The sequence below is a fragment of the Siniperca chuatsi genome, linkage group LG2, assembly GCF_020085105.1.
Source record: "Siniperca chuatsi isolate FFG_IHB_CAS linkage group LG2, ASM2008510v1, whole genome shotgun sequence".
Lineage (NCBI taxonomy): Eukaryota > Metazoa > Chordata > Actinopteri > Centrarchiformes > Sinipercidae > Siniperca > Siniperca chuatsi.
The window spans coordinates 11,036,736-11,108,531 of NC_058043.1; the positions used below are offsets into that span (position 1 = coordinate 11,036,736).

General features: G+C 39.9%; 3 protein-coding genes across 10 annotated transcripts; 2 read left to right on the forward strand and 1 right to left on the reverse strand.

The window, feature by feature from the left end:
• The first annotated feature begins 15,665 nt into the window (after positions 1-15,665).
• On the forward strand, positions 15,666-38,854 carry rtf2 (replication termination factor 2). 2 transcript variants are annotated; one of them, XM_044221824.1, is made up of 9 exons: positions 15,668-15,836; positions 16,230-16,324; positions 16,558-16,651; positions 16,736-16,875; positions 18,908-18,986; positions 33,935-34,045; positions 34,191-34,245; positions 36,811-36,885; positions 37,469-38,854. In XM_044221824.1, the coding sequence occupies exons 1-9, from the start codon at positions 15,768-15,770 to the stop codon at positions 37,666-37,668; spliced, it is 918 nt and encodes a 305-aa protein (XP_044077759.1). In that variant the 5' UTR covers positions 15,668-15,767; the 3' UTR covers positions 37,669-38,854. The 2 variants fall into 2 exon arrangements, with proteins under 2 accessions (XP_044077768.1, XP_044077759.1); XM_044221833.1 differs by lacking the exons at positions 33,935-34,045; positions 34,191-34,245 and having other exon boundaries at positions 15,666-15,836.
• On the reverse strand, positions 22,512-33,928 carry gcnt7 (glucosaminyl (N-acetyl) transferase family member 7). 3 transcript variants are annotated; one of them, XM_044221810.1, is made up of 5 exons: positions 30,577-33,928; positions 26,607-26,868; positions 25,343-26,084; positions 23,771-23,866; positions 22,512-23,145 (listed from the first exon to the last, which is right to left on the reverse strand). In XM_044221810.1, the coding sequence occupies exons 2-5, from the start codon at positions 26,811-26,813 to the stop codon at positions 22,928-22,930; spliced, it is 1,263 nt and encodes a 420-aa protein (XP_044077745.1). In that variant the 5' UTR covers positions 26,814-26,868; positions 30,577-33,928; the 3' UTR covers positions 22,512-22,927. The 3 variants fall into 3 exon arrangements, with proteins under 3 accessions (XP_044077745.1, XP_044077738.1, XP_044077730.1); XM_044221803.1 differs by having other exon boundaries at positions 23,004-23,569; positions 23,663-23,866; XM_044221795.1 differs by having other exon boundaries at positions 23,004-23,569; positions 23,663-23,866; positions 26,607-33,928.
• Positions 38,855-41,464: 2,610 nt separating the features above from the next.
• Positions 41,465-53,043, forward strand: tfap2c (transcription factor AP-2 gamma (activating enhancer binding protein 2 gamma)). Of its 5 annotated transcripts, XM_044221751.1 has the most exons (9): positions 41,467-41,621; positions 44,265-44,533; positions 45,251-45,712; positions 46,148-46,199; positions 47,475-47,546; positions 48,124-48,346; positions 49,631-49,749; positions 51,195-51,336; positions 51,540-53,043. In XM_044221751.1, the coding sequence occupies exons 2-9, from the start codon at positions 44,486-44,488 to the stop codon at positions 51,832-51,834; spliced, it is 1,413 nt and encodes a 470-aa protein (XP_044077686.1). In that variant the 5' UTR covers positions 41,467-41,621; positions 44,265-44,485; the 3' UTR covers positions 51,835-53,043. The 5 variants fall into 5 exon arrangements, with proteins under 5 accessions (XP_044077696.1, XP_044077717.1, XP_044077686.1 ...); XM_044221761.1 differs by lacking the exon at positions 44,265-44,533 and having other exon boundaries at positions 41,465-41,621; XM_044221741.1 differs by lacking the exon at positions 41,467-41,621 and having other exon boundaries at positions 44,161-44,533.
• The last annotated feature ends 18,753 nt before the right edge of the window (positions 53,044-71,796 follow it).

Below are 71,796 nucleotides of genomic sequence, written 5' to 3' on the forward strand. Positions count from 1 at the left end.
CTAGCAGCCTGATGTCTCCACGTTCACTTCATGACCCTCTCCTAAATGACAGTGGGGGTGTGATGAATGATAGATAAAAATATACCACATAAATCTTCCCAGTAGGATTTCAGCCTTTAGACTCTCTGAGGAACTGTCTATTTTAAATACTTTCTTTTTCATGACCAGTAATTCCTTTAATCATCTCTCTGATGTGACAGTTTATTTCTTTTTCATGATTTATTTTTAATCATCATTACATAACTGATGTCTGCAAATGCTACAAAGAATTCACACTAAAGGCTTCCACTAAGATACCATTGAGAAAGGTATGCTTTCTTACTGTCACTTTGAATGCTCAAGCACAATGATGTGCCTTGCTTGAGACAAACCAGGCAAACTTGAATTTATTATTTCATACTTTAATGATTATCTGGCTCACTGTATTTAAAATAACTTTATCCTGTCACTCCAGCCTGGAGACATGGCTGTTAAACTTGGCCTAATCCTGCCTAAGGAAGAGGAAAAAAAGGGAACGCCAGTCCAGTGAAAAGATAGGCATAGAGCGGGGGGACGCTGAAGAAAAATATAAGAACGGCATTTTCCAAAAGCACCTCTTAAGTTAAGAAAACATAGGAGTTGAGGAGAAACAGCTGTGTGCACTGAAGCCTGGCATCCTGAGGATGAAAACACAGGCCGTTAATAATAAAAATAATAAGCCTGCTGAGTTCCTAATAAAAGGACCCTGATGAGATAATTCAGTCAAGTGAGGGGCCCTCACTGCATCGCAGGCTGCCCTTGTCAACATACCAGCTCCACCACCGAAGAAGAGTAAAAGGGAAGGAGTTGGCATGGACAGTGGGATGCTGCTGGCTTCATTCTCTGGTGCCACACACCATCTTTACCACAGAAGAAGAAAGCTGGCAGGACAACCTGGTGTTACTCCACACGTGGGTATGGACTGTACCATGTTAATGTTGGGTCAGAGCCAGCAGTTGGATTCAGAGTCTGGACTGAATACTTCAGCATTTATGTGTGGGTTTATTTGTGTGTGTGTGTGTGTGTGTGTGTGTGGTTTGTGTGCATGTTTGTGTTCCTAGCTTAATGCAGAATGCCAGGGGAACCCCAAACCACCCAGTCTGTCATCCTGTCGTTTTCCTACCTTAGTCTTTTTTTTGCCATTTCTGTCATCTGTCTCTCTCCCTCCTTCTCTCTTTCTGTCATCTGGCTTCAGTGAACAGACCTCTGACAGAAGCGCTCAGACAGCTCAGTCACACTGGTCTGTGTGGTGTTAAAGGGACTCATTTTATTCCCCCACATCTCACTGCAAAAACTTCACTGACAGCTTTGCCAATAAATAGTTGGAGGCAGGCAATAAATAGTTGCAGATTTCTTATGCTTTTTTTATGAGTGAAGAGTAGAGTATAAAAAGTCTTAGATCATCAGTAATTGTCATTGAATTTAATGTAAAAGGAAATTACTTGACGTTGATGATATTCAGGTACCGTTTGATTTGTCTTTTATGCCCCTGTGTTTTTTAGCCTTTGCATGTCCCTTGAGGAGTGTTTGCTGTGGCATGAGCAGCATGTAGCCAACCTTGGCTCCATATCTGCAATGATTTATGGGAACCCAGGGAGCAGGAATAAATGAGAGAGAAGCGTATTAGAACATAAATCATCATCATCACAATAACTACGCCGTCATAAAACAGCAGCCAAACTTTTGGTGGAGGCAAAAGGGAAATCCGTAAAGACGACAGAAAAATGAGAACTGTGAGAAAAAGGAGAGAGACCGAAGACCATATATGGTCAGTAAATTAATACTGCGATGATTAGTCATGCCGTTGATGGCCTTTTGAAATTACCCTGCATGCCCTGCACACCACCTAACTACTAGAATTGTGAAGGTTTTTTTCCTTTAAATCAAAATTAAGCTACCAATGAGTGCTATGTTACTCTATATTTGGTGAATGTGTAAATAAGCAACTGTTTGCTAACCCAGTTGCCACATCAACTTAAAATATGTCAGTGTTGTGTTTGCCGCCTGTTTCTGCTGCCCCCAAGTGGCCAAAAAAATTGTTGCTTCAGGTTTAAAAGAATAGAAAGCTCGGACCCCAAAATTATATTTCAGCTTGACATTAGAATTATTTTTTCCATCAAATCACCTTCCTCATCAAAGCCGAAATACATTTCCAAGATTTTTTACTATTAATACTATAGTCATTGTGTTGGCTTGTAAAAACATTGCTGCAGATATAGAGTTAGATTGCACTGACAAATGAGTATTGTTTCCCAAAAAGTCTCTCTTTCTCTCCTCACTAGCAAAAGTATAGTATGCAGACGTAATATCAGCTCATTCCCCTCCAAACTACAAACTACAACTACCTACTCAAGTGTACCAAAACACTTACAACAGAGGGTTAACCAGAACATTGTGAGCTCAGAGGTGGTAACATTAGGATTTATTTTCAGCTTGAATATACAAGGCTGAGAGATAACAGATAAACAGCAGCCACAGTGAGTACAAAGGTTAGGCGTTCATTGATGGAATGAGTGGATTTTAAAAAATCCACTCATTCCATTATATGAGTTTAAAAGTATAAAAAAAAAAAAGTATAAAAAAAAAAAAATTAAAATAAACATGCTGTTAACTTGCTGTGAATATTTACTCCCTCTCTGATCTAGAACTGATATGGCAACAGTGGAGCTGAATGGCCAGTTCAGGCTCTGTCCTTGGGCAGTGTGTGGTGGTATTGTTGTTGTGAAGACAGTACAGGGAGTTGGCCAAGGAGGAAGTGAAAACAACATCCATCCACACACAAACCGTACATACTGTATAAACCCACACATACACATTGTTCGTGGGTATCTGTTTCATGATGTAGTGGCCACTACCCAGCTGGTTTGTATCTACTCACAAAGGGGCTGGGAGAAGGTGTTAGTTAGTTAACGCTGTTTACGGTTCCGCAGGGCAAATTCTGTGACTGAGAAAGAAACATGGTTGCTCATGCATGAGGAAACTCTCAGTGGCACTTTACAGGTAATTTAGGTACAATTTTTGGAAGTAAGTGCTTTTCTGTACCGTATTGTAAAGTGCTACCAATGTAATTTCATAATGTCAAGCAGGTTTATCATTTCTAGCGAGCAGGCTGAAATGAAAACTATATTAAAATGAAAACCCTGTAAATGAGGTCTTAAATATGCACTTTATGGCTACATACATGATATCGTGCTAAAAGACCAGTTGATGGTCCATATAGAAGATATGAAGGAGCAGCATTGTTCTTGTATTTCAATGTAGAGCTATTTATCCTTGGATTATTAAGAGATGCTTAGCTGACATACTTGTTTGTATTATCAAACAGTGTTTTCACTTAAGTTATAAGTTTCTCTTAATGTTATGAGAATGGTAAGAGAAAGGGTTTTTAGGACGTTGTGTTTGGCAAACGTAACACTATCTCAGGTCAATTTGGCTTGGGTTGCTGAAATAGTAACTTCCCCAAATAAAGAAAAACGACAGAGCTGCTAATGATAGCATCCAGGACCAGCTTCCACACAGTATGGGAAATACTACACAATGGATGTGCTAGTCATGGCGTAACCTGTTACCCAACAACCCACAACGACTGGACAGTCACTGTTAGGTCAATTTTGCATGATCCATCAAAATCACAGCTGCGTGAAATATAACAATCCCTTCCAAAGTTTGTTTGTCAAACTTGTTAACCTGTAGCCTAAATGTTATTTTCACATGAAGGAGCAGCTATCAGTACACGTTAGTGCAACACATATTCCTCCACAGGCCCAATACATTATGATCATGTGGTGTTGTTTCAGGGTATAAAAACATATCCGCAAACTCTGTGTGTAGTTCGTCTGATAGCCTGACCACAATGTGTGATGTCAGCGTTTGGGGAGCTTTGAATGGAAACCTGCCTTTCCGTCCTCCCCCTCTTTGCTCCTTCATCCCCTTTTCCCCTTCCTCATATACGGTTCATGTGTTGCTGATTACCCCCAAGTCCAGGTCTGGACCCAGAGCTTCCACCTTCTCCGTTCATGTGGTTTGAAGCAGCCGGCTCCCTCACTGGAAATCCCCCAACCGACTCCTACCTTAAAGCACCCTGCACCCGCAAGTGCGTGCACATACGTGATGTTTGTGCTCGTTAACACATGCACACAGGTACTGTATGAAAACATACACACATGTACTCCACACCCCACACACACACACACACACACACACACACACACACACACACATGTGCAAACACACACGTCTTCCCCTGCCTTCCTTCCCTTGGATCCTTTTGATTGACAGCGCCTGCTCCTGCAAGGGATTATGGTGGAAAACGGGGGGTAGAGGGGGTGGGGATCCCGGGGAGGGGTGAAGGGGTTTGAGGCCAGGGCGAGGGAGAGTGAGAAAGAGGTCTGAGGATTAGGCCCACTGAGCTTCATTAACCTGAATGTTTACACAAGCTGATCTTTCGCAATGAGACCCTTTTCCTTCCCACAAGTGTCCCCTTCAAGAATCTGCTGCCCCTTCCTCCATCCCCACAATCTCAGTGAAGCACCGTCCACAGCCAGCAAATCAGGCATACAGCCAAGGCTGATAAGAGCCAGGATTAGGGACAGTGTAGTTGTGAAGTAATGATCAGTTGACTCAAATTTTGAGTTTGTATATGCAAATGTGTTAATTCAGTTGAGGGCTTTATTGTGTTTTTGCACAACTTTAAGGAAATAAAATACTCAATCACTCAAAATTAAAATTTAGACATGAATTTTAGGTGTAGCTATTGTTTCTGATTCTGGCAATGTTTCCATACAGTTTTGCACAGAATGGTGGGGGTTCTGACAATGTTATGGTTGTTGTGCTATGCAGAGAAAAAACAAAGTCTGGAAATGATGGTAATATACTGTATTCAACATTCATTTTTAATGGTAAGTAAAAATAACTGAAGGGCACATGTGACCTGTGGAGATCTGCTACTTAATAATGTTATATTAGTGTAAAATGAAGCTATTATTATTATTATTATAAAGCTGTTATTCACGATTATGCTTGTTGCACAAAACTAAACTGAAGTAATGGAATGTGCTAAGCTTTACAAAAGCAGAGTTTCAACAATCTGCATTAAATTCTTGCATATGTTTCTAAAATGAAGGCTCTAACTAACTAGTACTTTAGGTCATTGTTGTGATTTGCTACTGTAAAAAAAGATGGGAGAAAATGAGGAAATTTCAGATTTTGTTGGATCCCTTCTGTGGTTTCCAAAATGAATGGCTCTTAGGAGTTCAACTAAGAGCAGAACATTTGACACTTTTGACAAAGCAGTTCCTGTTTTTCCATAGCAGAATAACTCACAGCTAATTCTATAATTCATTACAACATAATGTAATACAAAAGTACAAAGGGGGTAAAGAGCCAGTAAATTACTGCCAATCACAAGGCATACTTCAAACAAACCGACTTGTGCTTTTGTTGCTGCTCTCCAAGGACCCATTTAGCCGTCCAGAGTTGTGCCTGAGCTCTAAGGACAACACTGGGGGCTATGTGCTTCTCAGATTAAAGAGGTTGAGCAAGATAGCCAGCTGAAAGCAGCAACAGTAGGAAGATGAACTCCAGAGGTTTCCCCCCTAAAGAGCAGTTAGCAGAAAAGGACTGCCCGTATTGTTTAGCATCTCCGGGAAAGGGTGTTTTCTCTCGGCACTGAGGTGGAAAAGTAAATTAGCGTTCACTCTGTGCCTGGCTTCGGCTCTGACAAACTGAGAATGGTGTGAAGACAGCCACAAGACTGCTCTCTTCAAAGAGTTGTAACTAAAGGGACACGGCTCATGCTAAAGTAAACAGAAAGAAGTCTAGAGCTCTTAGTTAGACAGGCAGGCTGTGGCATGTGTTTCAAAATCACCATCACATTAAATGGGCAGGCAGATCAACTGGAAGTTATTCTGAAAGAGGCACTTCTTTGGCGGCATCTGCCATGTGGGTCTAATTTTTCACCTTGAATGATTGTGAATGCTGTGGAGGGTCAATGTAGGTCCATGCCTGCTTGACAAGACACTGATTCTAGAGACAGAAAAGGACAGGGAGAGAAGGAGAGAAAAAGACAGAAAGACAGACAGCGAGCCGACAAGAGTGCCAAATCACGACTGCCGAGGACCAGCCGTCTACACAATCTCCGACAGGAAAGGGAATGCGGGGGGAAGAGAAGGGGAGAAAGAGCGATTGGAGAAAGGGGTGCAGTGAGGAAAAGAGAGAAATAGTTATTGAGGAGACATCTGGCTTTGATTAAGAGGGGCAATGTGGACAAGCCAGCCTTTGCCGCTTGTTTTGACTGGGCTTTTCAGGGGAAGTTGATGTTGTTTGTTTTTGGATAGCAAGTGGCTTGTTAATTGATGAACACGAGCCATGGACACAATGACAGAGCAGAGATTAGGCATTTTAGTAGTGGTGGTGTTTACCTATTTGTGTATTTATGTGCAGTTTGTGCATGTGCACGTACAAGTACACTATGTATTTGTGGGAATGGGCGATGACTGCGTGGGAGGCTGGAATATATACAAAGCATACATTTTTCCTCGAAATGCCAAACCTTTCTTCAGTGTTGGCTCTGTAATGCTCTTTGATGTAAGGACATGAGCTATATTTGTTAACAATTCTTTTTCCAGTCTCTTAGAAGCTCAAAAAAACCACTGGAATTCAGGGAGTTGATGCTAATGAAAAATAGAAACTAAACTAGGCTGAAACAGATGGCATTACAGAAGCATCAAGTACGAACCAGAAGAGAATAAAACAAACAAGGGAAAAACAAAAAAAAATGCAGAATAGACTCGAACAGACAAGACATGACTAGATGTGGAGTAAAGCACAATAGAATTAAACTTAAAATCCTTGTTTGACGGCTGTAAAACATCTGTATTTCTGGAGAGAAATACCAAAAACTTTGGTTGACTTTGAAAATGATCGTTGTTCCAATCTCAAGACGAGAGCAAAACATTTCAAACGCTCATAGAGCAAAACTGGGATTCAGACCTCCTTTCTGTTACTTCTTCACAGACATATTGAGTGCGAGAGGAACCTCATGGCACAGCGTCCTGCACCGCTGAATATGAATAAACCATCAAGTGCAGAGACACAAGCCAAGCCAAACTCAGCACGCAGGCATCACAGCAGAACAGGGCAGGAGGCCCTGGAGCTCTTACTGGCAAGCGCAGACAAACTCCACCACCCCCCTCCCTCGCCATAAACCCCCCTTCCCAAAGTCAATTGCCCATCAAAAAAAGATAATGGCTTGAAAAAAATCCTGCAGTGATTTTTTTCTGCTCTCTGATTTTCAATTATTGTAAGGGTGAGAAGACATGCATTCAAGATACTGTAGGTCAGGGTGAACGTGAATCCGAGGAAATACTGCTGAGGCCGGTGGGGTTTTGAAGAGTTTGAGAGGTGAAACTGGAGACCTGGAGTCAGGCTGCTTGTTCTCTGAGGGCTCTGAGGTTGTGATGATGATTGGAAGTGATGTCTGTTTGGAAGCTGCTGCTTCTGCTTCAAGGGCAGCTGCATAAATGACAGAGGGGTTTGAACCTTGGTCTCTGGCACAGTTAGGCAAACTTAAACCCAAAAGTGTATGAAGGATTGAATAATGATTAAGAGTGGCGTTTATTAGCAAATACTGTCTTAAGGGCAACCAGGTAAGACCGCTACTTTAACACTGCATCAGACCAAGCTGGACAGGCTGGGATGGAGCAAAACTCACTTAACACTTCTCTTAGATTCTGGCAAAGTATTGAAATGAACACATTTTTCAAAACAATAACATTAATTTAATTTAAAATTAAGGGTTTTTTTAATAGATGACTCAAAACATTAATAGTGGCACATTTTATAGTTTATGGTCATGCCAAAAATATGGTAACAGTAAGAAAGCTGTCACATTTTATTGTGTTGATGTGTAAATTTGTATTGTAATTAATTATTTAAGAGCTGATTACCAACACTGTGTTAATTCAGAGGCTATTACACAGCCTACCTTGTCTTTATATATTTTTACTGAATCTAACAACAAATTTAACTGTAACACAATACTTGTGTGTACAAAAATTGAGTCTAAGTAATGTAATAGAGGGTGTATTAAAAGATGACATATTTCAGTTTTTTAATTTTTTTATTTATAGTCTTTCTATAATACTTTCTAGTATTAAATGAATCACATGTTGTTTTAAAGCAGTACCTTAGATACTGGCATTGTCTATTTCTAATGTACACTCTCTCATGGTAACCTTACTCTAACACCAGGGTTGAAATGTTAACACCTCATGCAGTGGACAACCTTGTTATCTGTGCTGTGTTTAATTGGCTTCGAGGTCTTGAACCTCTGGCCACCACACCTTGGCAGCAGCAGTGCAGTGTGTCAGTGAAACATTATCCACAGGACAGGAAACCAGCTGGGGAGTAGAAAACAGGAGCGACTCGAGGATGTTCTCTCTCCTTACCAAACAGAAACTCAAGAGGATCTGTTTCAAGGGTGAAGAGGAAGGTGTTAAAGAAAGTATCAGTATCCTGGAACTTCTCCCATATCTTCAGGGCCTTCTGTTGTGTTTGTGGCTGCGTGTGAACCTGTGTGCGTGTGTGATTGTGTGTGTTTAAGAGAGAGATTTCCTGTTCTAAAATATTTGACACCGCCCGTCATAGACTGCACAAAACAGAGCTAGTTTTTATTTTTACAGTATGACCACTAAAGATGATCTTTTGCCAAGTGAACGCACTGGTGGGGGGTGGAATAAAGGGGAATTAAATCCTCTTTTTTTATTGTTATGTCTGATGACGGGGAGGTCAAAAAATTTAAATTTCCTATAGTTGTTATTAACAAGAGAAAGAGGTGGCAATAGGTTCAACACTCAGTACAGTTATTGCTTAATTTTCCACTCAGATGTATTACTTCACCCCATCTACAGGTTACACAAAGCCTTTTAACATAGATTTTGGTCTTGAATTTTAATCCTACTGTTTGCAAATCCAACAATTACCCACTGTGAATTTAAGGACAACTTGACATTCAATATGCTAATAGAGGTGAATTAGACCTGTCAAGAATAATAACACTGATAATTATAACAATGTGAGTCAAAAGGTAACGATGTCATCATAACATACTGAAAGAAGTCTTTTTACTGCAACTTGAGTCGACAAAGCCATGTAAAATTTTCATTACAACTGTGTCCTTCTTCACTGTAATCTCAGGCCGACCTTTTCTTTTACAGGTTTCTGGAGGAGCACTAACACAGGCGACCGCAGGTGAGACCTGTGGCTGTCTGTTATTATCTCATCAACCCATCAATCACACGGAAGCACCGCCCTGAGGGGAGCATTTGCCAATAGGCACACAGGTGAACCCTTAAATCAGCTTTAATTGGGCTGCTGAGTAACAAGCCTGGTTGAAAGGTGTGGGAAAGTGAGACTGGTGTCGGGGAACTTTATGGGGCTCTGACAGACTCCCCGTCAAATGCGGAGGTAGACTTAGTGATAATAGTCTCTTTATCATCATCCGTTAACTTGCCTAAAAAAGAAACAATAGCTTTATCATGAGAGGACATTGTCAGTGTCTAACTCCCATCCCAAACGCTTATGCTATTTTCTCTTTTCCTAAAGAATTGCCACAGACTTTATGAATAGAATTATACAGTATCAGTATATTTTTGATTCTTGCCTTGTAAGGGCGTAAAGGCAGTAGATTTTTCTCCAGAGCAAATACAGAAAGACAAAAGCATATGATCTTTATTTTATTGATATATCATAAAAACAATTTTGAGATCTTGCTCTCACTGCATGTCTGTCAGCATGTTGACAGCATGAAGATTGATTTTCATTTGATTGTATTGTAGCTTACTTGTCAAACAAGGTAATTTTGATTTGGGTATACATTTTGCACATTTCTTTCTCATACACCAGCAGTTTCTTTCAAACAATATTTTGGCACTCTGGGCCTATAGGCTATTAACCAATAGTTCTCACAGACAAGCACCCACCCAGCAGAAGGAGCCCAATATCCTTAGCTCTGGCCGTGGATACTTCTCTCAACTCAACACTACAAATTTATTGACAGCTTTTAAAAAATATTTACTGCCCCACTTCCTCTCCCAGCAGGCACCTAGCCTGTAATCTCCCGACCCGTTTATTAGATCATTTGTCAAAGCCTCAAGCTTTTCTTCTCTCTCTTTTCTTTTTGTCATCATACCCTCCTTTCACTTTCTGGAAGGAGGGGTGTGTATGTGCTGTATGTGAATGTGTGTATGAGAGAGAGAGAGAATAAAGGGTGAGACAGAGAGTGCAATGGGCCTTGGAGATTAACTCCTTCCATGCCTTCCTTTTCCTTTTTAAAACAGAATTTACAGCTGATTAGCCACCACTGTAAAGATAGGCCCCAGTTCTCAGAAGGAACGCTGCTAAACATGTATGCAAGGCCAGACGTAAAGACCCTTATTAAAAACATGTGTTCTTCCAAATACCCCTCAGGGAGAAATCTAGGAGCGGACTGAATAAAAACGCTGCAGACTGAAGGCTCCTTTTCAGCACATCATTGAAGAAATGAGCATTGTCCTAAACTAGACACACGGATGTGCCAAAAATGACACCTCCTATATTTTTTAGAGAATAAGAACATTAGTGCTCAGAAAAAATGCAAATGTGACAGAGCAAAAAAGTAGCACTGGACACCAAGTTCAACATTTTGGGAGCTACGCTTATTTGCTTTCTTGTCGAGAGTTCTCATATCTGTCCTTTCACTACGAAGCTGGAGCCAGCGGCTGGTTAGCTTAGCTTTGCAAAAAGACTGGAAACAGGGGGAATCAGCTAGCCTGCCTCAGTCCGAAAGTATCAAACAAGCACCTCAAATGCTCACTAATGAACGCATTTTATCTTGTTTGTTTAATCTGTACAAAAACCAAAGAGTAGAAATGACATTTGCGGTTTTACAGAGGGTAATGTGCTGGACTATTTCGTGGCCAGGAGCAATAACTTTCTCAAGTCTGGTCTTCACCATGAAGTTGCCAGGCAACCAGCAAGATTTCAAGAAGTTATTGCTCCCGGCACATAAAACCCAGTAAAACCATGTGTCATTTTTACACTATGGTTTTTGTACGAATTAACGGGTAATTTTGTGAGCTTTAGAGGTGCTGTTAGATGGATTTTGTTACCTTCAGACAGAGCCAGGCTAGCTGTTTCCAGTCTTTACTCTAAACTAACCAGCTGCTGGTCGTAGGTGGCTATTTAAACGAACAGACCTGGGAGAGGGATCAATCTTGTCAGGTAACTCTCTGCAAGAAAGCGACTAAGGCTATTTCCAAAACTGCCAAACTTTTCTTTTAAAGACTATGAACTCTCTGAATTTAAACGATGAAGTCTGGTTAATAAACTCAAAATAATAATTCCACTCCAAATGAATTTTTGGTTAACATTCAAAGTTAGCACTGAGCTCATCGTGGCACAGCGGTACACAGAATCACCCACTGTTTCCCCTCATGTCTGTGTAATGTGAGTGTGTGTGGGCAGGAGACAGTGAAAGAGGGCATGAGACGGTGAAAGTGAGTATTAAAAAATAGCAAAAAAGTGAGAGTGAGTTTTATTATTGCTGAAGACGTGTATGGTGACGCGGCGGCTGGCGTGGACACCCAGAACCTTAGCTACCGTCACTGCCAGGCCTCAGCTGCTACGTGTGCGTATTCTTCACCACGTGCCCACAGAGTATACAAGGCAGCCACAGGTATGTCCCCTTCACCCCCGGCCACACCAATCACAGCCAGGAGGCTGTCAGAACCTTTCGGGTATCCCGTCAAGCTAATGAAATGTGACTGAATCTGTGCTGCCTGCGCACAAGCAATTGTTCCATTCATATAGCCTCTGCTGATGTGTGGAGACTTTCCTTCCCCAGTCACAGCCATCAAGGAGGGACCCAGGATCATGTGTGTGTGTCATATGGTTGTCTGCTTATACAGACTGTGAATGTATACATATGTTTGAGAGATATGTGTGCGTGTATGTATCCATTTATCTGTTAGTGGGTTTGCATGTGCGGGTGTTAAGAACTGGTTTGCCACAGTGGAAAAGATAATCATGAACTGGCTGATGGTAAAAATGCGTCCAGGTGGACTGTGTGTGTGGGTCTGTGTCTTGGCTTGGATCATAAAAGGTCCCAGTGCTTCACGAAGTTTGTGGTAAATAAAATGTTGAGCTGTACACTTCAGCACAGCCGATGGATTAAAACTGTCACACTGCAGGCTGGTGCAACAAGGAAAAATAGTCCGCAATCATCTGCTGGAGGAATCATGGCAACGTTGGGCATGTTTTTCTTCAACAGTCATATCCTGGAAGCTGAGAGATACAGACAAAACCTGATTTTTTTTGCTGCTGACTCATCTATAGTGTTTCCAAATCCAATTGGATTAACCTAAAATAACCAATCCTAATCCTTTAAATTTGGAATTGTATCCTGATCATGTTATAAATAATGACAATAAAAATAAAACTCCACTTCTAATTCCCTGTTTCTGACTTCATGCCAGACTACATGGGGTATTTTACAGCTATCAAAAATCTGTATCAGTATGTGGCAAAAGCTCTAGTGGGTTAAGCACACTCATACTGCTCAGACCAAGTGGATAGAAAAATTACTTATGGGCAATGTTTCCAACTGACATAATTTTAGCTATGTGCGTTTCAACACAAACAGAAAAAGGAATGAGAAAATAATTGTGGTTGACTGGCGTGTGTGGTAACCCGTTGCAGTTTTCATGTTGGATGTGGTGTGCTTTTTCCAGGGTTTTGGATTTCTCATTATATGTTAGGTACATGAACTTGCATATGGCTTGATACATGGTGGAGCTGACTGAGTACAGCGGAGATTAGAGTTGAAAAGATTAGTCTATTAATCGATCCATAGATAATTATAATTATATGATTAATTGACAGCAATTTTGACAAATCACGCAAAAATGCTTGTTCCAGCTTCTCAAATGTGAGGATTTGCTGCTTTTTCCTGTTTTATATAATTAGAAATTCAACATCTCTGGGTTTTGGACTGCCAGTCGGAAAAAAAAAACGTCACCTGGGGCTCTGGGAAAGTGTGATGGACATTTTTCACTCTTTTCTGACATTTTAAACGATTTGATAAAAGAAATAATCAACAGTATAATTGACAATGAAAATATTTATTAGCTGCAACCCTGGTCGAGATTATAGTTTTTATATACACAAAATTTTCTCCCCAGTGCTTTTAAATTAGTCAGTTTAGAAGGAAAGATCGCCCTCTGGGGAAAAAAAATTAATTAAATTCCCTCACAGTATGGCATTACCCTAGAGTTAACAACGCTGATCAAATTAGTACCCTATAGATTTAAAGTAAAATCTGACAGAAAGCAAAAATATTCACCTCCTCACCACCCCCTTGATAAATCTGAGTAAATATCCCTCTACTATGTTCCATAGTTCCAGTTTGGAGGGCTTTAGCTCGGTTGGCTGGAGGGCTAAGGGTCCAGCTCTATCAACTAGCGCCAATGTAAACACAGCAATTCCTCCCCAATTAGAAACGCTAAATGCATTGGACTCGGTGCACTACCACGGCTGGTCCATGCAATTAATGCAGCCTTGGTCTCCACTGCTTCGGATGGCTGGGATGGTTAAGATGTATACAGTTTCAGTTCAAGGGCAGTCAGTGGAAGTCTGATTGGGCAGGTTGGACTCATCAAGGAAGTATAAACATGAGGTTGGATGGGTGCTTGGTGGTTGGGGTTTTCGTTGGGTCAGCCGTGCTGGGTAGCACCACAGCCGGCCAGGAAGATATGTGTGGTAGGGAGGTCAATTGGAGGTTTGGGGAAGAGGAAGCTGCATTTTAGCTTTGCAATCTCCTCAGATTCAACTGTAAACGTGGAGAAGATGGTGATAAAAACAGTAGAGATCTATAGGTACTCGCACCGACACATTCTGGCATTGGATGGCAGTCACTTCAGATGGGAAATGACACCAGTTACTTTGCTATTTGCCTACTGAAATTTCAAGGTGTTTTAAACCACATATGATGAAAATTCAACAATCTACAAACTTGTTTTATACATTTTCTGTGTTTGTACAGATCAGGAGCATACTCATTTAAAAATTAACATGTGGTCTGCAACAGGAAATCACTTCTAAATTTTTTTGTGACTTTCACACAGCTGTCATTGTCCTTTTGTTTTCATTTCAGGGTACCTCTGCGATAATTTAGCTGTGACAACACACGTCTCTCTGTTACATGGAAGCTGTGATATCTGGACTATATGATTAGAGTAACAAGTAGTAAACAATTAACTTTGGATCATCTTTGGCATGCCATAATGCGGTGGGATGATTTTATTCTCTTGCATTTTTACCTGATATACTTTAAACTTGGTCTTTATAGCTGATTTATAACTTGAAAATGTGTAGCCCGGAAGCAAAATAAAACAATATGTCACTTTCCACTAAAGAGATCTCTGTTTAGGTGCATCAGGTACAAGCCAGCATGAATACACAAAACTATAATAAATAATGGAAAACAACTTTATATGGCTCTGCGGTTTTCAATACAGCAAACCATGCAAGACAGGGAGAGAAGACCATTGTTCAAGTTTCCTTTTATCCGGTGGCCATTGTGCATTGTGTGTTCCTGAGGTGTTGGTTTGCACTATCAGCCTGGGGCGCTCCACTCTCTCAAAGATAGTTTGCTAACAGAGCTTTCACTCCATTGCCGCTAATGAAAATCCATACTAAACATTTAGCTCTGTGTGAGAAAGGGGGGAAATTCAATAAGACACATAACACAATTTATAAATTACAGGAAGAACCAATCGAACCAACAGGCAAAATGGAGAAATGTTTTTATGTTTATATTTGTTAATTTTGGTGTTTTTTAGGAACCACAGTAGCAGCTGCCTGTGTGTGGTGGGCGTAAAGAGGCTGAAATCTATTTTCTCAGTCAAACTTAAGTCCAATGCTGTGTTTTTATTCAGTCTTCTTTTCCACACAGAGTATCAGTCATGCCGCCAGAAATGTCTCCACTGAGGTATTCCCCAAACTAATGGTCGCTCTTGGACAGCACTATCGATAGTAAACTAATCTGCAGCCTGCAAGGCACAGGAAACAGATCTCATTAGCACTCATTGAACTATCTTCCAAGGAAACTTTCATCTTTAGACCACTCTGACAACAAGCCTGAAAGCCAGACTAATGTCACTTACTAGTTCTGTGTTTAATGGCTGACTGAAAAATGTCTTATAAATGGATGGGCAGTAAAAGAGTGAAGTCATCTGTGCAAAATTGTTTTTTTATGTTTACAATGCATGGCTACAATAATGGTAAAAAAAACAAACAAAAACAATATTGATAAATTAGGGTAATTATTATTAAAAGTTCTTCTTGGTAATTAGTTGCTTTGTAAGAAGGCTATTATGACCATCTTTCCACATCCTTCTTTTAAAATGAAAATGTTTTGTATTTTTATGATACATTTCCACTTGCTACCCATTCCTCTGGCAGCTCCCATCTAGGGTGCTTGCTGAAACTAGTAAACTGATATTTGGAGTGATGCTTCCACACTGTGGCTGAAGCTACAAAATACACCCATGATTCAGCCACTAGAGGGCGATATTAAATTAAACGCACATCCCGCGAGCTTTACAGATCTCTCGTTGTTTGTTTACAACCTGGGGACTTCCTGTCTGCTAGTAGCTTTGTCCACAATAAGCTAAGTGGGTTATCTAGTTAAACTTTACAAGACAGCTTTCAAGATGGGATGTGATGGAGGAACGATTCCCAAAAGACACGAGTTGGTGAAAGCCCCCAAAAAAGTCGAGAAGGTGTGTTGCATTTCTTTTGTCTTTTCAAATTCATAACTGTTAGCGATGTTTTCCAAAGCTGTCAGTAGGCTACTAACTGTTAGCCAGCTAACGTTTTGTTATTAGCTTATGGCTAATTGATTAAAAAAAAATATTAAGGGACAGATTTAGTTATTTTTAGGTATGCTGTTTACTTATAAAGATATTAGCCACTCGCCGGATTTGTCTTGTGAGGCGTTGTGCACACGTAAATTAGCTAACTACTCAACAACTAGCTAGCTAGATAGCTAACGTTAGCTTTAAAATAGAACAGTTTCGCGAATGTTAGTTTAGTCGTCACGGACTTAAGACGAAGCTAATTAACTACCATCATACGTGCATGGCGTGCTCTTACATACTTGCTCATGTGTCCAGGTTGATAAAAATGCAGAGTTGGCTGCCAAATGGAAATACTGTGCCTTGAGCCAGGAGAAACTCAGACGCCCCATTGTTTCCTGTGAACTGGGAAGGTAAGAGTTGGCTTTATGGGGACAGGGCGGCTTGATGATGTGACACTGAGTGAACATATTGTGTTAGTGTCACAGACTTGTGATAAAAAACTTAAGTAAGTTCTAAAGTAACTCGCAAACTAATGAGCTTGTCATGATCAGTAAAGCCCGTCCATTCATCTATCAATTTAAAAATAAAATCTGCTTATTACAGCACAGTGTGTTCTAAAAGTCTGACCCATGTTATGTTTCAGGCTCTATAACAAAGATACTATCATTGAATACCTTCTGGATAAGTCTGCTGAGAGACCCAATGCTGAGGCTGTAGCTCACATCCGTGGGATCAAGGTATGTTAACGCTGAAGCTGTCTCCATTTGTCTTTAGTTTCATATAGACTTGTTTGCATGTTTATCCATCTACTTCCTCTGCAGGATATAAAGGAACTGAACTTGACTGATAACCCTGAGTGGGAGGGAGAGAGAAGAAATTCTAAAGGAGACAGATATGAGGACATCCACTGCGGCATGTTCATTTGCCCTGTTGTTGGGTTGGAGATGAATGGCAAGCACAGGTAACAAAGAACAAGTAAAGGGTCCACAACCTAAGAATAATAAAGAGGCTGGTGCTTCACTGCATCAAGTATATCATGCATAATCAAAAAAGGTTCTCCATTTGATTTAAAGATCAACTTTGTCCAGTTTACTGTAGTCTAGTACTTATCTACTCATCAGGTGAGGCTTTAAACACTCATTATCATTTATTAAATTCAATATACAGCTCTGGAAAAAATTAAGAGACCACTGCAAAATTATCAGTTTCTCTGGTTTTACTATTTATAGGTATGTGTTTGGGTAAAATTAACATTTTTGTTTTATTCTATAAACTACTGACAACATTTTTCCCAAATTCCAAATAAAAATATTGTAATTTAGAGCATTTATTTGCCAAAAGCAACAACTGGTCAAAATAACAAAAAAGATGCAGTGTTGTCAGACCTCGAATAATGGAAAGAAAATAAGTTCATATTCATTTTTAAACAACACAATACTAATGTTTTAACTTAGGAAGAGTTTAGAAATCAATATTTGGTGGAATAACCCTGATTTTGAATCACAGCTTTCATGCGTCTTGGCATGCTCTCCACCAGTCTTTCACATTGATGTTGGGTGACTTTATGCTACTCCTGGTGCAAAAATTCACACAGCTTGGATTTGTTTGATGGCTTGTGACCATCCATCTTCCTCTTGATCACATTCCAGAGGTTTTCAATGGGGTTCAGGTCTGGAGATTGGGCTGGCCATGACAGGGTCTTGATCTGGTGGTCCTCCATCCACACCTTGATTGACCTGGCTGTGTGGCATGGAGCATTGTCCTGCTGGAAAAACCAGTCCTCGGAGTTGGGGAACATTGTCAGAGCAGAAGGAAGCAAGTTTTCTTCCAGGACAACCTTGTACGTGGTTTGATTCATGTGTCCTTCACAAAGACAAATCTGCCTGATTCCAGCCTTGCTGAAGCACCCCCAGATCATCACCGATCCTCCACCAAATTTCACAGTGGGTGCGAAACACTGTGGCTTGTAGGCCTCTCCAGGCCTCCGTCTAACCATTAAACAACCAGGTGTTGGACAAAGCTGAAAATTGGACTCACCAGAGAAGATGACCTTACTCCAGTCCTCTACAGTCCAATCCTTATGGTCTCTTGCAAACCTCAGCCTGGCTCTTCTTTGCTTCTCATTGATGAAGGACTTTTTTCTAGCATTGCACGACTTCAGCCCTGCCCCTAGGAGCCTGGTTCAAACCGTCCTCACTGTGCACTTCACCCCAGCTGCCTTTTGCCATTCTTTTTGTCGGTCACTTGATGTCATCCTATGGTTGTTGAGTGACATTCGAATGAGTTGGCGGTCATTCCGGTCAGTGGAGAGTCGTTTTCGCCCTCTGCCGGTCTGTAGCTTTGTTGTCCCCAATGTCTGCTGCTTGACCTTGTTCTTATGAACCACCATCTTTGAAATTTTAAGGATGGAAGCAACCCGACGCTCACTGTATCCCTCTGCCAGTAAAGCCAGAATTGAACCCTTCTTTTCCTCACTCAAAACTTTCCTTTTCAACTTTTTGGCATGGTCAATAGTTATTTTTTGATTCCAATTACTTTTGAGGTATTACTAGCACTGTTTTTGCCATCCAGCTGGACCCACTGCAAGAGGATAGTGATGACCACAGAAGTGTTTTTTTTATACTTTTCCTTATTAAATAAGATTTGGTTCAGGTGATCACCTAATCAGCACCTCATTCAGTAGAATGAGGTGTGCCTGTGTTGGAATTCAACAGACATTGGAATGGAATGGCTTCCATACTTGTAGAGATGCTGATTTAAGAAAAAATTGCAGTGGTCTCTTAATTTTTTCCAGAGCTGTATGTTGCGAAAACATTTGACAGAACTCTGCTGTTCTCATCACCATTGTTAAATTTCATCCAAATGTTTAGAACAAACAAGGTTAGAAAAATGCACCTCACATACCTTACTGGTTTTGAAAGTTCACTTTGTGAAGGAAATGGCCCAAAAGGTTCAACAAAAAATATGATATACTCCAATGTTTCCATTTTCAGGTTCTGTTACCTGAAGAGCTGTGGCTGCGTCTTTTCTGACAGGGCCATGAAGGAGGTCAAGACAGAAATCTGCCACAAGGTTAGCAATATTTCAGTTTTTTCCCCCTGACACTCTATTCCAACTTTCTTTGATGGACCAATGGTTTGCAAACTATACATTTCTTTTCCTTTTCCTAATAGATTTTTAATCTTTTGTTTCAATAAACTGCTCTCCATTGCTGACCTCTGGTTGTTTGCCCGGAATTCTGCTTGTTTAATTCACATACAGAGATCTCTCATTGCTAATGCTTGGTAAATAAGCAGCCTTGATATCAATGTAGATAACTCACTAGCAGTCTGGCATTGGCGGGATTCCAGATGCACAATCTGTTGCTCAGATGGATAAGAATGTATGTTAAAAATCTGAAGTGTAATGTTTTAAAGCTCCACGAGAAGTTTTGAAATCTCAAAACAGTGCACACTAGTTGAATAAATTATGTCAGATATCCAGACAATGTGTGTAACTTGAAATAAAAACATAACATTTATGCTGTTTAAGGCATTTAAATCACGAAAAATACTCAAAAATTAGGGAACAGTGCAAATCAATAGACCTATACCTGAGGAGACAATCTTACCACTATGGCAGACTAGTAGCTTCCTGTTAGCTCGGGGGTGATTGATGGATTGTTGGGTCATTTTAGAGTCTGAAAAAAGTACAGTTTTGCAAATGTCTTACAGGCTTATAATACAAATAGGTAGATGAATAGCTTATCCGTTTTGTGTTACTAGTTTTTAATAGGTAAGGTAATCCAAAATGACATCAGCAAAGCAAATTGGTTAATACAATGTCACAGTAAAATAAAGTAATAAAAAAAATCCATATACAATTTTTAAAAAGACTTATTGCCTCAGTTTTCCAAATATTTACTTCATAACTTGTTGAACTCAACAAAACAACAACAATAGTACAAGTAATAGTTCTAAAAATAATTTGTTTATTTTGGTCTAGAAGGACACTTGGGCTAAAAAGGGCAAAGCAGAAGTGGCTTGAGCAAATGCAGCTGCAAGGGGGAACAAGCCAGTGTTTTCTTGTGCAGTCCCAAGTCTGGATAAATGCAGAGGGTTGTGTCAGGAAGGGCATCCGACGTAAAACACATGCCAAATTAAAAATGCGAATCGTGAAAATGACTTCCATACCGGATCGGTCGGGGCCCGGGTTAACAACTGACCGCCACCGGTGCTGTTGACCTGCAGGGTACTGGTGGAAATTGGACTACTGTTGGTCAAAGACGAAGAAGGAGAGGAGGAAGATGTGTTCGTAGGCAGAGAGAGAAGAGGAAAGCTAAGAATGTAGGACTGACAGTAGGGACTTTGAATGTTGGGACTATGACAGGGAAGGCTAGAGAGTTGATTGACATGATGCAGAGATATATTGGTAGAAGGATGCTGAGGTTGGAGCTGCCAGGCAGGAGGTCTAGAGGAAGACCAAAGAGGAGATTTATGGATGTAGTGAGAGAGGACATGAAGTTAATTGGTGTGAGTGAAGAGGATGCAGAGGACAGGGTTAGATGGAGGCACATGATTCGCTGTGGCGACCCCTGAAAGGGAACAGCCGAAAGGAAAAGAAGAAGAAGAAGTGGCTTGAGCCAATACTGCCATTATAGTATGCACATCCTGTATCTGCTACAAGTCCCTTTTTAGTTCAATGTGTAAATAGGAAGCAGACAGCTTACTCTAATTTGACCTATTCTGATGTGTGATCATCTTACACTTTTGGCAAATGTTTGAAATGCCGGTTTTATATACATTTCTCCAGTGCCCCTTTTATGTTAGTAGATATACTTTTTGAATTTGTTGGCATTATTTCTGTCATCATTGTTCAAAGCAGAAATTGTGGTCAGAGACCCAGCTAACGTCACATATTTTTGACTCTTTCTTCTTATCCAGTACTGTCTATAGGCATCTGTTGGCTTTACTGTTCCTCTTTTTGGCCATTTCTGACAATGATCTAAATGGAGTCACATGGGAATCTCACAGAAGCAGGCCTATGAACCATTTTGGGTCCTGACCTGTTAGTTTTAAGTAACTTTAAAGCTATAGTCGTAATTTCTCAAGCACAGGCTATTATAAGGTTGCAGAGAGCAGATGATATCCAGTCACTGCTGTTTTGTGGAAGTGAAAGCATCTTGGCACAGATCAGTTGTTTGACTTTGCCAAAAATAGGGTCTGAAACCGTAAGAAAACTTAAGAGTGCTTCTTGTGGGAAAGAGTGAGTTCTTTCTTAGATAGGCTTATTAGGCAATACACAATTTCTTGAATTTATAGCCACTGACATTAAGTCTGATTTTGCCTGCTGCTTATTTAACCTCACATTTGGATGGTGTAGTGTTGCAAATTTAATGAACATGTGAGATTATAGTTAAAGGACTTCACATTTCTGAGCAAAAACCACTGATAAATCAGAAATAAACCATGGTTGTGTTTAGCTCACACAATAAATACTCTATCACATTTTTTTGGACCAATGTTGTAGACAGTGATTTTGCATCTGTCCTAGTAATCTGTAACATGAAATGACACACACAATTGTAAATCGCTGAGCAGGAATAGGCCTGAAGAGTGTGCCCTAGATCCTAGGTCATAGGATGGACATTGAGACCGGGCCTCTGTCTCTCTTTTTCCCTGTTCTCTTTTTGAAGGTGAAGTCTGCTTTATTTCAATGCATTTAATAACCCTGCACAGTAGACTTCCTGGTCCGTATTTCAACTTCTACCTGTACTTTGAAGCAGCATGCCCACACTTATCCAGCCCCTTGTGTGTTTAGTGCTATGAACACCCCCTAAGGTGTTGTGTTTACATAGATTATGTGAGTTAGAGGTTTAAAGTTTACCTAAACTGATCAGAACCTGCAGCTCTTTGCCTAAGCAAGCCACTTTTGTAAAACTGAAGTGCCAATAGAAGAGCAGGGAAAAATGTCCGAATGTTGACTAGTTTCTAATCTGAGTTAAAACTAACCTTGGCTAAGAAAACTCCAGAGACTAAAACTCAACACTTTCCTTATGTGCTTTACCGTAAAAGCCACAATGAATTCTCTGAATTGTCTTTTATTGATTTTTTTCAACTGTGAATAGCTTTTTAGGCAGTAAAAAAACTTAGGCAGCCTGCCTAAGTGCTGCAGAGAAAAGACAAGAAAAACCTTGAGCAGGTTTGGTTGACCTTGATTTACTAGATAATCCCATGACCCAAATGACCCAGACTTTGTTTTGTGCTAATTAGCAAATATTAGTGGGCTAACATGCTAAACTAAGATGGTGAACATGGTGAACTTTATACTTGCTCAACACTAGCATGTTAACATTGTCAGTGTGAACATGTTTGCATGCTGATGATAGCATTTTGCTCAAAGCACAGCTTCACAGAGCCGCTATCATGGATATAGACTCTTAGTTTTGTTTTAAAAAGGGAAGAATGGCAGGGAGATTTTTTTCATCGTTGTCTTTATTTGTTTGTTTACACCTGCTACTCTCCAATTCTTTAAAAAAGAAAAACAAATAATGGTTTTTATCAACAAGTGTTTTTTTAACTGGACCACACATTGAACAATAATAAATTAAACAATATTAAATGCATATTCAGTAGTTTATTTAATACTTTGTGTAGTGTAGTTGTGTCAAATAGTTATTGTTATTGACTTGTATGTTTTCTTTTTTGACTTGTATGTTTTCTTTAAATGGGATTCATTTTACTTTTGCTTTAACTGCATTGCTTTACTGTAAAGATATTTTAGTCCTCTGGCATATACACAGTCTTCTGATTATCATAAAGAACAGCCATCTTATGGTTTCATAAATAGACAAATGCGTCTGTGAACAGTAGCTGCACGGCACTCTGGAAGTGCATCATCCTGCTGTTCTCAGTTCAGTTTTTCTTGCTCACATTTTTGACATTCACAGCCACTGAACAAGTGCAAATAATCTGAACTGCATGTAGCCTGACATTTTTGAGGATACCATTTCTTGCTTCAGCACTGGTGTTCAATTAGCTGCTGCTTGAGTTGCTCTGTGTGGCCAGCAGCCATGATGGCTCTATGGGAACAGTTGCCTGGTTCAACACCTTGTTCCTGTGCCACTGCTCCAGGCAGTCCAGTCCCTCTGGAAAGGTACTACTCTCGAACTTATTGGCAAACATGCTGTTCCTGTTGATGATCCATGGTAGGTCTTCCACTCCATAGATACAGATGTCTCGTACATAATGCCCTGGAAAATGACAACAACAATTTTGGATCTTGTACTTCTATATTAGATATTAGGCCTGACTGTTTTGCCACATAATTGTGAATTTCAAACCTTTCATGATTCGTTGGTACGTTTGTTTGCTACTGCAGTTATTTTCTTTTATCTTTAACCTGTAAAAGGTCATAAAACACAGACTAAACCTATTGGATATCAGATATATCAGATAAATCCTCATATCTGTTCTTATCATCTTTTGTTGAGTAAATCTTGAGTTGCCTTAGCCAGCGATTGGCCCTGTAATCCTGTCTTGAGCGAAACATAAGAAAAAGAGTAAGGAGCAGACACTTTTTTATTTCATAGGACAGAGACAGAGTATGAGGTTGGCTAATGTTAAAAAAAAGATGGTAATTAGTTTGTGTATGTAGTAATGAGTTTGGCCACAAACTATAAACTTATGGCTACTATCAATAGCTATAATAATAGTTTTGTAAATAGCACAACAGGTTCTAAATCTGGGAGAATCGAGAATTGACTATACCCAGTTTAACAAGACTAGTAAAATTTAAACTAGACCATAGATGAGCCCTGTGGTACAGTAAATAATCAATAAAATAGTACGTCATTATTATACACTTCTGTACTGTACCTTTGCAGCCATTGTGTGTGCTTCCCTCTTGATCCCTCCACTTGATTGCCCGGATGTCTCCTGCCCAACCTCCATCTATGTGGCTGCCAGGGGCCTCTTCAAACACATAACCAGATAAAATGAATCATCATTATGTGACCAAATTGAATGTGGGATACAGTCCCGGTTGCTTCCCATAGAAAAGCTTAGGGAAGCGGCTGTGTGCTGTTCTTTATCAAGGTGGGAAAGTTAACCAGACATGTGTTTGCCAAACCTTTTAAAGGTCCATTGTGTAGGTTTTAGTGGCATCTAGCGGTTAAACTGCAGTTTGCAGCCATTTGAATAACGCTCACCTCACCCTCCCCTTCCAAACGTGTAGGAGAAACTACGGTGGGCGCAAAATCCGAACGGCCCTATCTAGAGCCAGTGTTTGGTTCTGGGCTACTGTAGAAACATGGCGGTGCAACATGGCAACCTCCTTGGAAGGGAACCCGTTCCCTCTGTAGATAAAAAGGGCTTATTCTAAGGTAATGAAAACACAACAATTCATATTTTCAGGAGATTATACACCAATGAAAACATACTTAGAAATATTATATTCATTTCTGCCAATAGCTCCTCCTGAATGTTACACACTGGACCTTTTTAAGCCTTTTCTCTTGTAAAACTGAAATGAACTGTTTGAAAACACTTCCAATAAATCATAAATGTCATCTCTGTGCAACTTGTCCAAGTAAGTTTTCGAGTGCGGCGTCTTCTTCGCCTCATTCACGTTTACTTAACCTTCCCACCTCCAATTAAAAGCAGCGCACAGCCAACAAAATGATCAATATCAATATTGATATCAGTTAAGGTCTGTGAGGTTTCAGTGTAAAAGCCATAAGGTGGACATTAAGAATCAACTTCTCTCTCTCTTCCACCCTGTGGCCCACTTTCTCAAGGTTAATTCGGTCTTATTGCCACCTCAGGACTGATACGCTGCCAAAAGAATACAGTTTGTTACACTTTACTGATTTCCCTTAGGGGAAATAAGCCCATTGCATTTAAACAACCCTCTTTAGGAGCACCCAGGGACAAGTCATTTCCTTGGTCAAAACCAATAGCAATATTTCTTAATAATTAACATGCTTGTCTTTTGGTTTAGGAGGTCAGTTCTTTCAGTTTACCACAAATTTGACCACTTGAGACTTAACTCAAGCATTACTCAAGTGCACAATTTTTACATTGGTGACTCTGCTGCTTTCCCCCCTCCGACTTCAGCAGAAAATTTTGCCACATACAAAAATTGCCATTCAGCCCCTCGAAAGGGAACCTAACGCAGGTCTTCTTCCTTACCATTACATTGCTTTAGATCACACAGCTCATGTAAATCCTCACCTGTGCCATAAAAGTGCAGTCAGTGAGCCAGTGTAAAAAAAATCTTGTTGATTGTGTTTCTGTACCTCACGTCTCCTTTTGTTTAAACATCATAATCACACCAGTTAATAATTAATGGTTCTATATTAGGTTTTGTGCTGCCAAACTTAAAACAATGTCAACAGTAGTAGGGAGTTGTCTGCATGTCTGTGTACCCATTTAAAACAGGCATTTTACCTTTGATGTGGTTGAGTGTCACCCAGTAGTGCTCGTCTGGACTGAACGTGTCTTTGGACCACTCCAAGAGGTCGTGTGCTATTGGGCTTTTCAAAACAAAGTCTACAAAAGCCCTTGTAAGAGCATAGTAGGCTGTTCCAAAATAAATTTGCAGATTGTGTGGAGGAGGACTTTTCTTCAGTCCAAACCCTTTCAGAGCTACATGTGACCCCATGATCTCCCTGTGCTGGAGCTGTGTCCTGTGCCTCATAGACACCGGCTGCTTGACCCCAGGCGTCATGTTTCTGTCCCTCCACTCTTTGCTCTGCATGTACCGCACCAGTTCCAGGTTGCTCTTGACGGGGTAATCCTGTCCGCACAGATTCACCACCTTCCTCCAGCCTATCTTAGACTTTGCTAGTTCCTTCATGCAGTTCAAGTCTGCTTGCAGGCGGGAAAACCCAGCGTAGGTCACTGTCTCGCTGCGGCTGGAGAGGAAGGTATTTTTAAAGCAGCTGACTAGCTTCCGTACAGCTGCCTGGTACTCCCATGGAGCCTTGGCATCCACATGAATGCAGTAGACATTTTGTGGCATGTAAATGGCCCGAAACAGGCGCACAAAAAGCTGCAGCTCCTTGTGAACAGTCACAATGAAAGCTAAAGGGTAGTCCTCCTCCTCACGGCTCAGAGGTCTTGTGATAAAGTGTAGGTCTCTGGTCAAACTGGAACACTGCAGGCGACTTTTCAGAATATAGCTTTCCACCTGTAGACAGAAAAAAAATATATATTAACACTACACCTGTTGGTATTAAAACATAGTTGCCTTTGTAACATTTCTACTCACATTTGTAGGTATACTACTTCAGGCTGGTCACAAACACAGTGTCACCTTATGGATCTGGTAAATGGCTTGATTAGGTCTTGTAATTTCTTATTTTACTCATTTGTTTTTAGCGTATCGCTACCACAGAATCTCATTATGTAATCCCCAGCCCTCAAACATAATGAACAAACATATGACTGAAAATTTGATCCAGAATTTTCTGTGCAATCAGAATCAGAAACACTTTATTGATCCCTGAGGGGAAACTCTTTAAAATTATACTCTTCTGACTGATGAGTCTAGCGCTACTGCACTGTTTAACTTAGATTTTAGAAATTCAGTAAGAAAATGTGTGTGTGTGTGTGTTATATATATATATATATATATATATATATATATATATATATATATATATATATATATATATATATATATATATATATATATATCTCTCAAACATACCTGGCAGTCACGGCGATACCAATCTACTCCATCCTCTATGCCGGGCAGAAAAGCTTTACATTCAGTGGAGAAGGGCCTGCAACTTGGAGGTTCTAGGGGCCTGGGTTCTGTTGGCATCCTGGTCCTCAAGTAAATGACTGAACAGATAAGAATACTCATCCCGAGGCACAACAGGAAGCTGCATTTTGTCCCATCAAGCTGGCGCATAATAGCCCTGCTTCACCGTATCAAGACAGCACCACCACCACCACAGATAAAACTCCTGCAATAAAGACATCCAGATTTGTTATTTGCAGTAGGGTCCTGGATCCCTGAGGGATATTAAATAGGGTTAAATATGTAGGTTAGCACTAATTGATGAAGCCAGTTTTTAGCTCAAGAAATGTAGTTTAATGAACTGAATTTAGTCTAATGACTGTTATCTGTGACTCATAACTAGCAACACATTGTCTCTGGTTCATCTTTCTGAAACACAGCATTTAAAAGTGGCATTCCTGAATATAGGATATAATGTTATAGGATTTTAACTTATCTTCATTTAGTCAGATTTTTATAATCATGCAGAGTAATAAATATATAACAATTGACAAATAATTGTTAGCAACAATGAAAGCAGCTTTAGAGACTCACTGAACAAATCTTGATGGATCATCTGAAAACTCTTTGGAAACTACATGTGCAAGGTACAACAGATAGCATTAAGTAAACAACATTTTTGGGAGATGTGAGGATACCCAAAAGGTTTCAGACGAACTGGAGAATAGTTGAGAGAAGGGCAGTACTCTGGTAATAAGTGTGATACACTACAGTGTATCTATTTGTCATTTAAAACACATTTTGTTATTTTGTACACATTTTACCAAATATTAATAAGGACCCGCTGAACACCCCGAGCTGCTTACTAGTATTGGTCTAGTAGACTTGTACTGTAGAGGCATTTTTTTTATTGAAGAGCCTACCACTTTGCAAGGAAAATTATATTGGGTACTTTTGACATTGAAGTCCATATACAAATATCCCACATCCATAAGGCCTATTTTTCACCATTTTGTTAATATAAGGCATTCTCAGGGCACCTCAACAAATTTTTTCTGATTTTTTCCAACCATGAGGCCAGAAGAGACCAGTTACTAAAATGAACTAGCGTGGGTAATGGCAGCTGTCACAGTTTTACTGGATGAATTGCCTGTGTTATTGTATTATATAAGTTAATGTTTGATGTGTATTAAGGGTAGCATTTGGTCTATTCACACAATGTCTTTTGCATGTCTCTCCGTCCCTCTGTTGCTCTTTCATTTGTTCCCCCGTTTTTTTTTGTTTTTGTTTTTTTTGGAGGGGAGTTTTTCCTTATCCAAATCAAGAGTCGTAAGCTGTACAGATTGTAAAGCCCCTAGAGGTAAATTTGTGTTTTGTGATATTGGACTATATAAATAAAATTGACTTGACATTTGTATGCCAAACTTCCAAAGCCTACTTAATAACAGGGCTCAACACTAACTTTGCAGGATGGCAACCTGGTATCAGCTTTTGGTTGCCGAAAGTGAAAATATGGTTTCCACTCTTTAGTCACTTTATATTTTGAGTAATTAAGATACTATGCAGTTATACGTCAGCTTAATAATGAAAATGTGACATAAAAGAATGTTTAAAAGCTTTATTACAGTAACGAACTGAAGTTTGTGTTTTATCTGATACTTTACAGAATTTGAATCTTTAGTGTTATCAGTTAATGTCAACCTCAATTCCTGGTGTATAAAATACCAGCATTCATTTGTGATGTTGACAGGTTAGTCAAACTTTTCACCCCCCTCAGGCAAGCAACTTAATTTGCTTTGCCATTGTCTCTAAAACAGATGCATGTGCAAGCGACTAAACACACCAACGCACATGCAGCATTGTCTGGGTCCGTTTCTGACTGTATCAGCAATATTTAAATATCACTAATGCAACATATATTGAAATTGTATTTATTTTGGGGTGCGCATTTTGCTTTCTCTAGTTTTGAAATTTTAAAATGTAGGGGTGTCACAATTCTCCAAATCCATGTTCAGTTTGACATGCGACTTCAAGGTCATGATTCAATTTGATTTAACCTTTTTTTTCGGCACTGACGGCTATGCCATTGTTAGACTATCATCTGTGTCAGTACAAAAGTTCTCTGCTCAGTCTAGACTTTGTTGGTTTCCACAATTACTCTGCAGAATTGGAGTCCTGAGAATTTAGACAGAGTGAAACCTCTCTTTAGAGTTGCAGCTCTGTAATTTGCCCCAGAAAGTCCGGCGTTATCTCCTGTACTCCGGTCCAGGCGAGGCAGCAGGCTCCCAGGAATGGACGTCCCAGACGATGAACAGATGGTTAGTGGGTAAATGGCATGGTCGGTGAAGAGAAGACAAATCCGGACTGAAAGGCCAAGCGGCAGTGTCGGCACTAGAACAAATACCCAAAGGGGGCAATAGGCTTGTAGCAGGGTGGCACCAAATTAATGGCAAGTGGCAATGCAGTCGTGCATAGTGAAAGTGAAACCATTTGGTGGTATGCTCCCCGGGAGAACATTTTAAGAAAGCATCACAAAAATAGTGCATTCTCGTTGCTTTCCTAATAATCTGACTAAAACACAAGAACTCCTGAAACAGTTTCACTGTATGAACTTGGACTGTGTGTGTGTGACCTTTTGGGTGTATAGAAGAACACGGAACATTAATTAACATTAGATCCTGACCGATCCTGTCGACGTGTCTGGAAATTTAAATAATCCCTGACCTATTTCACCCACCCGGCATTAATCAGAATGCTCGTTTTTATGACTCGTTCCGCCTGATCTGTGGATTACTACTTATATAAGAGTCATATGCGATCAGCTCCTCCTCTACTTCTGGTTGTTGTAGAATAGATTATTTTCAGTAAAATTCAGTATCCACAATTAGAACACCTGAAAATCAGTAAGAAGGAAGAAAGAGATAGTAAGGAAATAGTAGGCTAGAAAAGAACAGGACAGAGAAAGAGTGAGACTGAGGGTAGGGCAACCGACTCTGCCGGGCAACCCTAACAAACGGCGTACTTTTTTGATGCACTGCTAGGCGTCTGCAGGCTAGTGACGGACACTCTGGCACGGACTGACTTCCCTGTGTGTGGCGTCTCGAACAGTGCAGCTGCAGGCTACCAGTAAGCTACGCTGTGTCTCTTTGAAGTGTTCTTGTGTTTTTCTTCGGATGCTTGCCGGACCTGCGCAAGTAGGCGTGGACGGAGCAAAAAATAAATACTGGGAGAATTGGCGATCCTGCTTTTGATTTCGAAGCTCGAAATTGAAAAAAAGGCCATGAATTTGTTGCCAATTTCTCAACATGGTTGCCAATGGCAACCGTTACTGTTGAGCCCTGAATACTTAACACCAAGCTTGCTTTCTTTAGAAAAGCTAGCCACAAGTTAGCCTTTCGAGTGTCTTCCTTCCTTTCCCTCATTTTACTCAATATTACGCAGTTTTGAATAGTTAAATGAAACAAAATGAAGGGTACAACAACTCAAAAGTTGCTTTCAGTTAAACCAGTGAGCTGTTGGGCTCATGTTAATGCAGAATATTCTTTACTGAGCAGAGTAGAGACTAGAGTATCCTCCTCACTTGAGTCCCCCTGATTTACAAGCCATGTTGTTCTTGAGAACAGCACCAAAAGGCTTCCATGGAAATGTGTACGTTACACACACCCACACACACACACACACCCCATCCTCCAGACTGACAGAACAGTTTTTGCTCAGCCCAAAAACTTTTAGGTCTGTTGCTTTTGGGTAATAATCATTTCACATTTCTAACATTAATTTTGGGATTATATCTATCTTTTATGTTTGTTTGCTGTCTAGATCAAACATCTAAAGCTTATATCAGTGCAACACATATGAACACACACACACACACACATGCAGATAGAGTATGTAAAGACAGAATGCCAAAGACCGGGCAAGATGATCCAGTTACCTTCGAGGCAGTTCAGTCTGTAGTCCTTGGTGAAGAAGTAAAACATTTAGACATCAGCGCCTGTTCTGATCGTTAATACCAAAACAGCTCCTCCAAGTTTGTTACTACAATCCATCCAGAGTCTTGGTGCCGTCATCAGCAACAACAGGAACAACAGCAGCTGGGGTAGTTTCTCTTATGTGTTCTAAATTCGGTTGTCAGGATTGTTTCGTTGTTTTTTCTGGCAGCTAGTAACCTCGGAGGCTGTGCTCTCTGTGCTTAAGACCATGCTGGAGTGAGAGAGAGTGCTTTGTGTGTGTGCGTTTTGTTTCCTCTCTAGTTGTAGTCATTGCTGATTAAGTCGCTCCTTTCACATCCCCACGAGACAGGGTCTGTCCCTGCCTGGTTACCAGCAGTAACACCCATGCACACACCTGACACACAGGGAGAGTGTGTGTGTGAGGTGGGAGTGTGTTCCTAAGGTTTTTTCCACTCTCCTCCCCCATACAGTTTCCTACTCACTGGTACGTTGCATCTTTCTTCTTTTGTCCTCTTGCTTGCCATTATTTTCCTTCAAACCCCTTTTACCTCAGGTTCCTTTCTTCTTTTTTCTCTCAAATGGGTATTTGATTCCAGTTCATTTGCCCTGTTAGAGGTGCACATATTGAATTATCCACAGTGTCTCTCCACTCAGAGCTGTCTCTCTGTCTTGTTCACCCTCTTGTTGCCTGTCAAGTAGTTGGTTTAGTGCTGATGCAAGATTCTGGTTGACTCGTTCACTGACTTGATGATAAGGGGCTCAGCTCACTGGTGGCATGTGTCAATTGTGGCAATAGCAACAGCAGAGTGACTGACTTCAGAGCAGCACCCAGTTTTTGTTTGCTGCGTGGTCAGCTTCTGAGATTATCCCTCTTGTGTTGAACAGAGCACATGGCCACAGTTCACACCCACTGAGCTTGCATTACGGCAACACAATAGATCCCCTGCTGGTTACTCAGGGGTTTAAAGGGACAGTTCACCCCAAAATCAAAAATACATATTTTTCTAGTGTCTGTCTGATTGTCTATCTGACTGACTGACTGAATTTGCCTGTTTCACTGCGTTTTGAATTTGGTTACCAAATCAAATGTGGTAATAAAGTGAAAGGGAATGTGATGTGGCAGGGAGATGATTTGGATGTTGATATGATGTTCATACAAAAAAAACATTTATGCATTTGCGTATGGACCCTGCCACAGATGCCTCACAATTTTAAAGATTTTCATTAAGCTGTAAAAACATTACTTTGCAAGTCAGAGTAGGACTACATCTCCTTACTGTACCTGTTATGTACCTGGACTTTGTTAAAGTGGGGCTTTTGGACTTTTCATCTGATCATACATCATTCATGTTATGAGCTGATGTGTTTTTGAAGAGGCTTACACATACGAATGATGTGTAGATGAATCCAGATGATGTCACTTACGAATTGGGTTAACCTTTTCAGAGAAATATGCCCAAATAGATAGTTGTGAAATTTATGTTTCAAGGTAGGGGACAGGGAAAATCATCTCAACACATTAAATGTCCTTCTCTTCTCAGTCACTTACTCTAAATAAGTAGCTTAGGAGAATTTATCGCAGGACTACTCAAAAACACAGAGGTGTTACCCTGAGAGAGCTGCCCCTCTTGTGAGAAAAGACTTTACACTGTCTTAGCTGAGACTCTTATGTTAAATCTAATTTCCTTGAGACTGAGAAAAGGAATGCAGGCGTGGAGCTGGCGGCTGGTCGTCACTGTGTGCTCAGTCGGTCAGACTGATGGTAAGCCGCTTTGCCAACACACACACACGCCTTGTAGAGGGAGGAAGTTTGGGGTCCGGCTGCTGATTGCCTCCTTATATTTGGTAGATCATACTGATGGTAAGCTGCTTTGCCAGATACACACCCTTCTTTTTTCTCTCTAACCTCAGTTACTCAAACCTAGTGGCAGCAACTCTCAGGGCGTCTTTCCACGCTGGGATAGACACCCTTTTGTACGTTCTAGATATGCCCGAGATTGACCTTGCTGTCAGGGACAGCCCGATAGTTAGTCACCCAAATCTGAAATCTTCAGCCTTGTTCCTAATGGACCCTAAAGAAATGCCTAAAGGTCCCTAGCATCTAGTGTGATGTAACTAGACGTAATTGGGATTAACCTCTAGCCACCATGCGGGGGGGGCTTACCTAAAGGCGGTGAGGAGGACCTGGTCTGCTGGTGATGAAAAACCAAAAAAAGAGTCAAACTAAATTTTTCTATAACTGATACAAACTTCAATAAAAAGCAATGAAGTAAAAGTTAAAAGTTAACAAACAAAGTAGTAAAGATTTAAAAGTAGAATGTACAGCCAACGTCCTAAATGGACACCCCCCCCCAAAAGAACATTGCATCAGATCTCCTTATATACACTTTGACATCCTGCATACATGATCTCTTCTCCACACAAAGCTCCAAAAAGCCTTACTAAATATATAATAAAACTACTGGGTACAATGATAATCCCAACTGTAAAAAGGAATGCTTACTGAGAGCATAATAAAAATATTGAGTATAATGCAAAAAGGATTCACAAAACTGTAACTGCAAAATTGTAATACATGGCTTAAAAAGACAGTAAGTATAATCTGCACATCCGTTTGTATAGGATGTTGTGGTTTTTGTAATTTAACTGAGCCAGGCGCTGCTACCATCGAGGGGTGCAAACTGGTAGAAACCAGTTTCTTAACCGTGAGTACATAAGGATAGAATAACACAACAGTAATGATAATACAAATGATACTAATCAAATGGAAAATATGAGAATAAAACAAAGTAACATGCTGACTTTATTAATCCAAGCAAACTCCAAACTCAGTAGACAACTACAGGGATTCATTTAAAATGGTGAGGAGAGCTGAGAGCTGAAAGTTAAAAAAATTCACATTCTCAACTGTTTGTCCCTTCAACAATACATATATATCTCTCAAACAGATACATAAACATATGTAAGGGCCAAATTGATGTTCATTATAATCAAGTTTGTTCCACTTTACTTCAGACAAAACTATACACATACTGTATACAACACAAACAATATTCATTATTTACAATTTGCTCACATCCATTAATATTGACAACAGAATAAAAAACCAACAATACAAGAAGATCATTACAATTTGACTCCACTGACAGTTGATTAATGGTAATACTGAATTATCAGCCAGCACTAATTCTGAGTAACAGAGTTTTTAAATTGCTGCAGGAAGTGTTGCTTTGCTTATCTTACGCATCAAGTTATCAAGATATATGAACTGCCTTTGCTCTGTTGGAATAGTTTTTCTACTGTGTCAGTCAGTATTTCTTACCTGTGTTTGTGCTGTAGTGTGGGGACCCGTTTAAAGATGAGGATATCGTTGTGCTCAATGGCAGCAAGGAGGAGGTGGAGAAGCTGAGGGAGAAGATGGAAGAGAGGCGGAGCAAAGCCAAAGCTAGGGTGGGTTTTAATTTAAACAAAATTACAGCTAATCTACAAATGATGAAATGCAATGAGTGCGTGGATGGGGTTGAATAAACGGATGCATCCAATCAAATACTAATCAGAAAGTTTTGTATTCAATACATGTTCCTTCTTGTTTTAGAAGTCAAAGAAGAGCAAAGCAGCTGAGACTGTGTCCACACCTTCAGAATCAAAAGGTTTGTGTAAAGCCTGGTTGAGGCAGCATACATCTTGTTTTACATAAACAAAACCAAGCAAACAAAACGCCTTTACTCCTTCATTTGGTTAATGTTTTGAATGTGCTGTAGTGGAGTTAGCTGGATTATTCAGACACTTAACTCACATGAAACATTTAGACACAATCCTGTCATCTGATATAAAACATTTTTTAATTACTTGAGGCTGTAGCTAATGCAGCTATCTTTACACTTTGCTGTGAGAAGTTGATGTATATAACTTGTGGTAAGACACCTGGATTCGGACACATCTCTCACATGATCATTTTAGTTAGTAGATGAGTCAAATAGTCACACGTAAGATGTGTGGGGTTTCATTTGTGAAAAATCAGAATCAGAAATACTTTATTGATCCCCGAGGGGAAACTCTTTTGCTACAGCAGCTCAATATCACGTCAGTGCACACAGGAATAGAAGTACTAAGCAAAAAATATAATACAGGTCAGAAAATAAATTAAGTACCAAGTGGGTACAACATAAAATAAGTGTGAAGTACAAAGTGGGTTATATCTCATCTGCTCCTTTCTCCTGAAGGTTGTTTTCTTTTATAAAAGTGTAATAATTTTTTTATGGTGTTAGCAGAGGTGGTCTTTGTTTGACTAAAGCACTGGGGTCACCAGCAGAGAGCAGATTTTCTGTTCTCCCATGATCAGTCATCATCAATCAATCAATCAAACTTTATTTGTATAGGACCTTTCATACAGGTTAGTGCAATTCAAAGTGCTTCACAGATGACTGACAACACGATAATAAGACAGAATTGTAGACCGTAATAGAGTGAAATAAAATAGATTAAAAGACAGAACAAAGATAAAAATAATGACAATGAGAAAATAATTAAAAGCTATAATAATAAAATAGTTAGATAAAAGCTAGACTGGAAACTGGACAAAATATTTTAAAAAGACACAACAAAATAAAAACAAATAAAATCGCTAAGAAGGATGAAAGCAATTAATAATAATAAAATAATAGATAAAATAAAACAGTTTAATTTAAGTTTACGTTTAAAAATTTCAACACTTTCAGCTGCACTCAGGTCCTCTGGCAGACTGTTCCAGCGGCTCAGGCCATAAAAGCTAAAATCTGCCTCACCAAAAGTTTTAGTCCTGCACTTTGGAACAACTAACAGACTCGTGCCAGAGGACCCGAGCGTCTGTACCGGTTCATATACTCTAAGCATGTGAGACAGCTATGCTTTAAAGTGCTTTTAAACAAGTAAAATAATTTTAAAATCAGTACAGAAACAAACAGGCCACCAATGTAAGGACTTTACTGGTTCTGGTCTTGGTCAGCACTCGGCCCGCACAGTTCTGAATCAGCTGTAGCTGATTTATAAGTTTTTTGGGTAGACCACATAGGAGAGCATTACAGTAGTCCAGCCTGCTCGATATAGAAACATGCATTAATTTCTCTGTGTCACTCAGAGAGAGTAATGCTTGCACTTTTGCTGCTATTTTTAAGGTGATTAAAAAGCACATTTGGTGACAACCACGTGGTGACCACGTGAGCTTTAAAGTTCAGGTCTGAGTCAAAGACCACACCAATATCTGTATTAGTTCCCTCATACTAATTGTGGGAACCAGACATTTTCAGGCTTATTGGTCATCTTTTGTCCTTTTAAGAAAACAACGTAGTGATGGAATATTGAGGGGAATTGTTTTGTATTAGTTATAGAGTTTGCTCTTTTGTAACTGTCCTATTTTATACATTTCCCATAAATGTGAATATGTGTATTACTCCTATCCCAATTTTCTTTTCTTTCCTGAGTCTCATTAATAAAGGAGGGAGGTATCTTTAAAAAGAAGTGCTCTCGATTTAATAATAAGTGCTCTTGAATTAGTAATTCATGCTCTTGATTTAATGTTGTTTTTGGCGTGAGAGAGCCGCTTTCAAGTGCTTTCTCTTGCTGCTCAAGCTCTTTGTCTCGCTCTCTCGCCACCCAAACAGAGCCACGAATCTATTCTCCAAGATACCTCCTGGACTACGTACATGAATAAGCAAAGAAATGTAAATCCTATAAATAGTGATGTTGGAACAGGTACAGTGGTTTTACAGTCTGGCCCTGTGTTTATGAATCTTACTAACAGACGTCCAGTGTTGTGTGTCCTCAGAGAGCATTGGTGTAGTTTCCTGTTTAGTTCTCCAGGTCAACACAGGGCTCTCACCTCACAAGTAAACAGGGTGTTGGCTGAGAAACACTTGATGTTTATTTGTGTTACTCAAATCAAAACTCAAGTTTTAATAAAACAATAAAAAAGCCTTATTGCAGCTTTTTCCTGTCCTGCTTGTGTAAATCTTATTTTAGAAGTTATTGTAAAAGTAATAGCTTTTGTTTGATTTTGTTTTATTATCAGATAAAACATTATAAAAAGTAGATCTCCATGTAGATACATGGTTTCTAGTTGATTCATATAATATAATAATAAAAATAAAATATTCTTTAGGATTTTGACAAGCAAACAAAAAGCATTCAATGAAGTCGTCTGTCTTTAATAAAACTGTCTGACTTGTTTCTTCCCGCAGATGACACACAATCTCCACAAGTGGATGCAGCAGGGAGGAGCTCACTACAAAATGGTGATGAAAGCAGCCAGTCAGGTAGCTAACCACACTTGTCTTTGATAAATACAGACAAACGAAGCATGAATTTAGACTTAACCTCTCTAAATTTGAAAATGGCATTAGTGCTGAGCATAGTATGTCTGCTAGGTAGGAATCCTCCCTACCTTTTAAAAAGCATGGCTCATTCTGAAAGATAACTATTTAAAATGCAGTTTTTGTATCTGAAATGTTGCTAGATAATTAAAAATAGGATAATCTAGTAGTTCATATAATCAGTTAGACATCAGGTTATGTCTTCAATGAGGACCTTAAACACCAAGGAGCATTTTAAAAGATGGGTGTCACACGAAACACAAAATCTAGGCAAACTGTGAAACAGAAAACCACTCCAGTGAGATCATTTGTTTATTATAGAACAAAATATACATAGAATTATCAAACTGTATCAGAACAGAAGCGTTAAAAAGGGGAAAGCTGGTTTAAATATTAGTGAAGATCATATACCCCTCCTTTTTGTCTTACTCCCCTCCTTTTTAAAAATATCTCATTCTTTGCCTTGTTTTTCTTTGTTCCTATCTTCATGCCGCTGTTTTGTTTCCCCTCTCATTTTACCACCTAGCTGTGGCCGGACCCTCCGGATCCTCCAGCTCCTCTAAAGGCACCAAGTCTTCGACAACCTCTGCCACCACCAAGAGGTCCATCCAGGACATGGAGGAGAGGTCGGAGACCTTCAAATCCCTGTTCACCACCCACAGCTCTGCCAAGCGCACCAAAGAGCAGACATCCAACTGGGTCACCCACACCCCGTATCACTTCTAGTAACTTATCACTCGGAGCAAAGATCACCATTTTTAGATTGCTCTAGAAATTGCGACCCATTAAAGACCCATTACTGATGAACCTAGTTCTACATACCCAGTTCCAACACACATAAAGACCCACACAGACACACACACACACACACACACACATTACCCACGTGGCCTGTAATAATGTCACCAATGTGTGGACTCAATCCCAACTTGTCTCTTCAGTCCCCAGTACCTTAGTGTTTACATGTTGTGAACATTTTGTTAATAGCTCCCCAAGCTGTTCAGACTCTTGTTTTGTAACCTAATTCCTCCCCCATGTATTCCACAGCATCTCTGTGTTCTCTGTCACAGGCGCTTTGAGAATTGATGCTAGGGTGACTTTGTTATCTCTGTCACTCTGCTGCCTCCTAGTGGACAGAGTGCAGCTTTTTAAAGTGATCTCTACATGGTTTTAAACTATGGAAGTGGTGTCAGATCATATATAGGCTTGATTTCACTCTTCAGTTAAAGTGAGAAACTGCAAAAGCTCCACATCTCTAAAACAGGTCCTACTATGTTATTCCTGTCTTGAGTAATTATTGTCTATGAATGAACACATGTAGATCATTGATTTGTGTCACCCCTTATAAGCTCTATCAGTATGAGCTTGGCCAACATTTCTTCTTTGTAGAATATATTTAACATGTTTAGCAGAGGACTTTCAAGTATTTTGTGTGCGTTATATTGGTTATTTAATTTCTTGAAAAGTGGGGTAAAAAAATGAGGTTAACAACATAAAGACAGTTTAAAGCATCGTATTTATTGAAGCTTCTGATGCTTATAAATCAACAAAAGCGCACACAGTGCAAAAGACAAACATAAGTAGTTGTAATGTAACAGGACAACAGGAAATGTACTGTTAGCTCAGTGCTCTTTACTCAGTCGAGCACCACAAGCTTCAATATTTTGTTTTTTTCCCAAACAAAGTGCTTCCAACTGTCTATGTTTTTCTCCTTTTTGGAAGATATTTGACATGAAAAATAGCTGAATTATCATATTTTCTACACTCTTCTTCGGACAGTTGGGTTTTTTTTTTAAAGGCGATTAAAAATGTGTTCTTCCTGTTTGCAATTGGACAGTTATTTCATTTTCTTTTTTTTCTTTGTTTTTGCATGTAACGAGCAAATGTCAAAATAAATTTCTATTCAATATTATTAAGTTGAATTTTTAAAAATTTTAATCTGTGTATTGTGCAGCCTATATTACAGGTAAAATGCCCAACAAGTTGCCTTTATTGTGTGTTTCACCTGTAATATATAGCTTGGTTACACAATGATATATGTGCAAGGAAGGCCAATAACTCCCTGGTGTGCCCTACAAACTATAAAAAGCCCTTATTACATACAGCAGCTTACATGGGTTTACATGTAAGAATTGTGAAAATAACATGTTATGAGGTTTAGTGTTGATCGGGAAATCCAGCTGACAACATCTAACTCCATAAATATTCCTAAAACAGACATCATCCTGTTGATTGGTTGCTGCCACACACATGGTCTTGCGCCGATGTCCTCAAACGATGCAGGAGATCAAAACGGCAGCTTCCCATCAGATAGCCCAGTTGTGCAGGAAGTAGTCTATTCAGATCTTTTGCTTACATAAAAGTGGCAATAAAACACTGTAAAGATGCTCAATTACAAGTAACAGTCCTGCGTTAAGTAAAAAAAATGCATTGTTCTTCTTGTTACTTCACTTGGATGTTTGAGCTTCACTCTGCAGAATGATGTATGTGCAGAGTTTGACACATTCGTCTGCTGAATAGGGAAGTTTCTCTCTGCTCGCGCGTATGTACGAGCAGGGCTTTATGACATCAGCGCATCCAGCACAAACACTGAGAATGGACTTCTCAGTGAAGTAGGAGACGTATGTGTCCAGTAGTTAAACTTTTTAAATGAATAATATTCATAGATCTGGAACTTTCAGTAACAGAGAAGTAAATTTAAGAATTTTTAATGAGGTTATTGAACTTTTTTTAAAATGGAAAAACCATATCCGACACAAATTATCATTCAAAGCAAAATATTTGAATGAGTATGTACTATTGGATTGCATTAATGTGTAAACTGGAGCAAATTTATTTACTGTCAAATAAAGGTTGTGGAGTAAAAGATATTCCCTCTGAAATGTAGTGCATAAAGTGGGAATAGAAATGCAAATACTCAAATAATGTTCAAGTACCTTAAATCTAACTGTCTATATGAGTCATGTTAAACTCGATCCAAAGTAATACTGATGCTTTCTCAATCAAGAAGATTGATTGATGGACTGGTGTTAGCTCTGTGGTAATATGAGGATGCAGCCACAAGGCGGCAGCAGAGACGTCCTTATCACACCCTGTGATTTTATAGAGTCCCGCTGTGGTCGCAGGGTAAAAAAGAATATTCAAAGGGGAGTCTGCCTGCTTCTCATTAACTGTAAGTTACACCATAAATAATCCAATCATTGTGGCAAAAAATTAAATAAACACTGCGTCCTCTTGGCTGCATCCAGCTGCAGTCGATGACATGTTTTCCTCTTTGTTGATTTATATCTTTCTGCGCACGTTAGATCATTGAATAGGTGGTTTACAAAGAAATAATGCATCAATAATAAGAACTACATAAGATCATGTAAGTTTTTTTTTCTTTTCTAATTGACCTCTTGTTAGTAACCACAGAAACTGCGCAGGAGCAAAGACGGACGCATTTTCTAACAGTCCTTTCGTTTGTGTTATATTTTTCAGTAGCATTTTTTCAAAGCATAGTATTGGCTTTAAGTGGCCAGATAATTTTGGGAGCACGAAGAAACATTTTGTGATCTGAGTGGATGTTTCGAAAGATAAATGTACTAGACCCTGCGGGAGAGAACTATGGCATATATAGTTGTTGAATGCATCTTTAATTAGATTTATCAGAACGTATGAACTCACTATAATATTGTAATACATTGAAATAGGATTTATATAACAATCATGTTAAACTTCCATTCATTAAGACCATACAGCATAAGTATTTGAAATTCAAATAAAGTTAGAAATCAAGGGCCTGTTCGATTGTTTTGGGGGTTTTTCCCAAGAAACACAAAATAGTTAATACAGCTGATTTTTTGCAGTTAAAGCATAAAAGGTAGACATTGGGAATGGTAATCATTTTAGAAATATGGAAATCTTAATGTAATACACGCACAGTTGGAGTTATATCTCCAAATTGTTTGATGAGGCTAGATTTTATGGCAGGTGTCAGGGCTGCAGATCAGAAAGGTGAGGTTATTTTCTCAGAACGAGATATGTAAGCCACATTCTCAACCACATAGCAAAGACACTTTGATCTGTTCATTAGTTTAAGCTAAAGTATTTGGGAGATCAGATAACAAGACCCATTTTAGGCCTTAAAAAGCTTCAGTGGCTTTTGAAAGTAGATTCCTTTGGTCAGCCTGGGGCGATGTAGCTTTGGGGGTGGATTGCATCATCTTGAAATTTCCTCACGTCTTTTTTTAACGTCACCTTTTCTTAAACATTAGCCTGTATGACTTTTTGTTTCTTTTCTTTTCTTTTTTTTTTACTCAACAACAGCAGATAATTATGAAATTAACTATAATTCTATCTCGGCTATAGGTCTAATCCTGTGAGTCGCATATTATTCTAAACGTTGTTTCAAAAAATATAGAATGGTTTCAATATATCTGTGCGGTGCTTTTCTCGCCTTAATCCAGTTTCGTGTGCATGCTGCTTTATACAGGCCCAAAACAGAATAAATGCGGGTATTCATCGAGGATTGTTTTGATTTATCCGGTTCAGGTGTGCTACACGCATGCGCACTGCACGGCCGTCAGGTGAAGTCGGCAATGTAAACCTCTCATGGCTTCACTCATTCGCTGCGTCTCCGTGGGATTGCCGTGACTGGAGCCTTGCAGATGTCTTTACTGGAGAGGATAGACTGGAGGGTGAGTTCACTCGTGTATTCTCCTCTTACAGCTGACTTACTTTAACCCAACCTGCATCATGTTTATCGCTTTTGCTGCTGAGCATTTTCGTTTTATTACTTTCCACCATGATCACCTGTTTGTAATCGCGCAGCGCCGTATGCGCTTTTGAATAACCAGTGATTAATGTCGAGAAGGCCAAGGCTTTATTCTCTCACAAACTTCCAGTAATTTGGTTTGAGGCTACTGGATTACAGACCCGTGGTGCTGTTTATGGTCGAAACTGAAATAGACTTTGAAATAGGCCTTCAATAAAAATAATAGTTAGGCATATATGTTATTTATTATCTTTCATGATTTCTACAAAATAGCACTTTGTATTTATTTATTTAATTATTTTTCATCAAATTATAGAATAGGCTGTATAAGAGAAAAGTCCTGCAGCAACAGAGGGATATCATAAGGAAATCAAATGCAAGTGAAGTCACTATCCTTATCACTGAGTAATGCAAACATGCTCTAATATACAGTATATAACACAATACAGATCATTTACAATATATGAATATAATCTGAATATCACAGTGACCTGTGTAATGGGCTATGCGGTTTTTGTTGGTATTCAGTATAAATAAAAGGTGACATAAATAAAATATGTCAGCCTTAAAATATTGTTTCTTATGTTACGATATATCTATAGCAAACTAATTGAGAAAATCACTAAGCAGAACTCCCTGATTGATTTGTGTGGCATTTTTAATTTGTCCGGGCATGGATCCATTTAATCTTTACACCTGACATCAGCTGAGCTGGTCGTCACTGCAGTCGACTTCCATTTAAAATGACAAGCTGAGCATCAGGATTGTTCAAAACATTACCGTCAGGCCAAGCGTAATTAACTTCTAACTAACGTCTCTTCCAACGTAAAATAGCAAGATAATCCTCAGTCGCCCACGTCCTGTTGTTCCCATTGCACAGCCGATCATCACAGCGTGGGTGCACGGACGCCACAGGCTGTTATCCTGAAAGACAAAGGTCTGTCCAGTAATCTCACAAATTATAATCTGACATTTAGTACAAAATGATACAAAACCAATTAATGAAATGACTCCAAATAATGGACATAGCACAGCGCATAATTTTATGATGAGGAAGGAGAGATTTTATAAATATTGAATTTAAAAGGTTTAGCGGCTAAAATAAAAATATTGACAAAATAATGAATAGTTAGGTTAAATTTTTTTTTTAAAGAAGAAAAAAACAGTCTTGTCCTTACTTTGGGATTTGATGCATATCAAAGCTTCAAAGCCTTGTTTTGGACATTGCAAAGCTCCACCAAAAATGTAAATGAAGTTAAGAAAGACTTGTTTGTTGAGATCCTTTGAGCTTTAGAGGTTTTTGAGAGAATGATGCTGCTAAACCCTTGGGCTTATTGCGGTTTGAAACAAGCATTTAACCACCACTGTGAAACACCGACATTAAAATGTCGGGGTTCGTTTGAATGAATGCCTAGGCATTCAAATCGAAGAGATGCATTATCTTGATATCTTGCTCATTTTGAGTTGGTAAACATGAGCACAAGGATTTAGTCAAGTTGAATGAAATGCATAAAGAACATGCAGAAGGCTATTATTCTACTACACGTCTGATAACAGTAAATGCAAATACCACCACTGCGAATAATAATAATAATAATTATAATGATAATAATAAAACAATGATTATGATCAAAACAGCCTAGTACTTGGCGTGATTAGGTGTAGTTAAATAAACACTTGCAAAATAAAATGATTGATATTGGTATATGCTGACTCTAACATCAGTAATACAATTAATAGGTTTTATTAACCTGAAAAAAACCCTCATCACCACCGCGCTGTGAAAGCAAATGCATTTTTCTGTCATAATAAACAGAACATGTCGCTTCACTTCTAACTAACTGTTAAGAACACCATTCCGAACTCGCAAGAACGGAGCAAGGTGATTGGCCAAGAGGCGTTCCACTGAGTGTCATAACCTCACCATGAGGTACTCAGTAACCTAGCAACCCGTCACTGCAACATTACTTAATCCGAGTTGTGTTGGTTCTGATACAAATTGTATCAGACTCGTAATTAAAGAAAACACTTTTTTTTACTTGATAAGTGAAAATGAGGTGTAATCACTGAAGGGATATTTTAAGAACGATAACTTTGAATCTCTTCGTTAAGCATCGATCTCAGTGAGTCCTCCTACGCATTTAAAAGCCCTGCCTTGGAAACAATGAAGGGCCTTGAGGAGATACAAAACTAACTAGTAGGTGGTGAGCGACTTCAGTCACTGCAAGCCATGAAAATTTGGCTATAGTAAAAGTCCATGGGTTTAAATGTCTGACACTGTACATACGGACAGAATTCTGATTGGATGTTTGTCCCGCCAATCAGCAATATTTTCATTTTCCCTTTTCACTGACATCATCGCGCAGGCTGCCGCCCACTCGGAGCGGCTGTGCAGATATAGTAGGCCTACAGAGCTCATGTGTGAACCAATAAGACTGAACGTCGCTGCTTTGTCCATAAGAGGGAGTCAAGTTTCTTGTATGCACCGTTTTCGCCCACTTCCTACAGAGCACATTGACCGGAGAGCTGGGAAATATTGTTTGACAACGATTATTTTCTCTCATAGTGGCTGTGGAAACTCATATCTGCGGTTGGATAGTCACTCGGTCGGTCAGTTCGCCCTTTCTGCCTCACCCACAGCTTCGCCTCTTCGCCGCAGCTGAAGACCAAGGGGGTTCATGATCACCAGGAAGCTCTTAATTTATTCACACCTGGATTAACTCGCAGGCGGCAATATATTTGTCTTTTATTCCTTTTTGTAACGGGGAGCCTTTTTTCTCTGTCAGAATGTTGTGGAAATTAGCTGACAACGTGAAATACGAGGATGACTGTGAGGTGAGTTTCGACAGAAATGCAAAAAGAGGGAAAAGTTCCTTTTTGATTGACATCGACAAAAGTTTGCCATTCAACTGACAAGAGTGACTTGTTTTGTATCACACGTTAATGATAGTGATAAGATCAGATAAGATAAATGGAGATAAAATGGAAATCTTAAGCACAACAGACGACAGGAGGACAAAAACTGCAAAAAAAAGTCCATTTTGAAAAAAGGTTGAGAGACGCAAGCAACTGTAAAAGCAAGACGCAATTTTTAGAATACATGCATAATAGGCTATTTATTTTTGATACCAACTACAACAGTAATAGACCTAATAATAATGATAATAATATGCTAATACTAATACTACTAATAACAATCATTTCAAAAACGTTTCTTTTCCAAAAGTAGCATGGGCTAATTTAATACGCTACTTTATTATTAATTTGGGTCATTACTAACACATAAGACCATTTTAATATGGTTTCAATGACCAATTTAATTTCGGCTAAATAATAAGATACCTTTTTTTCCCGCTAAACAATAATAATAAACTATACGTTCACATTACATTGTTTGTGAAAATATATTCACGCTCTTCTCTAAGCCTTTATCTTCAGTGGACATCCTGCCAGTGGGTAACAGACACTTGATTCCCTTGAGGGAAAAATGTCACCACTACCTGCTATCTCGCTGTCATCTCTCACAGCTGCCTTCTCTCTTCCGTCCCTCAGGAAAGGCACGACGGCAACAGCAATGGGAACCCCCGGCTGCCTCACCTGCCAGCGGTCAGTCAGCACCTCTACAGCCCGTCTCCCTCCCTCTCACACTCGGCCAGTTCGGACTTCCAGCCCCCGTACTTCCCGCCTCCCTACCAGCCCATCTCCTACCCGCAGTCCAGTGATCCCTACTCCCACCTCGGCGACCCTTTCAACATCAACTCCATACACCAGTCGCCGTCGTCGAACCAGCAGCAGGCGTGGCCCGGCCGTCAGGGCCAGGATGGGCTCGTGGCACACGGGAGGACCGGACTGGCGAGCCAGATCCTGGGCCTGGAGGGAGGCTCGTCCGGGGTGAGGAGGGAAGGGTTCCGCCGGCCGGAGCTGCTGCCCCCACACCCGCACAGCATAGAGTCGTCGGTTATTGGTGATAACATGGGGATGCACGACATGGGGCACGGACTGGAGGATGTTCAAGTGAGTGGATTTGATTGGGATGAATACTTGAAATTACACTTCAGAGGCTAAAGTGTGTGGACGTCGCTGAGGTGTGCGTGCAATAATAGATTTTTAGGAAACCATTCAAGCAGACAATAAAGCTAAAGTTAATTCCATAATTTATTGTATATCAAATAGGAACCTTATTCTGATCACATATGAGATTAAAAAACAACCAAAGGTCACCACTATCAACTCATTAAACATGTCATTTCCACACTGGATTATTACAGCTATATTATTTTTCTTTGTTTTGCATGAAAGAGGCAAAAGAGAGAGATAGTCTTTTGGACAGATGTTGAATATTTTGACAGAAATGAATTTCAGCTATGTCTTTATCATTGGGTCTTTTTTTTTTTCAACAATGCATATGATTGATATGCTTATTGTTGCTTCTGTTCTTTTTTTCAACAGCATGTAGATGACCACAGTATTATTATGGCAGATCAGACAGTCATCAAAAAAGGTGAGTTTACTCCACGTTTATGACTAATCTAATCTTTAGTGCCAAAGGACCACAGTTGTGTTCATTTGAAAAGAAAAGGAAAAATACGTTTGGGAAAATGCTGCCTGGGGTACATGTGCCTTCGTACAAACAAATAATGACACAGTAATTACTGGCAAGGGCTGGAAATTTACTGTAACAGCCATATTTTCTTTTGTCCTCTACATACTTGGAATTGTCATAACAGTTACTTCTATAGTGGCATGTCAGGGCACTCAGTGTGAGAGTACAGCAAAGGAAGAGTCTTGTATTTGTACTTGCACTGCATACACTGATAATCCTCATAGCCATGAAATGCACTTATCTAAGCTTGATATGATCCATAGCCTATTCTGTTGGTGAAGGTGCTTGAATAGATGCCCAGTGGGAAAGAACTGATCCTTTTCAAAAATGACAGGCTATTGACATGACATGAAAATTGAGCAATCTCACAACCTCGGTGTTGACTGTGAGAGAGGAGGAAAGCTTTGGATCATCTCTAGGCTGGTTAAGCTTGCAATTGCAGCTCTTTTCAGTCCACATTAACAGGAAATTATGAGTTGATCTTGAAGCAGTGTTTGGCTCTGCTGAACCAGCTTTTGACGGGGTGTGGCATTAGGCTTGCATGTGAAGGACAGTTTAGTAATTTGTTGGGACATGAACTGTTTTGAGGGAGAACTTATTCCCGCTGTTTTATCATCAGGGCTCCATTATACAGACTTTGAGTCAGAGAAAGATCAGCCTGAGCAACATTATTCTACAGCTTAGCTTTCCACATTTATTCAAACCATACACAGGCAGATAGATAGATAGATAGATAGATAGATAGATAGATAGATAGATAGATAGATAGATAGATAGATAGATAGATAGATAGATAGATAGATAGATAGATAGCGCTAATTTAGTGTCTCATTATCATGCCTGACCAATATCATAGTGGTGTGGTTAAGTCGATGGCATCTATGCAATATTTTACAGTGAATACAGTGTTATTTTTTCAAAAGCATAATAGCAAAAAGTTTTACAATATTACAATGAATAGTTACAAGCAGAAAGCCATTTGGACGGCACAATAAACCAGCCAGCCTCCATTTGTTACGGAAATCAATGATGGCTCATTATATTGTTCCCATGCTCAAGGGCACGCTATGGGCAATCTAGGTTTTCCACTTGTAAACAATGGCATGTCATTACCAGCCATGTGCCCCAGAGGAGCCTTAAAGTACTCATGTGACTCTGTGATTTTTGTCTCAGTATTAGGACTACGAGGTGGCAGGAACCTTGATCGCTTACAGAGGACTTATTATCAGGGGGGCATTCTTGCGGGTGAGGATGAAGATAGCTATGTTTTGTAGTGTGCTGTACTGTTTTGTTTGTCCGATGCCTGTCAGTGCTATTGTGGGGGGTTAAAATTTCGTCTAAATTTAGAACCAGCAAAAAACACACAATATCTAGAATAACTAGAGCCTGTGAGTCCAAATGATAAACAGTACTGAGGTGCATCTGTGGCTTAGATGAGAGGCAGTCTGTATGTGTGTACCTGTTTGTGGATGGTGTTTGGCGTGAGGGCATTTTAGCTATTTAACCATCAGGCATCCAATGTTTGGAAAACAACACAATATTTCAAAAGTCTTCAGCAGTTGTCTCTTGTATAGTTTTCTACAGCAGACACTGGTTTTCTCAGTCGTGCAGAGCTGCATACACACTCTTCCTTGTGATTACGTACAAGAAAACACAGATTCTCTGTTGCATAGAAGGGATTATGATGATTAGAGCTTATGTACATACACAGGAAAAGTGCATATATAAACAAAATCTATTGTACAACTAGAATCTTTTTTCTTTTCTTTTGTGCTGGTTCACTCTTTAGCTTATCCACATTTTTTCCCCTCTCGCTCTCCAGGGCCTGTCACCCTACCCAAAGGCAACGCGCTGGGTCTTCCTTTCCAGAAAGAGTCCCTGCTGGGCATGGTATCAAACCCAACAGAGGTGTTCTGCTCCGTACCGGGCCGTCTTTCCTTGCTGAGTTCCACATCCAAGTACAAGGTTACAGTGGCCGAGGTCCAGAGACGTCTCTCACCCCCTGAGTGCCTCAATGCATCGCTCCTGGGAGGGGTTTTACGCAGGTCAGAGCTCAGACTCATTCAATATGACAGCAGGCTGGATTTAAAAGTATTTCTCTGTTGTTGTTATTTGTAAATCTTCAACATAACACAGGAATACAGTAGCGCTGAAATTAAGGGTTACTAACCCAAACATAATTAATTTCCTTGGTTTTTATCAATACTTCTGCAAGCTGTTGATAAAGTTGTTGATTGTCTCAGATATAAATAATTATCAAACTGAGGAGTTCTAGCTCTAATCATCTGTAGATTAAAGCTCATCAGCCCATGGGAAAGGCTTTTCTAAAAGCACAGCTTGGCTCAGTTGCTCTGGCTCATCAGTTTTTTGCGTAAGGTTCGTGACATTCTTTGTGTGGTCTGCAATTTTGGTTCTCTGCTTCCTCTGAGGATAGGTTACATCAACACAATCTAAAGACTCTGTGGATGTGTTTTTGTTTGTGTGTTTGTCAGGGGTTGCAGCAGGGGTAGGTTTATCTAGAGCAGAGCAGTTGACCTTATGGCACACATTATATGATAGTGTGGCAGTCTGTTGAGGGACTGCGAGGTTACAGTATGTACTCAACACCCCTGACCGGAGCATTTTGTGCTTGGAGTGCACGTTTGCCACTTCCCATGTGTCTGTGTTAATGCTGACATGCACACACATGCACAATCACAGACATTTTAAGTAGTAATAGGAGGGGGATCGTTAGCAGAGGGACAGGGGGGAGAAGGGGATGAAGGGGTGGGAGCACACATACACACATGCCTCCCTGAAGATGCCCCCTCTCTCACTCGCCATGGAGAGGGAGAGCTTGCCCGCAAGTCATGCGGAAAACTGAATCGGCCATGGCAAGTGGGGAGTTTAAGTGTTTCTGCAAACGCGCGTATGAGGGATTTCTCTGCTACGCTTTTGCGCTGAGTGGAGGCATCAATTGTGTCAGTGTTTTTTGGGGTCAGAAGAGCCTGTTTGTGTGATTTATTTGTTATCAAGAGTGCGCAATGAGACCTTCTGCAGCAGTGAGTGCAACGCCTCCTCTGACAGGCTATTTCTGCACTATGTTCTGCAATCTCTTGCTCTTCAGAGAAAGCACAATAATCATACAAATCTATTCTGTTTGCTCCTTCTAATTTGTGGGTTAAATGTCCTTAAGCAGATACTAATCGAAGGAAAATAATCGTGATAATGTGTGAAAAGATTGGCAAATGCCATGTTAATTGTGTGAAAAAAGTTGTAATCTTGCATCAGAATTACTTCACAGTTGTAGATTTTTTTCACAGATGTATTTTTTTGTTTTCCTTCTGCAGAGCCAAGTCCAAAAATGGAGGTCGTTCTCTGAGAGAAAAGCTGGATAAGATTGGACTCAACCTGCCTGCTGGAAGAAGGAAGGCAGCCAATGTCACTCTACTTACCTCACTAGTAGAAGGTATGACATGTCACTCAGTAGTGCATAGCACCTTCTCAGATGTAATTGCTGTTTGCAGCAGCTGGAATGTCGCTCTGATAGTGTGAGAATGTCAATCTCATTCAGTATGTGTGTTTTAAGAACCGTACAGTATCATAAGCCGTTTTCTAAACACCATTCATTGTTGAAATTCTCCATTATATAAATACAACGTGAATGGCGCAAAGTTTTCTTTATTGAAGAACTTTGTTACATTTGCCAGGCTTTCAGTTGCACAGATTAGTTGTCCTTTTGTTCCCATGGTGATTCTATCCATTTAGCCAAAATCAAAGCGACTTAGCTGATGTTTGAATGCAAGCTGGTTGTCATGAGCAATCAGAAAAGACCTGATATAATCCTTTTCAACTCAGTCTTTGATATTTTCAGGTTAGTGAGTGTCTGCATAACACTAATGGAGCAGCAGAAACCTTACAAAACATTTCAGCAACAGTTGTTTCACTGGTACCATTGTATTATTTTGCATTAGACTGTACACAGTAAGCTATACATTGTCTGATATATTCTTCCTTTAAATGTCTGCATGTCTTAAATGGCCACAGACCTTCAGGCATTTAATGTCTGGGAGTTATGTAGTTCTAGTGATGATACAACACCTTCATCTTCCCTTGTCAATGCCTTGAATGCTAAAACAACATCCTCAGTCATACCTTAGCCAGACAGTGATGATTCGCCGTAAAACACGTTATCACTTTAATCACATCTACCTGCCGCGGGCTAAGGTAGAATATTTTTTGCTCCCTACATGCCTAATTTTCATAAATGGGCTGATGATTCTGTGCAGGAGAATGACTTGAGGCTTGTGTTATTTAGAGACCTTCAAAGCTGAATTAAGCCTTGTTATCTTGTGTGCAGCTCGCCAGGAGGGCCTGCTGACCTTAAAGCTTGTGCTTCTTAATAGCTGCCCGTGTCCTCAAGTGATGTGCGTATCTATCAATAAGTGGTGCTGTTGGTGCTGTGGGCACTCTCTGCTAGCATCTATCCACATAAGCCCATTATGACCATGCAAGTCACACCACCCTCAAGACGGAAATATATTCATCTCACTAGCTCCTTTTCCCCCAAGCTAGAAGACTGAGCACAGCTGATTATTCTGTAGTTCAACTGCTTCACTTCATGTGCCTTGATGCTTGTGTGTATCAGGTCCAAAACGGGGCTGCCAGCATAATGCTCTAAATCGATACATTTGCTGAGGCCGCTGAGCTTACCATTTGATCTTTGCCCAGTGTGTCAGAGGACATCCAGTGATAATGACTGTGTAAATAATAATAAACTTTATTCTTTCATAAATATACAGTCTTGGTTTGAGACCAAGAGCCAAATGTCAACTTGAGTGGTGTCTTAGACTTGGTTTTAGATGTGACTTATTCTTTTCTCTTACAAGGTTTGTTTTCTTCTTCTTCTCTTAGGTGAAGCTGTTCATTTAGCAAGAGACTTTGGTTACGTGTGTGAGACAGAGTTCCCTGCAAAGGCAATTGCTGAGTATCTGGGCAGGCCGCACGTGGAACGTAACGAGGTTAACTCTCGCAAGAACATGCTCCTTGCTGCCAAGTAAGTGTCTTGTCTGGATCATTGCCTTTAATTTGTAAAGAAATACACCTCTAGCAAAGTAGGATGTAGCCAACTGACATATCAAGAATGCTTTTGCAGATTGAATTTCCTGCAGACTTTGTTCTCAGATCACAATGAAACAGTAAATGTAGTTAATTTAAGTATTTCCCTCTTCCTAAATCATTCTGGTTTTCTACCTGCAGGCAGATCTGCAAGGAGTTCACCGACCTGCTTACTCAGGACCGTTCACCTCTGGGAAACTCTCGGCCGGCCCCCATCATGGAGCCTGGAATCCAGGGCTGCCTGACCCACTTCAGCCTCATCACTCATGGCTTTGGCTCTCCGGCCATCTGCGCCGCCATGACCTCGCTTCAGAACTACCTGAACGAGGCGCTCAAACAAGTGGACAAGATGTACCTGAGCTCTGGTAGTGACACCCAGGGCTCCTCAGACAGTGGAAGCAAATCTACTGACAAAATGGACAAGCACAGGAAATGAGAGCTCAAAGGAGAATCCTTATGAACTTGAGAACCTCTGAGTCCCTTAATCTTGCTGCCCTGTCTGCTCTTTTTGGACTTTTTTAAAATCAATATTGATTGATAAGTATTGTCATTTTGAGAGCTGAATTTGTGTGTGTGTGTGTGTGTGTGTGTGTGTGTGTGTGTGTGTGTGTGTACTCGCACTGTTAAATTTATATCATATTTTTTGGGAAGTTGATGATTCTAAGAACTTGTCACAGCTGGCTACAAATCAGTCTGTGTTGGCACCTATAGTGAACTGGTCCTAATGGGAGCCCACCTTGTGAGGGGTGATACACACTATATCATACTAACCACTATGCAGTTCCATACAGTTGCCAATGTGCTGATGCTACAACCATGGGACCTGTACTCTGTTGACAAGAGGAGGAAAAGAACTGTGGCTGTGATTTCCCCTCAGCCCCCACCCCCATCTGTCTGGAGGCAAATCCACTGATTTCCTGTGTCTCAATGGACTTGCAAAGGACAATTTTTTTATATGAGAAAGAGAGAAGAAAATCCGCTTCATTTTTTGTGCTTGATTTGTACAACCACTTCAAAATGGCTCCAGTGTTATTGTGCTTTGTTCATGAGAGATGATTTGAATCTTATGTAGGCCTGAATGAGAAAAGACACATTTTGGTTTGTCAGTCTGTGTTTGGTCAGAAACCAGAGACTTTAAAGCCTCTTCAGTGTTCATGTGGATTACAGGCATAGCAATGCTTCCATTGTTACTCTATCTTTTAAACCTGGCAGCAGAACACGTTATTTTGTGTTAGGTAGTCATCATTCTTAATATTTAAAAACCTCAAGTTACCATCAACCTACCAACCAGTTCAGTCCTGCCAGAGTGTATGTATGTTGTGAGAATGTGCGTAAATGTATATATTTCTTTCTTTAAAAATGTTTTAATTAGACATTAAATTCCAAACATAGAATTTTATCCAGTGTCTTGTCCTGGATGTAAATATTTTCTAATTTATGTTGTAATTTAATGGGCTCGTGTAAATAATGGTATCATTCTGGTGTATGGTTTCACTTTTTATGATGATGTGTTAAACTTTTATAAATGGGTTAGTTTTTTATCGAGTAGAGGTTAGGAAGTGGGCATGATATACTTTTTTGAAAATATGTTAAAAAAAGTTTTAAAGTTTCAGGAAAAATAAAAAAAATAAAATGAAAGACTCAAGCCTGATTCAGTGAGTCAGTGATGTTGCCTTGGCCACGCAAACACACACATACACACACTTTTTTTTTTGCACTATTGTTCTGCAGCTTGTTTTTCAGCAGTATTTCACACATGATGGTTAAGTCATGTGTTGGAAGATTTCCCTATTAATAAACAGCAAAGAAAAAAAAATCCCCAAACTAATGGGAACAGTAGCCATCATTATTTGCTCTCACTTAGCTTCACAAATGGGTTGTGTGGCTCAGCGAAGGCACAGAGTTCAGCAGTACATCATGTGATGAACAAAGATGCACAGCTGAGAGCAGACAAATGGCTTGTTTATGTTTAAACTTAGAAAACTATTGACACATACTGAATAGAGTCCATCACTTAACATCCTCTTAACTTCCCAAGCGTGCTGTAGTGTGTCTCCTATTTACTGATATTTCCTCTTTCTTTTCTATTTCCCGTGTTTGGAGCGGGTGTGCTCCCACGTGAAGCGTTGTTCTGCTTTTAGTTTCAAGGTGTATTTCATCTATGGAAATGTGTGCTACAAGTCCCACACTGCAGATGACAATTCCTTTGATGTCTGTGAGAAAAAGAAGTGGTGCAAAACTTCACATGGGATTTACATGGCACAAGGTTGCTTAATCATCACTCTCTTAACTGGTCCTTGCTGATTCATCTGGTCTGTGTGTTTATTTGTTTCAGGAGCTTACTCCTGAAGTGTCTGAGTCATACCAACACCAAACCAGTGCTGATTGAAACAAAACACATTTGTGCATTAACACATACGGACACATAGCCGGATTTATGAGTAGTATCAACTGTATTTGTACCGACATTTCTCCTCATATGTGCTGCATTAGCCGTATATCCTGCTTTGGAGGTCAGTAGGTAAAACGAGTGTTTCACAACGACCAAGCTACATGTTAGAGAGGCAGCAGCAGCAGCAGCAGTGTGCCATACCTAGCAGTTAAACAAGTATCAGCCTCTCCCCTCAGAACCTGTTTAACCAGACCTGTCAACCTCGTGGCTCACTGCCCTCACAGCGGTTGACTTTAACTGCCTTCAGTTACTCGTGTTAGCTTGTACGCTTAGCCCTGAGAGAGTAGATAATGGGAGGAGGAGGTGGTATAAAAGGAGAGGGAGGTAGTGGTGAAGGCTGATGGAGGGAGAAAGAGGAGGTGGATTTTGAGTGTCTTTGATGACCGGTTGAACACGGTTGAGACAACATCTCCCTGTGTCTGAGGTTTTGATTGGAGATTATTCACCCTGTCCCTTGTCTCTCAGCGTCACATTGCAGGGCTTTTGTTTTGGCAGCCACAAGCTACTAAACACACGCATGTCCCATTCACTTTCCTCACCTTTATTGTCAGCGGAGGAGATCCCCTCTGAGCAAGTGTGCTGAGGTAGAGCTTGTCAGATGAGTATCTAGTGTCCAATCTAAAGTTGGACACGGATGACCGTCATTTTTTGCAGTTTTTGTTGTCAAGGTAATCCGGGTATACAAGAGTGGTTAAAAATGTATGAAGTGTAAAAACATGCCTGTGATTAAACAGCCACATCCTACCAGAAAATGATCATGCTTTTAATCAGACCACAATGCACCTGTTTAATATGTGTCATTCCTTATTACATGTTTTCCAAAACACAACATGGTAACTGGTCAAACATTTTCCTCTCAACTGTGAGACAGTGTGAGTAATTTACCTCTGACACGCCTGATAAAGCTGTGAAAAGGAGGCGAGCATAGACTTGTTGAGCTTACCTGTTACCTTTGCTTCTTCTTCTTTAATGAAAAAAAGGAACTATTAAGGAACTTTTATTTTCAGAGGTTATATCTGATGTGCTAATAATCTTTTGATGTCATTAGGATGCCCAGGGCTACTTGTCAACTCCAGATTCACTGAATTGTAGTCGTATTTCATGCCAGCTCTGACTGAACGACCTTTCTACTGTATGTAGGTCACAGCACGTCACATGACAAAGCTTTCAGGAAAGAGGAAAAATGCAGCAAAAAGTAGAAACTTGATTTATATTTTATTTTTTAAACTTTCATTTCAATCTGACTGGATTCCATTTTTAACATTTTTTTTAAATTACTTTTAGCGGTGAAATGACAGCAGTTCAATGACATTTGTACAAATCAAGAGGGAAGGACATCAAGACAGAGAAAGTTATGTATCAGTTTCTCATAACAATCTGAAATCTATTAATTATATATATTAACTTCAATACACCCCCTGACTGTTACAAATTTCACAACATTTTGCCCAACATGTTCCCAGATACTTAGCACTTTCACCCCTTCCATTTAGTCCAACCACTTCCCTTCAACAACTGCCTTTGAAATCTGTTGTACATTAAGGCTCATTTGCAGTCAGACTAATCGCTTGGTTGCAGTTCCCAACCACTGAAACCACTTTATGAGTTAAACCATAGTCTTAACATCCCATGTCACAAGCGACAAGTCATACCGACAACAGTAGATTCTCATGTGTAAAACAGGAGTTGAAAAGTCAAGTCATTCCCAGGTCAGTAAATACAGGAAGCAGATGATCAACTGAATTCAAAATATGTGTCTTTCATTTGGAGAAAAAAGAGGAGTAATCTGATCTCCAGATAATGAAAGTGAAGAAGAGATGATTGCAACTTTATTGGCGCAAACCAATAAAAGATTCAGCGTGGACTGCATCTTCATCAGTGGAGGTAAAATACTAGAATATCATATTCAAGAAGTACCTTTACTTGACTTAAATATTATCCAGATAGACGTAAAATTACTTGTGATGAAAATCAAATTAGAGCAGGAGACTGGCCTGTTCTCTCAGGGAAAATTGCGAGAGAGAGAACTGAGAGAGAGCCTGGGGAGGGGCGTAATATTCTTTGAAAAAACTCAGAATTTTGGAAAATAAACGTGTAAATTTACAAGAAAAAACTTGGATATTCTCTAAGATTACACAGATGACACAATAAAAAAACATACAGTAACTAACTAACTAACTAACTAACTAACTAACTAACTATATCCCTTTAAAAACAAAAGTTACAAAGTGCTTTTCAGGAAGAATCCAATGGGACAGGGGGAGATAAAAGAGACAGAGAAGACAATATATAAAAAGAAGCAGAATTCAGTACCACCAAACAAAGAGAAAGCCAAAGAAAACAAATTTGTTTTAAGAGGCTTTTCAAAGATGTGCACACAGTTGGCTTCTCTGTTACTTGTACATCTTCTCCAGACCTAACTGCACAACAAGGAATGCAATACAGGGGAATTGGCCATTTCAATTTGGCAGAAAGAGGAAAATGCAATTAATAGTCACATTTTATAGCTTTACTAGATTTATGTTGGTTCTAGTGTTTGCTTGTTGTTTTGAGGAATGTTTGAGTCGTGTCTACTCACAGCGTGACTCGCTCCTGTGTGGCATTACACTAACACACCTGGAATTACAGTGAGTGAACTGTGATGGTATTTGCCCGCTGTGCTGTATTTTACAGCAGTCAGAGAACATGGGGAATTAGATTTTGTCTGGAGGATACTGTCAGCCTTACATATGTTCACTGTGAAATGGTTGTTATAGCATCCTGACAAACCTTTCAGTATTCCTGTCCAATTCAGTGATGCTCACCAAAGTGGTCACCACCTTTTGTTTATGAGAGAACTATTTAGAGATGAGGGAAAAGAAGTTCAAACTAAATTAAATGAAAAACCCTCCTGATTGCTCCATAACAGGCCACCTGGGCTAATAATTGTTGCCATTTCAAAAGTAGCTTAGTACAATAACTTATAATACATCTGGTGACAGAATTTGAGCTCTAAATTGACTCTGATGAAGACAATGTTGCACTAATGACGTTAAATAAGACACAACTGTTTCATTCATATAATCAGTGGAATCATTTAAAGACATTACAATATCACCACTCAGAGCTGAGAGTATTGTATTTCTGAGTGTGTTTGTGTGTGTGGAGGTTGGGGGTGGGGTGGTGGCTGTGAGAGGAACGTAGTTCAATAATGAGAGCATTAGGCAACTATGGTAGGGGGTGAGCTGAGTATGTGTGAGTGTATGTATGTGTGTGTCTGGGTGGGTTGCGGCTTAATCCCTGAGGAAAATGTGGAAGAAATTAATCTAAATTACAAGGATGAGGCTAGTCTGGAGTCTGGGTCTGGAAGGGCTACAGAGAGAAGGGAAAGAGGGTGAGACAGGGGAGGAAGAGAGGAAACAGCCATTACTCCTGTCCTTTTCTGTATTTTGGTCACCGTTGTCTTTTTTTCTTTTCTTTTCCCTCATCCTGTGGGAATGAGGTGGCCTGTCCTCCCTCTTTGGCTTGCCACCCAGACACCCCTCCTTCACATGCTCACGCATAGGCCTCTTACCAATTAGTCAGCAGTGTAGCTGCTGCTGGCGTGGACAGGACTGTAGAGACCACTCAATCCTTGCTCTCCTCCCTGTGCGCTCTTCTCACAGACAACAGATGTCTTGGTTTCTCAGGGAACATGCGTCTCTTTGCTGGCCTCTTGCAGCCTTTGTTACAAAATAAAAATCCTTCATCCCAGAACTCTTAGCTAACTGGAAAGAGATTAGCCGTTGAGGAGGCCAAGATATTCTCCAACACATACATACAAGCTCATTCGCACACAAACACAGTCCAACACCAGTAAGAGCCCCTTCTTCTTTCTTATTTACCCTGACACAAAAACAGATAAATTACACAGGATTTTTGCCGCCGCTGATCTATCTAATGAAAAGCATCTGGCGTCTCCCCCTGCTAACCAACATACAAGCAAGGCTTGTTCACCTAGGCCTGAGCACAGTAATGGGAACAAGCTGTTTGGTCAACAAACAGGCCTGTAAACACAAAATGTATTGTGCTTTACACACAGAAAGCACTCTTTACTGGTTTACCAGAGTCAGAAATCATGAGGATATGGGTACAACAACAAAAGATTACATACGTAGTGTCACCGGTCAAGGTTTAGCACAAATAAAAGTTAAGTCCAACGTGGATCAATAGAAAACGGATAAGTCTTGAAAAGTAACATTTGTTGCCTATTATTGTTACTGTTAACAGGATTATGGATTAGCAGGGATTATTGATCTGTCTGTGTCTCACTGTTCATCAGTTCTTTGTCTCATCATTGGCCCACACATGGCTGATTCCCAAGCCCAGTGAATGGTGCCTGTGACTGCATGGCTAAAGTAGTGGTTAATTCCACAGTAATGGCCACGTCATATTGGTTAAGCATTACAGACAGTTTCTCAGAATCCACCTGCTGCCATTATAGTGTTGTTCTCACACATGATCAGATGGCTTCTTAATGTTAAAGGGACAGCTCACCCCAAAATCAAAAATATATATTTTCCATATTATATTATATCATATATATTTCCACATATTTTTCTTACCTGTAGTGCTATTTGTCCATCTAGATTATTTGGGGGATATTGGCCGTAGAAATGTCTGCATTTTTGGAATATAATGGGACCATATGGCACTCAGCTTGTGGTGGCAAAAAAATAAATTTGAAAAACTCAACAGCAACGTCTTTTTCCAGAAATCATGACCCAGTTACTCAAGATAATCCACAGACCTTGTTGTGAGCAGTTTCATGTAGGAATTATCGGTAGAAAGAATGTAGTTCCTTCATTAAAATGCTTTTTTTGTTATAAGAGTGTCATGCATACTGTGTACACATTACATGCTATTGCTTGGAAAGCACAAAAACACAAGACTTGACTGTAACTACGTCAAAATCAACACGCATGTTGGACCACTTCAGTCATCCTCTGCTTGGTGAACTTACATCTCTTCCACACAGCTCATGATGCATCATTTCCTACTGTATGTCATCAGGCTGGACAGTCCTATGTGGCTCCACAGCTCTGCAGAGTGAACACCTTGAAATTGCGCACAATGACCTCAGTCAACACTCAACATCTTATGATTCTTCAAACAACAATCAGAAGCACCCAACAACAACTCGGGTCTTGTTTTATTCAGCTGTACATGATGAGGGGAAACATTTAAAACTGGAGAAAATGAGTTGTTACAACCAGGGAGATGGGGCATCGAGCATACACGTGTATGTGTTTGTGTGGTGTCCTCACTTCAGAGCAGGAATGCCCATAGGCAGGCACCAGCCTTTATGGTTCAGCTAAAGGTAAAGCTCATTACTCTGGCCGGCAGTCCCTAACCAGCTGTACTGCATGGTTTAAGCTTTGGCCTCAAGCACTTTGACTTTCCACTAATAAAGATAGCAGAGCAGAAGAGAAACATGTAGAAATGTGGGGGTGGGGGTGGAGTGGTGGTGGCAAAAGCAAAGACAAAAACAGAAGTTAAAAACAAAAAACAGATAAAATGAAAGGCAGATAGGCAGAGAGAGGATGAGAGATGGTACTTGTAAAAAATCTTTAAAAGTCAGAAACTATCCAAGTTAGAGGGCAAAAATCCAACATGGTAAGGTGCATTTTGAGGTAGGAAATAGCCAAATGAAAAGATACATATCTGCCAAAGCAAGAGAAAATAGTAAACATGTGAAGCCAAAGCTGCTTTGAATGGATTTCTTTGAAAGCAAATGCTTCCAGTATGGAGTGAATCATTGTAAAACCACATTCATTTCCTGCCTGTGTTTATCCAAAGAGGGATGAGATACAAAGCTGTCCAGACTTGTTTGCAGTGTGCAGAATAGTGTACAGAGAGGGAGATGCGCTCATCTTAGACAGGGAAAGGCCATACTTAAGCAACTTGTAGGAACAGTAGTTGGAGAGCCTCATGGCTACTAGATAAAAAATGAATGGATGGCAACAAGCAGCTTTCAATCCAGGCTTTAACTCTTAGAATTTAAGAAAAGTCATTTCACCAAACCAGTCATTTACAACCAAAATTAAAGAATATAACAAAGGATTGCAATGGACTTTTTTCTTCCTAAATTTGAATGAATCTCTCATGAATGATTTAATCAAAGACAGAGAGCTGTTTTCTCCTTTCCTCCCTCTGCTTATTCCTTCCCTCCCAGCAATTTATCCAGCCCATGTTTGGCATATGGCAGCCACAGACTTGCATGCCTCAATTATGTTGGACGCTATTGTGTTGGAGGGAGGGAGAGAAAGGGAGTGATGTTACAGTACCTACCCGTGGCATGCGGCCACAACGCAGGTTTTGCATAAAGAGGGAAGATGGTGATGAAAGGTGTCAGTGTCCACTGTCAGATAGGCGTACCTTCTCTTTAAATAACAGAAAGAGAGAGACAGAGAGAGGAAGAAAGTGAAACAGCAGAGCTTTTTTCTGCTGTGGTTTTAGTTAAGAGACATACGGTATAAAGGATGCAGAAAGAATTTAACTTTCTGATATTGGTCCACAAAAGTGAAAATAAACTATTCAAATCAGTTCAGCAGTTGTGATGATCTTTTTTTTTAATTTGATGTGGAGAAAGGAGGGATTAAACAAACAGAAAAATGTTACAAGCCATGCATGTTGGATTGAGGAAAAGAGGCATATGCTAATATCTGGATGTGGAACTGGCATGAATGAAACTGATGTCTCCAGGCTGTATTTGTGTAAAGTGTAGAGTATGCGTGTGTGTAAATCAGGCAAACACACATTTGAATAAAATTTCTAATGTTTGAACTAGCTGAGATGTGATTGTTTTATATGTTTGAACAGTGTTAGAAATTGGTTAATCAATTCACTCCAAACATAATTATTCAAAAAGCACAGAAAGCATTCGGTGTCTATTCTGCTTAGTTATGCATTTTGTGTTCCTGTGTTTACGTACGGTAGCTTGTGTGTGTATGTGTGTGTGTGACGGAGAGAGTGAGTGAGTAAGTGAGTGAGTGAGTGAGTGAGAGCATCATAAGTGTGTGTTTGTGTGTACCCTAACATGCACCTGCCTATCCAGGATATAAAAAAAGAGAAGAAGCTAAATGAGCGTGACTGCCATGGACAACGTTTCTGCTGATGCAACCACTGCTGGATAAACTCAAAGGAACAAAAACAGGAACATAAAGAACACAAGGGAGAAAGAGAGAGAGAGATCCCAGATGTCAGTGATATGAGGGCGATAAAGCTCATATCTCAGCATGTTTACACTCAGAGAACTGCTGCTGTATACTATCTGATTGTTTTGTGAGAAACAGAGCTGTCACACTTATCAAGACAGTCCTTTTTCATCATTCAAACCAACATCCTTTGTATTCCTTCAAAATACTGATGAAATTCATGCGTACAGTTTCATACAGTATATGACACTACAGCATCTCATACCATGTGTGTAGAACCTGGGAGGACAAGAAATCCTCAGTCGTATTTTTCACATGAAACGCTTTTGTTTGTATTAACAGGAAGTAGCTCTGCCAAAGCAGGGAAAAGCAGGGAAAGAAAAATAGGATGCTGGTGACATATTTCATTTATATTTAAACAAGGACCAATGACAGTGTTGGGAAATCAGATACTAGGAGTTCATAAAACACTACGATCTGTACATACTGGTATCACAGCACCTGTTTTAGGTGAGTGTGTGTGTGTGTGTGTGTGTGTGTGTGTGTGTGTGTGTGTGTGTTGTATGAGACAATAGATATCTAGTAACATACCTTTCATACAGTATATCATAACAATCTGACTCCTGCTTCACATCTCAGATAACAATCTTTTGCAATATTCTGGGCTATTCAGACATTATTGCTTTATTCCTTGTGTTAAAACATAACAATAATCAGAATAACATACAGGATAATGTAAATGTAACACAATACAGACATATAAACACGGATACTCTTATAATTAAACTAGACCATGATAGCCTTATTGTGTGTGTGTGGTGTGTGTTTGTCTTCATTTGTGCATACATGAGTGAGTATGAATAAGACCCTGAGTGTATGATTACACAAGTGTATGTAAGTCTATGTCTGAATGTATGCATGCGTGTGAGTACATTTGTGTGTGCGTGTGTTCAGTGCTTTGTGCAAACAGACAGACAGAAGTCTCAAGCAGGGAGAAAAAATATGCAGCTTGAAAATATCAGTCTTGTTCTGACATGTCTCATCATTTTCTGCTCTACACCAACCGCCTCACTTAAAGCACAGCTGTCTACTGAACAGCCTGACAGTAGCAGCAAATTCACACCAACAGCTGATCAAAAAAGACAACTTGAAAGATCTAAACATTTAATTTACTCCCATTTCTATGTAGTCATCATAATTTTATTTAGATAGTACTGAAGCTTTATTTTATTTTTTAACATAAAACAGGATAAGGCAAAATGGACAAGTCTGAACTAAAAATATGACACCACAGGTTTCTGCATGTGTGAAAGTAATAGCAGAGAATATAGCTCAGAAACCCGTCCAGCTTCAAGGAAGTAAAGCATGTGTAAAAGAGTTTGGTAAAGAGTTTTGTTGCTGTTTGTCTGTTTTGCAGGTCCCTTTGGAAACATTGGAGACAAAATAAAGTCAATAGATAAAGGAAAAAAGAGTAGTATTCAGTAATCAGTATTTACTGATTTATTGCACATGAAGATAAATGTCCAAAGGGAAATAGGTAAATTAGCTCTCCAGAGAAGCTGAGCTTACAACATAAGTCCATTTCCTCTGTTCACAGGTCACCGATGCCGTGAGCTATACAACACAGTCCACCCCCCCACGCCCCACGTACCATCATTTCTCCATACTTTACCTCTAAGGGGAACATATTCTTAACTGTCTAATCTCCATCTGATTCCAATTTCCTCAGTGTCCCCTTGAAAGCAGTAGGGGAAACAAGGATTTCATCTGTATTCCTCAACAAAGTCACGTGTATGCTCTTTATCTGTTTATTCTGATGCTTCATTTAAGAGGTCAAATCTGAGATGATATTATGGTGTTACAACAGTGATGATAATAATGTGAGACTTAACTTATATGTTCACTTGCGCTCTATGGTTAGGTCAGAGGTCAGGATGAGCTACAGAGCAGCACCCCTGCAGCCGGTAGGAATTCAGTGTCTTGCTTAAGACACTCTGGCAAGGTGGAGATCTATCTTTGAGCCTGTGGACCTGCATCTTCAAGCTGGAAGGAGGTCTAACCTCCCCTTACTTTGGCACCCCCCTCTTGCTTGAAAACAGTGGAGCAGTTAAGTCTGCTGCCTTTGGAGCCACACACATGTCCTTGATGACCTGTGATCAAATCCCACCAGTACTTTCAAATGTCAAATATGGTTAAGCACTTCCCGGCTTCTCCCGCTGGCTCAGGATTGAGTCCTGCTAGCCCTTTCTCTTCTGTGTAATTATCGTTCTGGGAAGATGGCATGATAAAGACGTTGGTTCGCCCTGGGCGAGGCTCAGGACAGCCTGGTTTGTGAGGTTAGATTCCCTTACAGGGGATGCCCTACACATGTAAAAAAGATACTGATGGATGAATTATGCTTCCACATCATGGTGTTTTGGTGGTGACACCACAGAGGCCTGCAGGAATTCAGTTACAACTGAGCATAGAATTTAATCTATTTAGTGTTGCAGCACAGCTATAACTGTAGACTTGTGAGATGTGTTATCAGGAACATCAACAATGGCGGTTGGTTAATGTGATTCTATTTCTCTGAGTAATTTAACTGATGTTTAAATGGTCAGATGAGATCCACACTTTTCTCAGTGTTCACCCACCTCTTACACTGTTCTCAGCCCTTGGGAAAATAGCTAATTAGGAACTCCAATTTTATTGAACATACCATGGTGGACAAGGAAGGGGTTACAAGGCATACTGTATTGCTACTGCTGTTATGCATGCATACACATGCACATAACACATCTACACAAATGCTGGCATCCAAAACATGATCATAAAGTCAAGACAGAAATGCCTATGTACACAACACGGACACAAACATGCATAAATATGCAGGGTTAGGTAATAACAGTATATTTTCACAGCATATTACTGTGTAGTCTAAACAGGAAAAACTTACATTATATTACATTAAAGGTGCTATTGATAACATGGATAACATCCAGCCACTAGATGACGCACTCCCCCTCCCCCCTTCCATTAACTCCAGTGGTTGCCAGTTCGTTGCACAACCTGCATATTTCATGGTCGAGTGGAGTGAGACTCAGACTCAGTCATATCAAGTGATGAATCTTTCGTGATAGACTAATGAATTCATTTTGCAACATATATCTATACATTACCTATGGATTTAGGTTACATTGTGTGGTGGTGTTTCATGTAACATTATCTATGGTAATCTTAGGATATGGCTAGCTAGCTTTAGGTAACCCTTTTTCCCCCATCATTTAATAATTACAGGGGCCCTATATTGCAACACTTACCGTAAAATGTCATTTCAATCATTCTTACTCTATAAGACATTTACATTTTAATTCATCCAAAGAGTACAGTACATTGTAGGATCCTATTAAAACCCACAGCGCTCGACATTAGACGGACAGCCACAGAAAAAGTTGATGTTAGCTAGCACATAGTGTTGACCTAACATTAGTCGAACTGTTTTCTTGCTGAAAACAAATCTCATAGCGGATTATAAAAAACAGCTGAAAGCCACACAGCAACAATGGCTAAAGGGAAAAAGGAGGACTGTATGATCATGTCATTATTTTCAGATTTTTTTATTAAGTGAGTGCCGTAGCTGTTGAGCTCATGGTGCTCATGGCTACATGGCTAGCTAGCCACAAGTACCTCAGCGAAGTGTCTCATAATAGGGCTAACGTTAGACTGCTATATGAGATGACACCCTCAATAATGGTCATGTTTTGGTTTTAAACACTATAATGAGCAGATTAACAGTAGTTCGGAACTTTAATTTACCTTCGACATGACACATTGATAATATATTGGTATCCCACATCCACTCTGTTCTTAAAGAAGAGCAATCATCTTTTCATAAGCAGACCAGTCCGCCACTGGCCCGGACGGACCAGTGACTGGTCAGTCAAGTTGCCCTATATAAACTTGTGCTGGCCCCGGGCCATCAGTTATGTCGGACCCTGGCCCACTTCTAAATCCCCTCTGATACACATCTTCGTTATAACTTTACATTGTTTAAGGGAACTATAACGTTAGCTAACTGGACACAACTGTCACTAATGTTAACGTAGCTACTCAGGGATTGAAGCTGTTATTTTTCTAATTTTGACAATCTAACCGGTATTAAGGTTGTAAGGACTATGGCTGCCAGTAGTTGTTGTTTATTTTGTTTAAATATGCAGAACTGTAATTTTATGGGTTATTGTTGTTCGGACTATTAAGCTAAGATAGCTAATATGTGCTAAGTCATTAAACTGGACATTGATCATTACATCTCTGCAATACTTGACATAATTGTGTAATATTCTGTGTAATACTCCTGTGCAATATTTTAGTTTAAAATTCCCTATTTATTGATATTGATATTACTCATACCTCTATTACTGCTGTGCAATATCCTCCATCTCATTATAATATTAATAAGCTACACTTAACTTGACAGTCCACGCGTTACCTTATACCGTATCATTATCATCAACCGGTAAACCCACTTTGTACTTCACACTTATTTTATTTTATACCCACTTGGTACTTAATTTATTTTCTGACTTGTATTATAGTGAATTTTATATTTTTTGCTAGTACTTCTATTCCTGTGTGCACTGACGTAAAGGTGAGCTGCTGTAACAAAAGAGTTTCCCCTCGGGGATCAACAAAGTATTTCTGATTCTGATTCTGATAACGCTAGTGTCAGTTTTTTCCACACTATTGGCTCACAAGCCTTGTTAGAAGCAGGAACCAAACTTCAGACATCTCACACAGAGATAAACAAAACATTAATTTTGGACCCATCAAAATTTTTTAAATGATTAATTCACAATCATAATTTTTTTTCAAGGAAAAGTGATACTTTTATTCCGCAACTCTCTAAAAGCTCTCTGGATGTATTATTATTTTTTAAATATTCTTCTACATAAGAACTTTATCAATATAACCTTTAATTACTAAAAATGATGTACAATATCTGATTACACATAATTTAAAGCGATTTATTTAAATTGTTTTGTTGGCATTGTATGCCTTTATTAGATAGCCAACAGTAGAGAGATGACAGGAAACGACCACCACTATAAAAGAGACGTCTGTAAAACTGTTGACAGGACACCTCAAACTGCAAACAAGGTCAATTATTATTCTTTGAATTGTGATTTAAAACTTGCGTGTGACGTCATCCCAATATATAGTCTGGAGACCAAGCCAGAACACGTGGGTGGGGCCAGCAGGCGAAACACTAAAGCACATGTGCTGCACAATGCAGAAGCAAACCTGGAAGCTATAATACTTGGGACTGGGCGTCTGGTATCTGGTATCCAGTACTTATAATACATCCATGCATTCCACTCACTCTCAGTCAGGTTGCCTAATGATGATGTCCTTGAGGCAACTTACTCAAAAGAATCTTGGGAAATAAAGGAAATTCAATGCGCCATTACCCTGAAATTATAACTTGTAGCCACAGTGGCCGCTGTTCAGTAAGAATTGGATAGTCGTCCTTTAAAAGTAGAGAATTATCTTTGGGAATGACATATGATGCACAAATATTGACAGGAGTTGTACATTTGAGTAAAATGAGGAACAGAGCAATATGATTTTCATGCTTTGACTTTTTTCTTATCTGTACTTAAATATCTCAAATAAGTAATCTGACAGCAACTCATCAGGCAATCTTAATACATAATGTAATGTCTTGGATAATCTGTAATCTATTACATCAATTATTGTAATATTGATGAGGTACTATAGGTTAACTGCAATAGGACACACTGTGTTTTCGAAGTAACCTAATCAATCTGTAAATGTGAACATTCCTGCAAACAGACACACACAACCTCATCTTCATATTCTTCCTACAGGCTGTGACAGTGACATCACAAAGCAGCTGTTGGCATTTAACACCTGGCAGCTACACACACACACAAATTTGTCACACACACTGGTGAGGGCACCTCAGTGAGACAACAGGTAAAAGTGAGTTAAGCCTGTAACAGGCAGACGAATGTTGGTGATCTCCCATTGCTCAATCTACTGTGTCACACTGAGCATAGAGGGAATGCAGCAGAGTGTGTGTGTGTGTTTAAACTCGAACATGTGCTCACATACGTGTGTCAGTGTGTGTGTGTGTGTGTGTGTGTGTTTGTGTGTGTGTTGGAGGGGGTGGGGAGGGTGGGGTTAGGGCAGCATGTACACACATAAACATCCTCCAGGCAAGTGGAGTCATCCTGGGAATATTTATCTTTACTGGTAATGCAAAGAGGCAGCCAACCTCTAATCTGGCCCTCAGCTATTTTCTCTGAAATGTCTGAAAGGGAGGGGGGGGGGACGAGAAGAAAAGAAAGAGGAAGGAAGGAGGGAGACAGCAAAGTCAGGGGAGAAGGAAAGAAATTTCTGATAAGGTGGAGGATGGAGGGAGAATAAATGGGAGAGACAGGGCTTGTCTCGTGCATGTGCATGTGTATTAAATATGTGTGTTTCTTGACATCCCTGTGTGCGAGTGTGTGCATATAGAGATTGCAGGTGTCTGTGTTTACGTGCTTTTCTTTTGTGCATGTGTGTGTCCGGGCAGGTCAAGAGGAGTGGCCAGGGGCTGGGTGATGAGGCGTGGTAGGGATCTTGTGTTTGGTGTGTCTGTGAGGCAGAATGTGGTAGGGTGATGGAGGTGTGTGTGTGTGTGTGTGTGTGTGGCAGTGGCCATGCCCCCCAGGCAGAGCTGGATCTCTCAGTGTGCGAATGATTCGAAGTGAATGGCAGCGTGTCGTGTGGCTCCATCGTGGCCAAATGACTTCTGACACTCCTCGCCTTGTTCTCTGACGTCTGAGGAGACAAGACAACACACAGACACACATACACACATATGAACAGATATATCCTTACAAACACACACACACATGTGCGCACAGAAAACTGGAACATTTGACAAGATGTTTCCCATTTTGGCTCTGATGGAAAATTCAATGGAAAATTTGATGCTCCAATGTCTCCCAGAGTAGGAACATGACAGTTGGTTGTTCTGTTTGCTTTCATTTACTTGTATCTATTTACTCTACATATGTTTTACTTTAACATCCCTGACCTGAACTAGTCAGGGCCTGAGGGAGAAGGACCATCGGGGGACAGAGTACACAGAGAAAGAGCAAGACTTTCACTGTAGTGCTTCATTGCTCCATCTTTCTGTGTTTATATTCAACATGTCTACATACAACATATGTGCATCTATGTACATATGTGTATCATTTACTGTTTGATGGCTGCTACCATGACCACACACACACACACACACACACAAACTATTTGTCTGGGCAGTCAGTTTGTGTCCATTCAGGTTCGTTTGAAACTCTGTCATGTCACATACAGTCTGCTCGGTGCTGTGCTCGTCCTTGCCTCAGGGTGGACTCGTCCAAGACAAGTACTTGATTTGACTTGGGCCATGTTTTCTGGTACACCACTATGTCTCATCCTTATTGAACTCTTTTGGATCTTAGCTACGACAGACAAGGGTGCTTTCATTGTATTTTAATGTCCAAGGGAATGAACGAGGGGTTTATACATCTCTTTAGCCTGTAACCAAAATGAAGCAGGGAAATGAAAAGTGTCACAGCAGCAGAAGAACACTACAAAGAGTGGTTGTGAAGTACAAAGTTAAAAAATACTACATAATTTACAGAGCATGAGATATACAGTAAATCACAATATACAATATACAACATACAAGTAGTTTAACAGTAATATCAAAGATATAATGACCCAGGCATTGAACAAAGCAAGAAAGATAAATACTGTAATTATAACCCAAAGTTGAGAAATACAAGTAATACAATAACAGAAGTAAAGTGACCTTAAAGTGGATAGATACATGATATGAAATACATTTTTGTATGCAGGGCTCAAGTCTGTCTGAACGTGGCCTAATACTGGTGAGGTGGCAGCAGATACTGCAGGATGCTGATGACAATGGGCACTGGTAGTACAGCAGTAAAATATAACAAATGTTGTACCACCATTTTTATACCATTATGGTAAGCAGACAGTATGAGCAATACTGAAGGGGAAAAAATTATTGTGGTGCAAAAACAGTACAAACAGAGAGTAGGGTTACAAGCTATTAACATAAATGAGACCAAATAATTCCAAACAGTTAATACCTCATTTTTGGAAGACCTATCAATACCTAAATAGTTAACATATAAGTTAGTAATAGTAAACATATAATGGCTAATCTTCAAAAAGCTGGTAATTCATGGTTATAACAGTTATTTTTAGAAATACATGTAGAAATATTGCCTGTATTTGTAAAGTAAGGAGGTTTTGCATATAAACCCTTAACCTGACTTTGAGTTTAGTAAATAAACAAAGTTTACAACCAAAGTAAGATTTTCCATGTAACTGAAGCCTCACACAAATACTTTATATCTGGGCATAAAATTAAAAACAGTATCGTACCAGGTGGTTAAGTGATGGTTGATTTATGGTGCCACAGCAGTGATGAGCGTGCCAAGGCCCGCAGGCTGCTTATTGTGTCACACTGCATTCACGACCTGGATGGGAGCGGAAGCTCTGGGTGATCACTTAAAATATGAACGTCGCCATTTTCATGGGCAATTTAGTGGTTTTCTCCTGAGCCCCACCCCAAGTCACTCACTCTCTTTCCACACTAACACACACACACACTGCAAGAGTTGCTGACTTTAAAGTAAAAAATAATTGAGTTTTAGATGATGCAACCATTTGTCTGGTGATTACGCTGCATAAAATTTAACTTTCATTAGTTGTTTTTTTTTACAATTTTATTTCAGCTTGGAGTTACATATTTGTTGTCGTCTTGCATATATGGGTGTTAACCTCTTTCACTCCACACCTATTAGATAAAAATAGCTCAAATGAAATACCCCAAATAATATGCATATAGCTCTTCAAACCACACAGAATATTATGCATAAACTTGCAAAAATGTTATTGGTCATTCGGTCAGAAATTGGCCAACTGAATATTTTATTTAATCTAGTTATATTTTTCCCACTGAAAAAAATAAATCTAGTTTAAACAGTATCCTAAACCTTCCACATTTGCATCACTGTAATTTTACCTCTGCTTGAGTAGGACATTGTGGTACTGTGGTTGATGATATACTGTCCCCTGTAATGTACAGTATTTCCATCGCTTGGTGTGTGCTCATTACGTGTTACTGTTTTACCAGCAGTGTGAATGGAATTAGAGAGAGTGTGCACAGGTCACCTCAGTCATCAAACCCTTTTAACTTTATTCATTGAACCTTTCACGTACACAAGGTTGCATGCAGACTACATTCCCCAGTGTGCATGCGTGTGGTGTGTGTGGGTTGCATTTTCCTGTCTGCATCTGAATCTGCAGTGCACTGGTTTCCCTCAGTGTGTGTATTTGTGTGCATGCGTGTGGTGTGTGTGGGTTGCATTTTCCTATCTGCATCTGAATCTGCAGTGCACTGGTTTCCCTCAGTGTGTGTATTCGTGTGCCTGAGCGTGTGTACAATGTGTGTTTGTGAGCACAGGTGTGCATTTGATGACTCTGTCTCTGTGAATGTGAAGGAATTTTATACGGTTTAAGCAGCAAACACAAACTTCATCTGCATGTTGTTTTAGAGGAATTATCACTAAGTGGTACAGCACAACGACTCACAAAACATGATTAATCACACTTAAAAAATTGTAATCCTGTACAAGATGCTTGGCGGTAGAACAATACTGCTGTCAATACTCAGAAGTCAATGCTTTGCTAAACACAAAAGTCCTTGCAATGAAAAAAGTCCTCTGATCTCAACGACTGCAGGCCAAACCTTAATGAAATAAACCCATACAGATTTTTCTGGGCAAAAAATCATAAACAAAAGTTATAATAAACAAATGAAAATAAACCACAAAAAACCCTGTAAACTAAATAAGTTAATACAAAAATCATCCTTGTTATTCTCCCATCTCAATGACTGCTGGCCAGAACTCCATGAAATAAACACATTTACTTCCTTTTGTGCAAAAATGCTCTATAACAATGAAGTGAAATACTCACTACAATTTGTATCACTCATAGTTGAGTGGAGCTATAACACATATACTTGACAGTCCTCATTTTATCCCACGTAACCAGCATATTATGCAAGAGTGGATTATGTGTTGTGTTGCATCTAAGGGCAAATTACATACTTGTCTCTTTCAGTGAGTATCATCCAGACAAGCACTATACATGGCTGCCCTTCCCTCCAGCCTAGTGTAACCCTTCTCTGCAAAACAGAAGGAAGAGGAGGAGAAAAAGAGAAACAGAGACAGAGAGGGGTGTAAAGAGAGAAAGAAAGAAGTGAGCGGAGTTTAAGAGAAAAAAGTTTACACCACTGTGATCAAAACCTAAAACAAACAAGTCTGTCAAAATGTGGAATCAGAGATCTCATAAAAGAAGCAGATTGTTTCAGACTTAGTGAGAAACATGTGGCGCTTTAAGGGATAATATCCGCTCTGTTGCTGCTGATGTCATTGTCAAACTTGCTCCCCTTCCCATCACACACACTCCCCCACATCCCTCCAGCCTTCTGTCCTTACCTCTCTCCCTCCCTCTCTACGCTGAGCGCCCCTGGCCATGTAGACGAGCTCTGTAAGGATTAATTAACCAATTAGAAGAGGAGCCCCTGGGAGGCGTTCGAGGGTCCCCTTGTTATCATTACACACACACACACACACTGAGAGACACAGGCCTCAATTAGGCTGTGCTGTGATAGGCCTCACTGACTGGAACT

What these genes read in the sequence shown, in the direction of transcription:
- rtf2 (XM_044221824.1), top strand. Translation starts at nt 15,768, where the DNA reads ATGGGATGTGATGGAGGAACGATTCCCAAAAGACACGAGTTGGTGAAA. An exon ending in GAGATGAATGGCAAGCACAG is followed by an intron (nt 16,876 to 18,907) that starts GTAACAAAGAAC and finishes TTCCATTTTCAG; the next exon opens with GTTCTGTTACCTGAAGAGCT. An exon ending in CACACCTTCAGAATCAAAAG is followed by an intron (nt 34,246 to 36,810) that starts GTTTGTGTAAAG and finishes TTCTTCCCGCAG; the next exon opens with ATGACACACAATCTCCACAA.
- gcnt7 (XM_044221803.1), bottom strand. Translation starts at nt 26,813, where the DNA reads ATGCGCCAGCTTGATGGGACAAAATGCAGCTTCCTGTTGTGCCTCGGG. An exon ending in GGTATCGCCGTGACTGCCAG is followed by an intron (nt 26,085 to 26,606) that starts GTATGTTTGAGA and finishes TTCTGTCTACAG; the next exon opens with GTGGAAAGCTATATTCTGAA. An exon ending in GACACTCAACCACATCAAAG is followed by an intron (nt 23,867 to 25,342) that starts GTAAAATGCCTG and finishes ATGTGTTTGAAG; the next exon opens with AGGCCCCTGGCAGCCACATA.
- tfap2c (XM_044221751.1), top strand. Translation starts at nt 44,486, where the DNA reads ATGTTGTGGAAATTAGCTGACAACGTGAAATACGAGGATGACTGTGAG. An exon ending in TCAGGGGGGCATTCTTGCGG is followed by an intron (nt 47,547 to 48,123) that starts GTGAGGATGAAG and finishes CTCGCTCTCCAG; the next exon opens with GGCCTGTCACCCTACCCAAA. An exon ending in CTGGGAGGGGTTTTACGCAG is followed by an intron (nt 48,347 to 49,630) that starts GTCAGAGCTCAG and finishes TTCCTTCTGCAG; the next exon opens with AGCCAAGTCCAAAAATGGAG.